At 43.9% G+C, this 72,089-nt stretch overlaps 1 protein-coding gene, 1 long non-coding RNA gene and 1 pseudogene across 4 annotated transcripts; 2 read left to right on the top strand and 1 right to left on the bottom strand.

Annotated features, from left to right (window-relative positions):
- Nucleotides 1-29,810: 29,810 nt before the first annotated feature.
- LOC120965828 (uncharacterized) lies at nucleotides 29,811-32,954 on the top strand. Its single transcript, XR_005758834.2, has 3 exons — nucleotides 29,811-30,353; nucleotides 32,162-32,274; nucleotides 32,349-32,954. It is a non-coding gene; the product is annotated as an uncharacterized lncRNA (long non-coding RNA).
- Nucleotides 32,955-55,617: 22,663 nt separating this feature from the next.
- Nucleotides 55,618-71,258, bottom strand: LOC109731571 (chaperone protein ClpC1, chloroplastic). 3 transcript variants are annotated; one of them, XM_020290747.4, is made up of 10 exons: nucleotides 71,042-71,258; nucleotides 69,873-70,464; nucleotides 69,383-69,498; nucleotides 69,134-69,256; nucleotides 68,878-69,063; nucleotides 68,457-68,672; nucleotides 64,398-64,615; nucleotides 63,575-63,650; nucleotides 63,408-63,497; nucleotides 55,618-57,161 (listed from the first exon to the last, which is right to left on the bottom strand). In XM_020290747.4, exons 2-10 carry the CDS (start codon nucleotides 70,417-70,419, stop codon nucleotides 55,983-55,985), a joined length of 2,751 nt encoding a protein of 916 aa, XP_020146336.1. In that variant the 5' UTR covers nucleotides 70,420-70,464; nucleotides 71,042-71,258; the 3' UTR covers nucleotides 55,618-55,982. The 3 variants fall into 3 exon arrangements, with proteins under 3 accessions (XP_020146336.1, XP_073357460.1, XP_073357461.1); XM_073501359.1 differs by having other exon boundaries at nucleotides 69,873-70,475; nucleotides 71,042-71,234; XM_073501360.1 differs by having other exon boundaries at nucleotides 70,959-71,088.
- Nucleotides 66,578-67,762, top strand: LOC141025614 (uncharacterized; annotated as a pseudogene).
- Nucleotides 71,259-72,089: the final 831 nt, after the last annotated feature.

The raw sequence follows: 72,089 nt of genomic DNA, 5'->3' as shown, positions 1-72,089 counted from the left end.
TGGTTCTCTCTCAGAAAATGAATGCTGGAAGTGTAGGCACATTCTGATGGCTCTCTCCTCTAATGGAGAATGGGTGGAGGGGTATATATAGCCTCCACACAAAATCTAGTCATTACACACAATTTACCAAACTCGGTGGGACTGAATAGTGAAACTCGGTTGGACCAATATGGTTCAAAATGTGAACGTTAGAATTTCCGGTGGGACCGACATGATCAACTCGGTGGGACCGATGTGCTAGGGTTAGGGTAAAACCTAAACTTGGTTTGAGCGATTACACAAACTCGGTGAGACTGATTTTGGTAACAAGCAAACAGAGAGTTGGTCGAGCAAACTCAGTGGGACCGACTGCACATCTCGGTGGGACCGAAATAATTGCAACAGGCAACAAAGAGTTTGCAAGCCCGTCTCGGTGAGTCCGAGATCCCATCGGTGAGACCGAACTGATTAGGGTTTCTAGCAGTGGCTATGTCAAGTGAACTCGGTGGCGCTGGATAGATCAAATTGGTGGGGCCGAGTTTGACTTTAGTCTTAGGACATATGTGGAAATGAGAAAGTGGTTGAGGGCTTTTGGATCATATCACCAAGCATTTTGAGAAAGCAAGCCATTAAGCAACACCTCATCCCCTTTTAATAGTATTGGTTTTTCCTATGGACTCAATGTGATCTTTGATCACTAAAATGAAAATGTAGAGTCTTGAGCTTTTGCCAATCTTTGTCCTTGGCTTCTAGAAAGGGTTCCACATCCTCTTGTCCATGCCACTCCACTGTTTAACTCATCTGAAATATACTAGATAAAAATGTTAGTCCAACAAGAGATATGTTGACATTAATTATCAAAATCACCCTGGGAGCACTTGTGCTTTCAGTGTGCATCCAACTTCCTTGCTCATGAAGACCTAAAGCATTTGAGGAAGCTCGTCACGGGAATATGCAAGCAAAGTTCTATCATTTCAAAATCACACTAGTGTAATCATGAAACATATAAAAACTCTCTATATGTGATACATGGTGCTCTGAAGCATGAGTGTGTATAAAGGATAGTGGTGTGCCCCATCTCTATTTTGTTCTCTCCCTCTCTTTTCATCTTTTTCTTTTTATTTTTTCTTACCCTTTTCCTTTGGCTCTTTGGCTCCTTTTTCTTCTTTCTTTTCTTCTGAAGTAGAGGCACTGATACGGGGTTACCCGATCTTCATGGAAGATATGCTTGACGAATGAATCAATGCCACATCAAGGGTACGAAGGAAACCCTTGATCCCAGCCAACAACATTGTTGGGCAAAGGATAACTAGTGGAACCTGATGAGACCAAAGCCAAGTATTGCAAATGCAACAACCACCAACAAGTATTCGCCCAACCACTCTTAGTTTCCAATCCACACGACCTCGCACGAAGTCGGAAGAAAGAAAAAATCACTCCCTCAATAGTTACTATTGTAAAATCACAAAGTGAGTTTACCCTCTCACAAGGCTGTTGGAAATATGCCCTAGAGGCAATAAAAAAATGGTTATTATTATATTTCCTTGTTCATGATAATTGTCTATTGTTCATGCTATAATTGTATTAACTGGAAACCGTAATACATGTGTGAATACATAGACCACAACATGTCCCTAGTGAGCCTCTAGTTGACTAGCTCGTTGATCAATAGATGGTTATGGTTTCCTGACCATGGACATTGGATGTCATTGATAACGGGATCACATCATTAGGAGAATGATGTAATGGACAAGACCCAATCCTAAGCATAGCACAAGATCGTGTAGTTCGTTTGCTAAGAGCTTTTCTAATGTCAAGTATCATTTCCTTAGACCATGAGATTGTGCAACTCCCAGATACCGTAGGAATGCTTTGGGTGTACCAAATGTCACAACGTAACTAGGTGGCTATAAAGGTACACTACAGGTATCTCCGAAAGTGTCTGTTGGGTTGGCACGAATCGAGACTGGGATTTGTCACTCCGTATGACGGAGAGGTATATCTGGGCCCACTCGGTAATGCATCATCATAATGAGCTCAATGTGACTAAGTAGTTAGTCGCGGGATCATGCATTACGGAACGAGTAAAGTGACTTGCCGGTAACGAGATTGAACGAGGTATTGGGATACCGACGATCGAATCTCGGGCAAGTAACATACCGATTGACAAAGGGAATTGTATACGGGATTGATTGAATCCCCGACATTGTGGTTCATCCGATGAGATCATCGTGGAACATGTGGGAGCCAACATGGGTATCCAGATCCCGCTGTTGGTTATTGGCCGGAGAACGTCTCGGTCACTGCATGGTTCCCGAACCCGTAGGGTCTACACACTTAAGGTTCGATGATGCTAGGGTTATAGGGAATAGATATACGTGGTTACCGAATGTTGTTCGGAGTCCTGGATGAGATCCCGGACGTCACGAGGAGTTCCGGAATGGTCCGGAGGTAAAGAATAATATATAGGAAGTGAGGTTTTGGCCACCGAAGAGTTTCGGGCGTCACCGGTAATGTATCGGGACCACCGGAGGGTTCCGGGGGTCCACCGGGAGGGGCCACCAGCCCCGGAGGCTTGCATGGACCAAGAGTGGGAAGGGACCAGCCCCTGAGTGGGCTGGTGCGCCTCCCACCAGGGCCCAAGGCGCAGCTTGGAGGGGAAAGGGGGAAACCCTAGGCGCAGATGGGCCTAAGGCCCACCCTAGGGCGCCCCCCCCCCTCTCTCCCCCTCTTGGCCACCCCCTCCATCCCATCTAGGGCTGCCGCCCCCTTTAGGGGTGGGAACCCTAGAGGGGGCGCACCCTCCTTCCCTGGGGCTGGAGAAGACACGAGTCTCCCTCTCTCTTGGCGCAGCCCTACCCCTCTCCCTCCTCGTCTCTCGCAGTGCTTGGCAAAGCCCTGCTGAAGTGCCACGCTCCTCCACCACCACCACGCCGTCGTGCTGCTACTGGACGGAGTCTTCCCCAACCTCTCCCTCTCCCTTGCTGGATCAAGGCGCGGGAGACGTCACCGGGCTGCACGTGTGTTGAACACGGAGGCACCGTTGTTCGGTGCTTAGATCGGATTCGGCCGCGATCTGAATCGCTTCGTGTACGACTCCACCGACCGCGTTCTTGCAATGCTTCCGCATCGTGATCTTCAAGGGTATGAAGATGCACTCCCCTCTCTCTCGTTGCTAGTTACTCCATAGATTGATCTTGGTGATGCGTAGAAAATTTTCAATTTCTGCTACGTTCCCCAACAGTGGTATCAGAGCCAGGTTTATGCGTAGTTTCTATGCACGAGTAGAACACAAGTTGTTGTGGGCGTTGATTTTGTTCAATTTGCTTACCGTTACTAGTCTTATCTTGATTCGGCGGCATTGTGGGATGAAGCGGCCCGGACCGACCTTACACGTACTCTTACGTGAGACAGGTTCCACCGACTGACATGCACTTGATGCATAAGGTGGCTAGCGGGTGTCTGTCTCTCCCACTTTAGTTGGATCGGATTCGATGAAAAGGGTCCTTATGAAGGGTAAATAGCAATTGGCATATCACCGTTGTGGCTTTTGCGTAGGTAAGAAACGTTCTTGCTAGAAACCCATAGCAGCCACGTAAAACATGCAACAACAATTAGAGGACGTCTAACTTGTTTTTGCAGGGTATGCTATGTGATGTGATATGGCCAAAAGGATGTGATGAATGATATATGTGATGTATGAGATTGATCATGTTCTTGTAATAGGAATCACGACTTGCATGTCGATGAGTATGACAACCGGCAGGAGCCATAGGAGTTGTCTTAATTTATTGTATGACCTGCGTGTCAATGAAAACGCCATGTAATTACTTTACTTTATTGCTAACCGTTAGCCATAGTAGTAGAAGTAATAGTTGGCGAGACAACTTCATGAAGACACGATGATGGAGATCATGATGATGGAGATCATGATGATGGAGATCATGGTGTCATGCCGGTGATGAAGGTGATCATGCCACGCCTCGAAGATGGGGATCAAAAGGCGCAAGATGATATTGGCCATATCATGTCACTTTATGATTTGCATGTGATGTCTGTCATGTTTACATCTTATTAGCTTAGAACGACGGTAGCATAAATAAGATGATCCCTCACTAAAATTTCAAGAATGTGTTCCCCCTAACTGTGCACCGTTGTGAAGGATCGTTGTTTCGAAGCACCACGTGATGATTGGGTGTGATAGATTCTAATGTTCGCATACAACGGGTGTAAGCCAGATTTACACATGTGAAACACTTAGGTTGACTTGACGAGCCTAGCAAGTATAGACATGGCCTCGGAACACAAGAGACCGAAAGGTCGAACATGAGTCGTATAGCAAATACGATCAACATGAAGATGTTCACCGATGATGACTAGTCCGTCTCACGTGATGATCGGACACGGCCTAGTTGACTCGGATCATGTATCACTTAGATGACTAGAGGGATGTCTATCTGAGTGGGAGTTCATTAAATAATTAGATGAACTTAATTATCATGAACATAGTCAAAAGGTCTTTGCAAATTATGTCGTAGCTTACGCTTTAGTTCTACTGTTTAAGATATGTTCCTAGAGAAAATTTAGTTGAAAGTTGATAGTAGCAATTATGCGGACTGGGTCCGTAAACTGAGGATTGTCCTCATTGCTGCACAGAAGGCTTATGTCCTTAATGCACCGCTCGGTGTGCTGAACCTCGAACGTCGTTTGTAGATGTTGCGAACATCTGACATACACGTTTTGATGACTACGTGATAGTTCAGTGCGTAATGTTAAAACGGTATAGAATTGAGGCACCGAAGACGTTTTGAAACATCGCGGAACATATGAGATGTTTCAAGGGCTGAAATTGGGATTTCAGGCTTGTGCCCCACGTCAAGAGATGTGAGACCTCCGACAAGTTTCTTAAGCCTACAAACTAAGGGAGAAAAGCTCAATCGTTGAGCATGTGCTCAGATTGTCTGAGTACTACAATCGCTTGAATCGAGTGGGAGTTGTCTTCGAGATGAGATAGTGATGGTTCTCCAAAGTCACTGCCACCAAGCTACTGGAGCTTCGTGATGAACTATAACATATCAGGGATAGATATGATGATCCTTGAGCTATTCGCGATGTTTGACACCGCGAAAGTAGAAATCAAGTAGGAACATCAATTGTTGATGGTTAGTAAAACCACTAGTTTCAAGAAGGGCAAGGGCAAGAAGGGATACTTCATGAAACGGCAAATCAGTTGCAGCTCTAGTGAAGAAACCCAAGGTTGAACCCAAACCCGAGACTAAGTGCTTCTGAAATGAGGGGAACGGTCACTAAAGCAGAACTGCCCTAGATACTTCGTAGATGAGAAGGCTGGCAAGGTCGACAGAAGTATATTGGATATACATTATATTAATGTGTACTTTACTAGTACTCCTAGTAGCACCAGGGTATTAGATACTGGTTCGGTTGCTAAGTGTTAGTAACTCGAAATAAAAGCTGCGGAATAAACGGGGACTAGCTAAAGATGAGATGACGATATGTGTTGGAAGTGTTTCCAAGGTTGATGTGATCAAGCATCGCATGCTCCCTCTACCATCGAGATTGGTGTTAAACCTAAATAATTGTTATTTGGTGTTTGCGTTGACATGATTGGATTATGTTTATCGCAATACGGTTATTCATTTAAGGAGAATAATGGTTGCTCTTTTTATTTGAATAATACCTTCAATGGTCTTGCACCTAAAATGAATGGTTTATTGAATCTCGATCGTAGTGATACACATGTTCATACCAAAAGATATAAGATAGTAATGATAGTACCACATACTTGTGGCACTGCTATTTGAGTCATATTGGGATAAAATGCATGAAGAAGCTCCATGTTGATGGATCTTTGGACTCACTCGTTTTTGAAAAGATTGAGACATGCGAACCATGTCTATTGGTATATATGCATGAAGAAACTCCATACAGATGGATCATTTGGACTCACTTGATTTTGAATAACTTGAGACATGCAAATCATACCACATGGGCAAGATGACTGAAAGGCCTCGTTTTCAGTGAGATGGAACAAGAGAGCAACTTGTTGGAAGTAATACATTTTGATGTGTGCAGCCCAATGAGTGCTGAGGCACGCAGTGGATATCGTTATGTTCTTACTTCACAGATGATTTAAGTAGATGCTAAGTATATTTACTTGATGAAACACAAGTCTGAATTATTGAAAGGTTCAAGTAATTTCAGAGTGAAGTTGAAGATCGTCGTGACAAGAGGATAAAATATCTGAGTTACGAGTTTGGCACACAATTAAGACATTGTGGAAATTGTTTCACGACTAATACCGCCTGGAACACCATAGTGTGATGGTGTGTCCGAACATCATAACTGCACCCTATTGGATATAGTGCATACCATGATGTCTCTTATCGAATTACCACTGTCATCTATGGGTTAGGCATTAGAGACAACCGCATTCACTTTAAATAGGGCACCACGCAATTCCGTTGAGACGGCACCGTATGAACTATGGTTTAGAGAAACCTAAGCTGTCGTTTCTTAAGAGTTTGGGGCTGCGATGCTTATGTGAAAAAGTTTCAGGCTGATAAGCTCGAACCCAAAGCGGATAAATGCATCTTCATAGGACACCCAAAAACAGTTGGGTATACCTCCTGTCTCAGATCTGAAAGCAAAAGGGATTGTTCCTAGAATCGGGTCCTTTCTCGAGGAAAAGTTTCTCTCGAAAGAATTGAGTGGGAGGATGGTGGAGACTTGATGAGGTTATTGAACCGTCACTTCAACTAGTGTGCAGCAGGGCACAGGAAGTTGTTCCTGTGGAGCCTACACCAATTGAAGTGGAAGTTGATGATAGTGATCATGAAACTTCGGATCAAGTCACTACCAAACCTCGTAAGTTGACAAGGATGCGTACTACGTCATAATGGTACGGTAATCATGTCTTGGAAGTCATGTTGCTAGACAACAATGAACCTACGAACTATGGAGAAGCGATGGTGGGCCCGGATTTCGACGAATGGCTCGAGGCCATAAAATCCGAGAGGATCCATGTATGAAAACAAAGTATAGACTTTGGAAGAACTACCTGATGGTCGTAAGGCTGTTGGGTACAGGTGGATTTTAAAAGGAAGACGGACAATGATGGTAAGTGTCACCATTAAGAAAGCTCGACTTGTCGTTAAGATGTTTTCCGACAAGTTCAAGGAGTTGACTACGATGAGACTTTCTCACTCGTAGTGATGCTAAGAGTCTGTTGGAATTATATTAGCAGTTATTGCATTATTTATGAAATCTTGCAGATAGGATGTTAAAACACTGTTTCATCGATGATTTTCATGAGGAAGGGTTGTATGTGATACAACCAGAAGGTTTTGTCAATCCTGAAAGATGCTAACAAGTATGCAAAGCTCCAGCGATCCTTCTAAGGACTGGAGTAAGCATCTCGGAGTTGGAATATGCGCTTTGATAAGATGATAAAAGATTTTGGGTTTATACAAAGTTTATGAGAAACTTGTATTTCCAAAGAAGTGAGTGGGAGCACTATAGAATTTCTGATGAGTATATGTTGTTGACATATTGTTGATCGGAAATGATGTAGAATTTCTGGAAAGCATATAGGGTTGTTTGAAAAGTGTTTTTCAATGGAAAACCTGTATTAAGCTACTTGAACATTGAGCATCAAGATCTATAAGGATAGATCAAAGCGCTTAATAGTACTTTCAAATGAATACATACCGTGAAAAGATTTTGAACGAGTTCAAAATAGATCGGCAAAGAAGGAGTTCTTGGCTGTGTTATAAGGTGTGAGTATTGAGTAAGACTCAATACCTGACCACGGCAGAAGAGAGAGAAAGGACGAAGGTCGTCCCGTATGCTTTAGACGTAGGCTCTACAGTATGCTATGATGTGTACCGCACCTGAAGTGTGCCTTGCCATGAGTCGGTCAAGGGGTACAAGAGTGATCCAGGAATGGATCATAGGACAGCGGTCAAGGTTATCCTTAGTAACTAGTGGACTAAGGAAATTTTCTCGATTATGGAGGTGGTAAAAGAGTTCGTCGTAAAGGGTTACGCCGATGCAAACTTTGACACTAATCTGGATGACTCTGAGTAGTAGACCGGATTCGTATAGTAGAGCAGTTATTTGGAATAGTTCCAAATAGCGCGTGGTAGCTGCATCTAGGAGATGACATAGAGATTTGTAAAGCACACACGGATCTGAAAGGTTCAGACCCGTTGACTAATAACCTCTCTCACAAGCGTGATATGATAAAACACCATGGGTGTTGGATTCATTGCAATCACATAGTGATGTGAACTAGATTATTGACTCTAGTGCAAGTGGGAGACTATTGGAAATATGCCCTAGAGGCAATAATAAAATGGTTATTATTATATTTCCTTATTCATGATAATTGTCTATTGTTCATGCTATAATTGTATTAACTGGAAACCGTAATACATGTGTGAATACATAGACCACAACATGTCCCTAGTGAGCCTCTAGTTGACTAGCTCGTTGATCAATAGATGGTTATGGTTTCCTGACCATGGACATTGGATGTCATTGATAACGGGATCACATCATTAGGAGAATGATGTGATGGACAAGACCCAATCCTAAGCATAGCACAAGATCGTGTAGTTCGTTTGCTAAGAGCTTTTCTAATGTCAAGTATCATTTCCTTAGACCATGAGATTGTGCAACTCCCAGATACCGTAGGAATGCTTTGGGTGTACCAAATGTCACAACGTAACTAGGTGGCTATAAAGGTACACTACAGGTATCTCCGAAAGTGTCTGTTGGGTTGGCACGAATCGAGACTGGGATTTGTCACTCCGTATGACGGAGAGGTATCTCTGGGCCCACTCGGTAATGCATCATCATAATGAGCTCAATGTGACTAAGTAGTTAGTCGCGGGATCATGCATTACGGAACGAGTAAAGTGACTTGCCGGTAACGAGATTGAACGAGGTATTGGGATACCGACGATCGAATCTCGGGCAAGTAACATACCGATTGACAAAGGGAATTGTATACGGGATTGATTGAATCCCCGACATTGTGGTTCATCCGATGAGATCATCGTGGAACATGTGGGAGCCAACATGGGTATCCAGATCCCGCTATTGGTTATTGGCCGGAGAACGTCTCGGTCACTGCATGGTTCCCGAACCCGTAGGGTCTACACACTTTAAGGTTCGATGACGCTAGGGTTATAGGGAATAGATATACGTGGTTACCGAATGTTGTTCGGAGTCCTGGATGAGATCCCGGACGTCACGAGGAGTTCCGGAATGGTCCGGAGGTAAAGAATAATATATAGGAAGTGAGGTTTTGGCCACCGAAGAGTTTCGGGCGTCACCGGTAATGTATCGGGACCACCGGAGGGTTCCGGGGGTCCACCGGGAGGGGCCACTAGCCCCGGAGGCTTGCATGGGCCAAGAGTGGGAAGGGACCAGCCCCTGAGTGGGCTGGTGCGCCTCCCACCAGGGTCCAAGGTGCAGCTTGGAGGGGAAAGGGGGAAACCCTAGGCGCAGATGGGCCTAAGGCCCACCCTAGGGCGCGCCCCTTCTCTCCCCCTCTTGGCCGCCCCCCTCCATCCCATCTAGGGCTGCCGCCCCCCTAGGGGTGGAAACCCTAGAGGGGGCGCACCCTCCTCCCCTCCTCCTATAAATAGTGGGGGTTTTGGGGCTGGAGAAGACACGAGTCTCCCTCTCTCTTGGCGCAGCCCTACCCCTCTCCCTCCTCGTCTCTCGCAGTTCTTGGCGAAGCCCTGCTGAAGTGCCACGCTCCTCCACCACCACCACGCCGTCGTGCTGCTGCTGGACGGAGTCTTCCCCAACCTCTCCCTCTCCCTTGCTGGATCAAGGCGCGGGACACGTCACCGGGCTGCACGTGTGTTGAACGCGGAGGCACCGTTTTTCGGTGCTTAGATCGGATTCGGCCGCAATCTGAATCGCTTCGTGTACGACTCCACCGACCGCACTCTTGCAACGCTTCCCAATCGCAATCTTCAAGGGTATGAAGATGCACTCCCCTCTCTCTCGTTGCTAGTTACTCCATAGATTGATCTTGGTGATGCGTAGAAAATTTTGAATTTCTGCTACGTTCCCCAACAAAGGCAACATTACAAGAGCTAAGGAGGAAGTGAACTCTCAAACAAGATTCTGGTTGCACTCAGCTAACCTATTCTGAAACCAAACTGCCAAAGAGTTGTGGCTGAAGTGGGGAAAGGGGTATTTATACTAGGAAAAACCCTCATAGTTTAGGTGTGAAACTACTCCAAAAGAGGGGCTCAAAGTCATGCTAACTAGCTCGACAAGGGAGCAAACTCATGGAGTCTCGTACAACAATTAATGGTCTAGACAACTTGCATTGGAACTCTCATACCCTTTGATTCGGGACTCCAAATGTTGCACCATTTGATTTTCCTGAAAGTAGGCTTCATATGTTGTCTAATTTGTACTCCCACATGTCCTGGATACTCATATATTTGCATGCATGGTGCATCAAGTTCTGGGACTAATTCTGGGACTACGCATGCAACAATAGATTGCTAGGATGGCTTACTATTCTTCTCTGAGATGTAACTAGTTGGCCTTGTCACCAAAACATGCTTTACATCATAGGTGAAACTTGTTCTCTTCAAACTTGGTGTATGGGCTTTAGAACTTGTTTCTTCATGAGCTAAACTTGTTTCTTCATGTGCTGAAAGTTGTTGGTAGCCCTCAGCATTGTACCTGAGTAAAATTAGCTAGATCAGCTAGGAGCGCATTCACCTCTTGTTCTATTTGTTTGGTATGGTTCCTTGTCATGGGACCCAAATAGGTCTTCTTTGTAGAAGCTTCATTTGATAGCTGAGATTTATGATGAGGAGAAGATGATGAATGAGGTGAACCTATGATGTCCTCATCATCCTCCCCCTCTTCAAAAGGAGTCATCCTCGACTCTTAACTCTCTTGATCAAAGCATGGATATTGACCAACAATATTGAATGTGAACAATAGCTTGGCTCCCTGTTCCTTCTCATATTTACCTTTGGTTTACGTAGATCATCATCCACATGCATGCATAATAGTAATGACAGTAGTAGCTTTAACGCCCTTAAAACAAATATTATGGAAACACTAGCATATGTGTTCACCTGATCGTCACCATGGCACAATAGTATTTGCATCCCATGAATGCTCGTCATGATATATTTCTCATGTTGGTGTTGTTGCATCTCAATATGGAAAGTGCTTCTCGTGTTGTCGTGATGTTTATAAATGAAGCTTACTGTTCTGCTGCAACCAAATAATCTTAATTGCCTAGGATGGTCCTTGTCATCTTCCCTTCCTTTAAGAAAAACCATCCTTGGTTTTTGATAACCTGCAGCAGCACTAAGGGCAACAAACAACATATATGCATGGTATATGAGGATGGCACACCTTTTGTTGTTATCAAGATTTTGCACATTCCAAATTTCAGAAAAGTAATATTCATATGAACAAACCATCTTACTCAATAAGTCAACATAAGTTATGGGTTTGTAAAAATTGTTGCTTGTTTTGCAAATATAAGCTGGGGGCATAGTAGAACCATTAACATCATTCCTACTCCGTGAAAAACATGTTGTGGTCATTTCAAAGCCAAAATCAGAACTATTTATGTGCAACACAACATATTTTGCCAGCAAGAATGTCTCATATGATAGTTTAGATTTTCGTATAGTAAAGTCGTGCAAATCTGGAGAACAAAGTATTAGTATTGGCCGCTCATCAACTCGGTTTGTGAGAAGTTTTGTGCATCCAAAACATGAACATATGGGGACAAACAAATGAATGACACATTAACCATAATCATATAGTTTCTTATCATGTGACACAAACTTTTTCACATAAGAATGGTTGTTCGAATGATTATGTTTTAGTTCTGCAGGTCTATTGCAAGTAATGCATATTTTGTCCACAACAAACTTCCCACCAACACCATCATCTGCAATCAAATTAAAGTTAAAAGAGTCGGTGTAGGTTTTATAGAGAGAGTACAAATGTGTGTTTTCAGAAATTTTCATGATAGGATAACTCAATCAATATATTGTGCAAGCGTGGCATAATATAAGGAATGAACATGAGTTATTTCATCAAGCATTTTATCATGCGCTACTAATTTCTCATTACCAAAATGATAGGCAATCATGTGATCCAATGGTTCAGGCATAGTAGAACAAGCAACCATAGAAGCATTGTTGCAGTACAGTTATACTTATAATCATTCTCTTGTTCTTTTGTAATTTTACTTCAATACCATCTTGCTCCTCTTGATCAAGCAATCGTTCCTCATGAGCACATGATGAATCATCAACTCTAGTTTGCTTCTCTTCTTATTCCTCAATGTTGTGGGAAAGTCTATCAGCATCGGATTCCTCTTCCTAAAAGAAAACATGTACATTGCAAGGAATAGAAAGAGTTATGTTAGTTTCAGAATACTCACATTTTGTATTAGCTAATTCTCACAGTTCCTTTGGTGTATCCCTTGAACTCCCTTTTGTGGTGGGACTCTCAATGTCACTTTTAGCGGAATCACACAGATCACTTTTTATAATATCACTCTCACATATTTTGGCTATGTGGCTCTCATTCTCACTTGGTATTTGATGTGCATTGGTCACTACAGATTTTTGACCAACAGCGATGCTCTTTGCTTGATGCAAGCACCTTTTTCTCATAGAAAATCTACTTACTAGCAGCGAACAACCCATTCTCCTTGTTGTTCTCCGCATAGCTTAGCCTCTTCACAGGAATGATTCCTAAAGGGGACTGAATACCCAAGGTGAATGGATGTGCATGTTGTTTCTGAATTCTCCTTTATTCATCTATGATAAAAGTCACAAGGTCTTGCATACTTCCATCATATTTCAAGCGAATGATAGCAGCCACATCATGATCCGGACCACTTTTAAAATATTCCCTTGCTACATATGTATCCACAACATTGGCACAATATATTGAAACCTTCAACTCATCATAATATGCTTGGACATAATTGAAACCATGTTTAATGCTCTTCATGTGACAAAACAAATATTCTTCATACTGTGTTGGTACAAACTCCTTCCTCATGATCTCCTTCAAGTCGATCCATGTTCATACAAACCTCCTTTTGCGGTGGTACTTCCACCACTTGCAAGCATACTCTTCAAACTCCATGGTTGCTCAAAGCACTTATTTTGTTTGTGGAAATTTCTACAACTCCAACTCCATGAATTGTACCCATTCAAGGTACTCCTTCGGATCAGCACTTCCGTAGAAAGGAAGTTCCACATACTCATGACCTAGCATGGTTAGTTTTGCAAAATCCCTACACTGCTAGAAGCATATATGTGTGTACCAACTCAAGCTCACCTTCACTTACCAAGTGAAGCTCATGTAACTTCCAAGTGATAGCAGAATCATGCTCAACCGTGGTGCCATTGGTTGGTATAAAAAGAGTGATAATCAAAAGAATAGAAGTCAAGGGTTGCAGATGTGGGGCTATTTTATGGCGCTTCATAGGGTATATATGTAACAAAAGATGCACTAATCTGTAATCTAGATGTTGTTGAACCAAGTAATCATCCACACAAGATTCTAATGCCATAGTTGCTCAATGAGATATAAATGAGGTATATGCAACTCACACCAAGGAATAAAATTTGTTGGAAGCAAGGATTGAATAGTTTACACACTTGACATGTTTCAGCTCACAACACTAACATGGATTTCTCAAGATAAGTGAAGAATAGTCCCAAATTTCTCTCTTTTGCTTCTTGCGCACAATTTCTTTTCTTTGGGCATATCTTTCTTTCTCTCTTGTCTTTTCCTCTTTTTTACTTTTTTTACCAAATTTTAACAAGGGACTTGGATCTGAACACACACTTTGGTGGAATCATGAAAATTACAATGGATAAGCTCAAACAACAAGAACATGCAGCTGAAACTTTGGCAGCAAAGGCACATGGACTGATCTGATTTTTCTGGGTGGAAAACATGGTGGGAATCATATCTAACAAGGATGATTGGGAAGAGCACAGAGTGATCTTTCCAAAATGCATAAAAACACTCAAAACAGAATCCAGATGACAAAGATACGCATGATTTGGTGGAGGATGCAGATCTGGAATTTGTGCACGAAAATGAACAAAAACACGCCAGAATGAATGGGGGAAAGCTCAGCAACTAAAAAGAAAAGATATAATGGATAAGAATTTGATAAAACTCACTAAACAATAGATTAAAGGCTGCAGATGGCTAGGTAAAGGTATTTTTTTGTGGGACTATTTTCTAGACTTTAGGATGAACAAGAACACGAACTAAACTAGGGATACAAGAATCCTAACATGACCACTGAAGCTCTAATTCCAAGATGACACGGGGTTGTCTGATATTCACAGAGGATTTGCTTGACGACCGAATCAATGTCACCTGAAGGGTACGAAGGAAACTCATGTCTACTATGCAACTTTATTCTTGTAGACACGTGTTGGGCCTCCAAGCGCAGAGTTTTGTAGCACAGTAGCAATTTTCCCTCAAGTGGATGACCTAAGGTTTATCAGTCCGTGAGAGGTGTAGGATGAAGATGGTCCCTCTCAAACGACCCTGCAACCAAATACAAGAAATCTCTTGTGTCCCCAACACACCCAATACAATGGAAAATTGTATAGGTGCACTAGTTCGGCGAAGAGATGGTGAAAAAAAGTGTAATATGGATGGTAGAAATATATTTTTATAATCGGAATAAATAAAAACAGCAGGTTAGCAAATAGTAAACGGGCACAAAAACGGTATTGCAATGCTTGAAAATGAGGCCTAGGGTCCGTACTTTCGCTAGTGCAATCTCTCAACAATGCTAATATAATTGGATCATATAACCATCCCTCAAAGTGCGATGAAGAATCACTCCAAAGTTCCTATCTAGCGGAGAACATAAGAATAAATTGTTTGTAGGGTACGAAACCACCTCAAAGTTATTCTTTCCGTTCGATCTATTCAAGAGTTCGTACTAAAATAACACAAAGCTATTCTTTCCGTTCAATCTATCCTGGAGTTCGTACTAAAATAACACCAAAGCAAATTCATATTCATAATACTCAATCCAACACAAAAGAACTTCAAAGAGTGCCCCAAGATTTCTACCGGGGAAACAAAGACAAGAACGTGCATCACCCATATGCATAGATTACCCTAGTGTCACCTCGGGAATCCGCGAGTTGAGTGCCAAAACATATATCAAGTGAATCAATACGATACCCCATTGTCACCACGAGTATTCAATTGCAAGACATATATCAAGTGCTCTCAAATCCATAAAAGTGTTCAATCCGATAACAACGAAATCTCAAAGGGAAAAACTCAATTCATCACAACAAGATAGAGAGGGGAAAACACCATATGATCCGACTATATTAACAAAGTTCGCGATACATGAAGAACGTGACATCTCAAGAACACGAGAGAGAGAGAGAGAGAGAGAGATTAAACACATAGCTACTGGTACAAACCCTCAGCCCCGAGGGTGGACTACTCATTCCTCATGATGGTGGCCGCCGGGATGATGAAGATGGCCACCGGAGATGATTCCCCCCTCCGGTAGGGTGCTGGAACGGGGTCTATTGGTTTTCGGTGGCTACAGAGCCTTGCGGCGGCGAAACTTCTGTTCTAGGTTAACCCCTGATTGTTTCTCTCTTTATAGGACTTTTTGGCGTTGGTTTCACGCTAAGATGGGCCTCAAGGTGAGCACAACCCACCGGGGCAAGCCAGGCGCGCCCTGGTGGGTTGTGCCCTCCTCGTGGCTCTTCTGGCCCTCCCACGAAGCTTCGGGGGTCTCTTTTGTTCCAAAAAAATCGTCAAAAAGTTTCAGCTCATTTGGAGAACTTTCATTTCTGCACACAAACAACACCACGGTAGTTCTGCTGAAAACAGCGTTACTCCGGGTTAGTTCCATGCAAATCATACCAAAACCGTATAAAGTTGTTGTAAACATGGCATGAATACTTCATAAATTATAGATACGTTGGAGACGTATCAGCATCCCCAAGCTTAATTCCTACTCGTCCCCGAGTAGGTAAATGATAAAAGAAATAATTTATGAAGTGTGAATGCTAGCAAAGTGCATAAGTTTGATCAATGATAATTTCAATCACTTTTCCTAGCATCATAATAGCAACTCTTTCTCATAAAACTTATCATGATGAAGTATCAGTTGAAAATGGAATATTTGTTGTGGAAAGCTACCTATCATATTCATCACATATTCTTTTTCTTTTGTAGCATGGACATTTGGACTTTTATATGATTCAAAGCAATAGTCTAGTTTTGACATAAAGATTTCAATACTCAAGCATATCAACAAGCAACCATGTCTTTCAAAATATGAACACTAAAGCAAGTTATCCCTAGCCCATTATGCTCAATCATTGATCCATTCATGAAACACACTCGCATATTAGCTACACCCAATGCTCATGTACGATCATAGTGCCCCTTAGTCAGTGCTTTATAAGAGAAGATGGAGACTCGAATAAAAATAAAAATAGCATAAAGTAAATAGAAATCCCCTTCGCAGAGGGAAGTAGGGATTTGTAGAGGTGCCAGAGCTCAAAGCGAAAATTGAGAGATAAAAACATTTTGAGAGGCATACTTTTCCCACCAACGAAAACGACTTAAAGCTCCCAACACTTTCCATGCTAGATATATCATAGGCGATTCCCAAATAGAAAATAAAGTTTATTCCTTTTTCCACCATACTTTCACTTTCAATGGCTAATCGTATCCACGGGTGCCCTCCATACCAACACTTTCCAAGGAATTTATTATTTGACAACATAAAGTAAATTCATTTTTCATTTCGGGACTAGGCATCCCTAATACCTTTGCCTTACTCTCGTGCAATGACAAGTGAATAAACACTCATCGTGAGAATAACACATCTAGCATGGAAAATATTGGCCACCCCTCACCGCCTCGCGAGCGGTACGAGCACACAAAAGATAAATTTATTTTGAAAATTAGAGATGGCACATACAAATTTGCTTAGAACGGCAAAAGAATACCGCATATAGGTAGGTATAGTTGACTCATGTGGCAAAACTGGTTTAAAGGATTTTGGATGCACAAGTAGTGATCATACTTAGTGCAAAATGAAGGCTAGCAAAAGATTGAGAAGCGACCAACCAAGAAATGAATAATCTCATAAGCGAGCATTGAGCATAATTAACACCGAATAATGCACCACACGTAGGATGTAATTTCATTGCATAACTATTGACTTTCGTTCTTGCATAGGGAATCACAAACCTTAACACCAATATTTTCCAATGATTTTCATGAGAGTTTTTATTATATTCTTCTTGGATATCTATCACTTTGGAACTAATTTTCATGTGTTGCTTTTGATAAGCTCAAACAAATATAAGTGAAGATCATGAGCATAATATTTTTTCTCTCAAATTAAATTAAGTGAAGCAAGATAGAATTTCTTCAAAAATACTAAAGCACACCGTGCTCAAAAATATATAAGTGAAGCACTAGAGAAATTCCATAGAAAAGAGCTTCGTTGACAGGATGTGCGTGCCGCTTACCTAGCCTCCCTGGCAACTATTTGAGGACTCTATTTTATTTAAAAACTTTCAGATCTAAGTACTTTATTAAAACAGCAAGCAAAACAAAATAAAATGGCATTCCAAGGATAGCACAACTCATGTGAAGAAGCAAAAACTTAGGCTCAACCGATACTAACCAATAATTGTTGATGAAGAAAGATGGGATGCCTACCGGGGCATCCCCAAGCTTAGATGCTTGAGACTTCTTGAAATATTATCTTGGGGTGCCTTGGGCATCCCCAAGCTTGAGCTTTTCTGTCTCCTTATTTCTTCTCATATCACGGTTTTCCTAAATCTCAAAAGCTTCATCCACACAAAACTCAACAAGAATTCGTGAGATAAGTTAGTATAAACCAATGCAAAAACCTTATCATTCTCTACTGTAGCAAATCACTAAAATTATTATTCAACATTGCATACTAAATGCCTCTGGATATTTAATACTCCTATCCTCAAATAGAATCATTAAACAAGCAAACATATGCAAACAATGCAAACATAACAGCAATCTGCCAAAACAGTATAGTCTGTAAAGAATTCAAGAGTATCAATACTTCCCTAACTCCAAACATTATGAAATTCTACCACACTGTAGAAAATTTATCAGAGATTATTATGCAAAAAGTTTCAACGTTTTATCACATTCTGACTTTTCTAGGGAATTTTTGCAACAGCGGTAAACTTTCTGTTTTCAAATAGCAACATGTAGACTTGTAAAATAAGCATAGTAAAGGTTATCAATGCCACTTTTATTGAAATAAAAGATGAAAAACATTATTATAAATAACAGCAAGCAAATCCTAACAAAATAAATTGATGCTCCAAGCAAAACACATATCATGTGACGAATGAAAACATAGCTCCAAGTGAGGTTACCGATAATGTTGGAGACGAAAGTGGGGATGCCTTCCGGGGCATCCCCAAGCTTAGTTGCTTGGATCTTCCTTCAATATTACCTTGTGGTGCCTTGGGAATCCCCAATCTTAGGGTCTTGTCACTCCTTATTCTCCTCATATCGATATCTCACCCAAAACTTGAAAACTTCAATCACACAAAACTTAACGGAACTTTGTGAGATAGGTTAGTATGATAAAGAGCAAACCATTTCACTTTTGGTACTGTCAAAGACAAGATTCATAATTGTTCTCACACAATGCCTACTGTATCAAGATGGGAATGGGCCGGGTCGGCCCGCTGGGTCACTGACCCGACCCAAAAAGTTGAGGCCAATGGGCCAAGTGGGTTGGCCTTGAATGATATATGGGTTAACAGAGTCGGCACCTTGTTGCCCCATGGGTTAGATGGGTGGACCCAGTCTGATCGAGGGAGTATATACTCTACAGAGTAAACTGTTAAATTATGTCTATAGTATTTGATACGATCTCCTGTATATTTGGTAAACAATCAGCTAGAGCAAATCTCCAGCCGTTTTGGCATACGACGTTTGTTTAGGTTACATTTTTTTCCTTGCCATGCACACATGTACGTAATCCCTGTATATCTCAAATGAGCAGATCGGCCCAAGGTGTGGCATTTTCCCTTGGACTTTTTTCCTTGACGTTAACAGAGTGGATGGATCAGACATATAGCGAGCAAACAAAATTAGATATGTGGAAAGATTAGATCTTGTCATTGTACTGCTTGTGCAAGTAGAGCTGTAAAAGTGAATTTGCTAGATTTTGGGTCGGCCTCATGTACCCATCGGGTCAGCAAGGCCACAATTTTTTGATGAAATGGGCCGACCCATGGCCTCACATATTGACCTTGGGGCTGCGAGGCCAGGTCCGGGTCGGCCCATTCCCATCTTGACTACTGTAGCATATCATTTCCATAATTTATACTGAGCAATATAAGCCATAGAAACTAGAAAACAAGCAAACTATGCATTGAAAATAGAATCTGTCAAAAACAGAATAGCCTGTAGTAATCTGTACTCCAACCATATTTATGCTACTCCAAAAATTCTGAAAAAATAGGAAAACCTGGATAATTTGTCTATTAATCTTCTGCAAAAAGAATCAGCATTTATCACGCTTCTGTTAAAAATGAGAATTGTTTTCCTGAGCGCAAAAGTTTCTGTTTTTCAACAAGATCAAATCAACTATCACCGTAAGACATCCCAAAGGTCTTACTTGGCACTTTATTGAAACGAAAGCAATAAAACATGATTACTACAGTAGCCTAATCATGTGATCACATAAAAAACAGTAGCTAAAAGTGTTGGGTTGTCTCCCAACAAGCGCTTTTCTTTAGTGCCTTTTAAGCTAGGCATGATCATTTCAATGATGCTTGCATGAAAGATAAGAAATGAAACACAAAGAGAGCATCATGAAGCTAGCACATTTAAGTCTAATCCACTTCCTATGCATACGGATTTTGTGAGCAAACAACTTATGGGAACAAGAATCAACTATCATAGGAAGGCAAAACAAGCATAACTTCAAGATTTTCAACACATAGAGAGGAAACTTGATATTATTGCAATACATACAAGCATATGTTCCTCTCTCATAATAATTTTCAGTAGCGTCATGAATGAATTCAACAATATAACCATCACATAAAATCATTCTTCTCATGATGCATAAGCATAGAAATTTTGTTACTCTCCACATAAGCAAATTTATTCTCATCAATAGTAGTGGGAGCAAACTCAACAAAATAACTATCATGGGAGTGAAAATTAAAATCATGATGAGATGTTTCATGGTTATCATTATTCTTTATAGCATACATGTCATCACCATAATCATCATAGATAGCAACTTTGTTATCATAGTCAATTGAAACCTCTTTCAAAATAGTGGATCCATCATTAAATAAAGTCATGACCTCTCCAAATTGACTTTCATCAATATAATCATCATAAATAGGAGGCATACTTTCATCATAATAAATTTTCTCATCAAAACTTGGGGGACTAAAAATATCATATTCATCAAACATAGCATCCCCAAGCTTATGGGTTTGCATATCATTAGCATCATGGGTATTCAAAGAATTCATACTAACAACATTTCAATCATTCTCATCATTTAAATATTTTGTGCCAAACATTTTATTGACTTCTTCTTCTAACAATTGAGCACAATTTTCCCAACCATTATTTTCAAGAAATATATTATAAAGATGATTAATAATATGATGCAACCTCAATTCCATTTTTTTGTAGTTTTCTTTTATAAACCAAACTAGTGATAAAACAAGAAACTAAAAGATTCAATTGCAATATCTAAAGATATACCTTCATGCACCCACCTCCCCGGCAACGGTGCCAGAAAAGAGCTTGATGTCTACTACGCAACTTTATTCTTGTAGACACGTGTTGGGCCTCCAAGCGCAGAGTTTTGTAGGACAGTAGCAATTTTCCCTCAAGTGGATGACCTACGGTTTATCAATCTGTGAGAGGTGTAGGATGAAAATGGTCTCTCTCAAACGACCCTGCAACCAAATACAAGAAATCTCTTGTGTCCCCAACACACCCAATACAATGGAAAATTGTATAGGTGCACTAGTTCGGCGAAGAGATGGTGATAAAAGTGTAATATGGATGGTAGAAATATATTTTTATAATCTGGATAAATAAAACCAGCAAGGTAGCAAATAGTAAACGGGCACAAACACGGTATTGTAATGCTTGAAAATGAGGCCTAGGGTCCGTACTTTCGCTAGTGCAATCTCTCAAAAATGCTAATATAATTGGATCATATAACCATCCCTCAAAGTGCGATGAAGAATCACTCCAAAGTTCCTATCTAGCCGAGAACATAAGAATAAATTATTTGTAGGGTACGAAACCACCTCAAACCTATTCTTTTCGTTCGATCCATTCAAGAGTTCGTACTAAAATAACACAAAGTTATTCTTTCTGTTCGATCTATCCTAGAGTTCGTACTAAAATAACACCAAAGCAAATTCATATTCATAATACTCAATCCAACACAAAGAACTTCAAAGAGTGCCCCAAGATTTCTACCGGAGAAACAAAGACAAGAACGTGCATCAACCCCTATGCATAGATTACCCTAGTGTCACCTCGGGAATCCGCGAGTTGAGTGCCAAAACATATATCAAGTGAATCAATACGATACCCCATTGTCACCACGAGTATTCAACTGCAAGACATATATCAAGTGCTCTCAAATCCATAAAAGTGTTCAGTCCGATAACAACGAAATCTCAAAGGGAAAACCTCAATTCATCACAACAAGATAGAGAGGGGAAAACACCATATGATCAAACTATATTAACAAAGCCCACGATACATCAAGAACGTGACATCTCAAGAACACGAGAGAGAGAGAGAGAGAGAGAGAGAGATTAAACACATAGCTACTGGTACAAACCCTCAGCCCCGAGGGTGGAATACTCCCTCCTCATCATGGTGGCCGTCGGGATGATGAAGATGGCCACCGAAGATGATTCCCCCTCTGGCAGGGTGCCGGAACGGGGTCTAGATTGGTTTTCGGTGGCTACAGAGCATTGCAGCGGCGGAACTTCTGATTTAGGTTAACCCCTGATGGTTTCTCTATTTATAGGATTTTTTGGCATTGGTTTCACGCTAAGATGGGCCTCAAGGTGAAAACAACCCACCGGGGCAAGCCAGGCCCACCAGGCGTGCCCTGGTGGGTTGTGCCCTCCTCGTGGCTCTTCTGGCCCTCCCATGAAGCTTCGGGGGTCTCTTTTGTTCCAAAAAAATCGTCAAAAAGTTTTAGCTCATTTGGAGAACTTTCATTTCTGCACAAAAAACAACACCACGGTAGTTCTGCTGAAAACAGCATTAGTCCGGGTTAGTTCCATGCAAATCATACCAAAGCCATATAAATTGTCGTAAACATGGCATGAATACTTCATAAATTATAGATGCGTTGGAGATGTAGAAACCCTCGATCCCAGCCAACAATGTTGTTGGGTAAAGGATAACAAGTGCAACCTGATGAGACTGAAGCCAAGTATTACAAATGCAACAACTAGCAACAAGTACTCGACCAACCACACTCTTAGTTTCCAATCAACACAACCACGCACGAAGTTGGAAGCACGAACTGGTCGCCGCCTCAACGGCTACTGTTGTAAAATCACAAAGTGAGTTTATGCTCTCACAAGGCAAGAAAACAAGAGCTAGGGCGGATGTGAACTCTCAAACAGGATTCTGGTTGCACTCAACTAACCTATTCTGAAATCAAATTGCCAAAGGGTTCTAGCAGAAGTGGCGGAAGGGGTATTGATGAGAAAATCACTACTATAGTTACACCCACAACCCCTGCTGCTACCTATACTGGACTAGTTACTAGAATTCGCACATGCCAATTAAATAACCAGGTACTTCCATTTCTTGATAACGATTTAATTTTCATGAGAATATGATGTTGTGTAACATCCCAAAATTCTAAATTTTGGAATGTTATATTAAATAAATAATTATAATTGTTTTTTTGATTGTTGTGTGATTGATTGTCTGAAATTGAGTGAAAATTTAAAACCTTTTGAAAGTTGAATGAGAGGGGATAAAAGGACTTTCCCAAAACTTTCATCTTGCATTTTAATTTCCATGAATTCAAAGTCATCTCATCACAAGACCCTAGAGTGAAGATAATATGACTTCTTCCATTTAAAGAAATAAAAAGGGATTTGAAAATGATTTGAATTCCATTGGAAATATGCCAAATTTAGAAACTTAAAGCAACTCAATGATATGACTTCTTCAAATTCGAAGAAAGAGATTTGGAAGTTTCAAAGGAATAATTTGGAAGTCACTTTGAAGTTATTTGAAACTCATTTTCCATTTGAAGTTGTTTGAGATTCCAAATTCAAACCCAACTAGGAGTTATTTGGGTTTCTATTCAAATTATTTTTCTCTTAAAAATAAATAAATGGAAATAAGGGTAAAATGATTCCCTTCAATAGAAAAATAGGAGAAAATAAATTTGAAATCACTTTGCTATTTTAAAAATGACTTTTATTGATTTTAAATGCAACAATAGCATTGTTTAACTTTTATGAGATTTTTTTGTGGAATTTAGTTGAACCTGAAAAATAGTTCATCTTATTCTTTGGATTTTTCTGAACATTTTGGTATATAATATGCCTATGTAAATTTCATTTATTTTCCTCTGTTGTAGTTTTTCATTTTGTTAAAAAAACACATGCACTGCCTGGACCGAAACTGGGTTCGGCCTAGGAGCGAACCGCACAGCCCAGCCGGCCTTTTGGCTGCAGCCTGCTCCCGCGCCCGAGAGCCTCCGCGCCGGTCGACCGCCCCGCGCCCCGTCTCGCTCACTACCCGCCGCCGCCACTGACTGGTGGACCCCGCTCCCCATCGCCTCCAACCTCCCGCTGAGCCACACAGGACAGAGCCGCGAGCACGCTCGTCCGCAACCGCCGGCGAGGCCTCTCGGGATAGTGCTTATCCCGCAGCCTCACGCTCCCTCTCTACGCCTATAAAAGGCCCCTGACCTCCTCTTTCTTCCTCGCTGTCTCGCACAACTCCAGGCCGCTCACAGCCATCGCCCCGTTCATTTGCATCTCCCCGGTCGAGCCAACTCCGCCGGAGAAATACGTCTCTGGTGACCACACCCTTGCCTCCAAACGTCTTCATTTGGATACATGTAACCATGCGCATCTTGTTGACATCTACTCGTTGTCTAGGTCTCGCCGGAGCCGCTGTCCCGACAACCTACGTCTTCGCCGGAGCACGGAGCCACCATCCCCGCGCAACACGACCCCGACGTCCCCGACGCGAGCCACCTCTACCACCGGACAGCCCTCGACGTGTCGGTCTCGTTCGTCTTCTACCCCGCTGCCGACGACCACCGCAGCTGCCGCCCCGTCCGCCGCCTGACGCCAGCGCCGCCGTCCTTTTTCGTCGTTGTCGTCACAGTAAGCGAACCTCTTGTTCGTTCGTCTAGTCTTTTTATTTGGTATTAGATCAGTTAACCGTGGTTCGTTTAAACCGAACGGTTTTTAGTTAAACCGATTGTTGGTTTTCTTTACTTAGCCGTAGATTTGTTTTATTCTGTTAATAGTCGGACGTCCGTCATTTACCCTAAGCCGCGAACGCTTCTCAGCCACCCGCAAGCCGCCATGTGTCCAGGGACCTGATCGCTATGTTTTCTTCACTGTTTAGTCCCCTTTATCACAGATTAGTCCCTGAACTTCGAGTAGTCACAACTTTTTAACCGTAGATCCAAATTAGATGAAACCAGCAGCAAATTCTTCGTCGTGGTTAGATCTATCCAGTGGAGTCATTTTTGTAAAATTTTGTCCGATTCAAATTTGGAATTATTCAGATTTGAATTCAAACTTCAAAGGGCCATATCTCCTAAACCGTAGCTCAGTTTGAGTTGATTCTTTTTGCACTTTGTCACCATAGCCCAACCCTATCACTTGGACCATTCTCACAATATTTTTCACACACTAGGATATGTCCATTAATATTTTGACTAGTATCCCTATTATGCACTATAGTTCGTATCACTTTTTGAACCCATGTCATATGTTGTTTTGCACTTGGAATATTTTGTGATAGTTAAGTATGTTGTGTTTTCATTTGGATTTTCCGAGTCTTTTAATGTTGCATGTTATTTGGTTCTCTGAAATGGTTGCTTATGTGAATGCAATGTTTGACTTTATAGATTTTCGTCGGAGAGTGACGAATAGTTCTATTAAGTAAAATTCTGAGAGCGATATAATCTTCATCAACTATTACCATGCAAGTTCACATTTAACCATTCTTTAATTACCTATGTTTTATTTATGCACTTAGTCATTTGCGGTTGGATTGCATGGTAGGAATTTATGCCGAATGGCTATGCTTTGCACCCAGTAGTTCATTGAGGTAGGTTTGAACCTTACCACAAAATCGCCACCGTTTTACATTATACTGCTTCGCTAAAGTAGACGTGGATTGGGGAATGATCATTATAAAGTATGAGTGACAATGTAGTAAACAAGACCTAAGATAATTAATGAACTACATGGGCAGAAACTGGTTTGAATGGTGGCGAAGTATAGTGGGGCACGCATGAGAAATCCATGGTGGTGCACCACTAGTGGCCCGTCCGCTCAGGAACAAAGGGATCGAACATGTTTTCATGTCTAGAAGCTTCCGTGTGCAGCCACAATCCAATATGGGCTCTGGCTTAGTTGAATAGATAGTGTGACCTCTTCCGGGATAGGCTAGCAGATGTAGAATGAGTAGGTGTACCGGCCTATCCATGGGTTAAGGGGGAATACTTTCGAAAGACTATGTCTCGGTCATCCTGTTCTCAAACGCCAGGAAGTGCGAGCACTTCAAGGGAGGCGATTGTGTCTTGTGGGGAAAAGTGCGCAAACCTCTGCAGAGTGTTAAAACCTAATCGATTAGCCGTGTCCCCGGTTACGGACAACTTGAGCATCTAGTAGTGGAAATGTCGGGAGATCTCATCACCCTTAATTTAAACAGTTGGGTTTTAAATGAAACTTTGGGAATGGATTGAGTTGGGTTTGCCAACTCATCCTATGCTATCTTGTAGTAGTAGAATAAAATCTTTTATTCTAGGGAAAAACTAGCTTTATGCAAAAAAAAACTAAACTTAGAGCTTTCCACCAGCCAAATTACATGTACAAATAGATTCGTTATTCTTATGATGTGACTTGCCAGTACATTCAATGTACTGTCCTACAGGGCTACAACGTCTTATGTTGCAGGAATTTCTACGACGAGTAAGAGTTACGTTGTAGGGTTACGGTCTACACTCAACTTGCCATTGGCGTTGATGGGACTCCACACCCGTTCGATTGTTTCCGCTGAGACCTATGAGGTATACATCAGTTTTACGTTATTTATACATGTGATTGCACTTTGATATATACATTGATGTAATGTGTGTGCCAGCATACCGATCCAAGGATGGCAGGGATACTCAGAGGCTTGACCGTTTGAGGTCGGCTCACTATAAGATGGTATCAGAGCACATATTGACTGTAGGACGTGACCCTAGAAACTGGAAAGCCCCTAGGAAAGGATCTCTCTAAAACTTAATTTTCAAAAAGATCCTTTACCTCTCTTCTTTTCTGAGTTTTATCAAATATTCCCTTTTTAGACAATACCCCGTTCCCTTTGGACCATACGGAGGATGAACTGAAGCCACTCCAAGAAGGACAAGATATTAGACAATTGATGGCCACTTCAGAGTAAATAGGATTTCATCATGCATTAGAAGAGTTGAAGCTACAACAGTCAAAGACTCGAAGGATTCGAAGACACTGAAGAATTCCAAGATTTATATGACCTTTACGAGACCAAACCCATGTAGTATACTCATGTTAGATGCGATGATTTGTGAGCTGTCTTTTTGGGTGTGTTTTTCGATAGCCACTAATAAAACCTATTTTTGAAACTATTGTTTGTATTGTGTGTATCCCTCTACCTCTTTATCGTATCTCATCCCAAAACCCTTGGACCCAATAGATGATGGATGAAGATGGGCTTGTATTCTCTAGACCGATCACTCAGTTGGAGGCGGAGCTATGGATTCAAAACATGGAGAATCACTTCGAGAGCAATTTGGTTGCAAGGAAGTATGAGGTTCAATATGCTCTTCAGTACTTTACAAAAAGTGTTGCAACCTGGTGGAAAATGCATCAAGCCATACAAGGATGTAATGGAGCAAAAACTTGGGAGGAATTGAAGAAGACTCTGTTGGGATCCCGTCTTATCCGGAAGCACGGTGATAACCCGATGAAGAAACCTTGTGCCTGCAAGATATGAGGAGAAATAGGACACACCCATGAAGAACACAAGGATGGATGCCCTCATTGTGAAGGAAATCACCAAGCTGAAGAATGCCCAACTAGGCAGGTTACTTGTTTCTTGTGTGAAGGAACTACGCACTACCCTGCCCAGTGTCATATTTACCCCAAGGTACAAGAAATTACCAAGCAGCAGAAGGCAGCAATGAAAGAAGCCCTCAGGGAAAGTTTAAAAGAACCTGTGATGATGGAAGACGTTGACGAACCTAATGGAGAAGGGATAAACAGATTTTACTCCAATGCCTGCTATTCATGTGGAGAAAAAGGACATTTTTCACTGTATTGCACGAAGCAAAGCCAAGAGTATCTGGGAGACTTCCCGACAGAAGAAGTGGAGTTTGATCGACAAGAGATAGAAGAATTGATCGGAAAGAAGAAGTCCAGGAAGAGAAAGAGCATGTATCCCCAGAACAACCCAATTTCTGCAGAAAAGGACATGAGTCATATCACTTGTTACAGGTGCAAGGATTTAGGTCATTATGCTAGCAAATGCCCAGCAAGGAAACCAAGAAACCAAGGAACCAAGATAGACACCAGGAAGCCCCTGGATTTGTCTGATGTCATTTGTTTACGTTGCAAGGAAGTGGGGCATTTTGCCAGAGAATGTTCAGACCCGAGGAAAGCTTGAGCAGAGTAGTTGAGATCTTGATATTGTAATAAAGCATGTAATAAATGTGGAGCACACTTTTATTTTCATTGGGGATGTTGAGTTGAGTTATGAAATGAGAATTGTAATAGTTCGTGAAGCAATATAAGTTGATGTGTCTGGAATCCCATATGAGGTGTCATGACTTGTTTGTTGATTGTGAGTGCCTCTCTCACTATCTCACTCAGACTTAAACCTTGAACCCATGGACAAGCTGCCCCAAACCTTTCTAAAAAAAACCACATTTCACCCAAGGAAATACATACGGTATCCGGAGTACCCCTTCTATCTTATACCTGCAGATGACAACCCTTTACGAGTCTTTTCTCAAGGGCACGGAAACGATCATGACCCTGACTAGTGATCAGGTTTACCCAAAGATCCTAAAGGACAAGATGAAGCATATTCATCTTGAAGGAGATGTAGTCTACAAGGGTTATCGTTTCATGGAGAATGGAATTGAAATTTGGTACGTGGAGGTACACCTCCATCGTGTGAAGGGAATTTGCCCAAAGACTATGGGTCAATACTTTTTCATTTCTCGAGTACCCCGAGCAACATTCTCCGACTCTGTTCGTGAAGCTGCTATGGAAACCATACGTCAGATTGGAGAAATACTTGAAGCCAGACTTCGTTATACTCAGGAATACCTGAGGGAGGTGCATGCAGAGATGATGGAGATGAAGCTCATGGCCACCATGATGAATGGATTTTCAAGGAGACCCCCCAAACCTAACCTTCTTTCTAGCCTCTCCGAATATCGAGGACGAGATTCATTTTAAGGGTGGTAGTTTGTAACATCCCAAAATTCTAAATTTTGGAATGTTATATTAAATAAATAATTATGATTGTTTGTTTGATTGTTGTGTGATTGATTGTGTGAAATTGAGTGAAAATTTTAAACCTTTTGAAAGTTGAATGAGAGGGAATAAAAGGACTTTCCCAAAACTATCATCTTGCATTTTAATCTCCATGAATTCAAAGTCATCTCATCACAAGACCCTAGAGTGAAGATAATATGACTTCTTCCATTTAAAGAAATAAAAAGGGATTTGAAAATGATTTGAATTCCATTTGAAATATGTCAAATTTAGAAACTTTAAGCAACTCAATGAGTTCATAAGGGAAGATAAAATGACTTCTTCAAATTCGAAGAAAGAGAGTTGGAAGTTTCAAAGGAATAATTTGGAAGTCACTTTGAAGTTATTTGAAACTCATTTTCCATTTGAAGTTGTTTGAGATTCCAAATTCAAATCCAATTGGGAGTTTATTGGGTTTCTATTCAAATTATTTTTCTCCTAAAAATAAATAAATGGAAATAAGGGTAAAATGATTCCCTTCAATAGAAAAATAGGAGAAAATAAATTTGAAAACACTTTGCTATTTAAAAAATGACTTTTATTGATTTTAAATGCAACAATAGCACTGTTTGACTTTTATGAATTTTTTTTGTGGAATTTAGTTGAACCTGAAAAATAGTTCATCTTATTCTTTGGATTTTTCTGAACATTTTGGTATATAATATGCCTATGTAAAGTTCATTTATTTTCCTCTGTTGTAGTTTTTTGTTTTGTTTAAAAAACACACGCACTGCCTCGACCGAAACTGGGTTCGGCCCAGGAGCGAACCGCACGGCCCAGCCGGCCTTTTGGCCGCAGCCTGCTCCCGCGCCCGAGACCCTCCGCGCCGGTCGACCGCCCCGCGACCCGTCTCGCTCGCTACCCGCCGCCACCACTGACTGGTGGACCCCGCTCCTCATCGCCTCCAATCTCCCGCCGAGCCACATGGGACAGAGCAGCGAGCGCGCTCGTCTGCAACCGCCGGCGAGGCCTCTCGGGATAATGCTTATCCCGCAGCCCCGCACTCCCTCTCTACGCCTATAAAAGGCCCCTGGCCTCCTCTTTCTTCCTCGCTGTCTCGCACAACTCCAGGCCGCTCATAGCTGTCGCCCCGTTCATTTGCATCTCGCCGGCCGAGCCAACTCCGCCGGAGAAATACGTCTCCAGTGACCACACCCTTGCCTCCAAACTTCTTCATTTGGATACGTGTAACCATGCGCATCTTGTTGACATCTACTCACTGTGTAGGTCTCGCTGGAGCCGCCGTCCCGACGACCTACGTCCTCGCCGGAGCACGGAGCCACCGTCCCCGCGCAACATGACCCCGACGTCCCCGACGCAAGCCGCCTCCACCACAGGACAGCCCTCGACACGCCGGTCCCGTTCGTCTTCTCCCCCACCGCCGAGGACCACCGCAATCGCCGTCCCGTCCGCCGCCTGACGCTAGCGCCGCCGTCCCTGTTCGTCATCGTTGTCACAGTAAGCGAACCTCCTGCTCGTTCATCTAGTCTTTTTATTTGGTATTAGATCGGTTAACCGCGGTTCGTTTAAACCGACGTTTTTAGTTAAACCGATTGTTGGTTTTCCTTAGTTAGCCGTAGATTTGTCTTTTATTATGTTAATAGTCGGACATCCGTCGTTTGGCCTAAGCCGCGAACGCTGCTCAGCCACCCGCAAGCCGCCACGTGGCCAGGGACCTGATCGCTATGTTTTCTTCATTGTTTAGTTCCTTTTATCACATATTAGTCCCTGAACTTCGAGTAGTCACAACTTTTTAACCGTAGATCCAAATTAGATGAAACCAGCGGCAAATTCTTTGTCATGATTAGATCCATCCAGTGGAGTCATTTTTGTAAAATTTTGTCGGATTCAAATTTGGAATTATTCAGATTTGAATTCAAACTTCAAATGGTCATATCTCCTAAACCGTAGCTCAGTTTGAGTTGATTCTTTTTGCACTTTGTCACCGTGGCCCAACCCTATCACTTGGACCATTCTCACAATATTTTTCACACATTAGGATCTGTCCATTAATATTTTTACTAGTATGCCTATTATGCACTATAGTTCACATCACTTTTTGAACCCATGTCATATGTTGTTTTGCACTTGGAATATTTTTGTGATAATTAAGTATGTTGTTTTTTCATTTGGATTTTTCGAGCTTTAATGTTGCATGTTATTTGGTTCTCCCAAATGGTTTCTTATGTGAATGCAATGTTTGACTTTATAGATTTTCATCGGAGAGTGACGAATAGTTCTATTAAGTAAAATTCTGAGAGCGATATAATCTTCATCAACTATTAGATGGCAAGTTCACATTTGACCATTCTTCAATTACCTATGTTTTATTTATGCACTTAGTCCTTTGCGGTTGGATTGCATGGTAGGAATTTATGCCGAATGGCTATGCTTTGCACCCAGTAGTTCATTGAGGTAGGTCTGAACCTTACCACATTGTCACCACCGTTTTACATTATACTGCTTCGCTAAAGTAGACGTGGATTGGGGAGTGATCATTATAAAGTATGAGTGACAATGTAGTAAACAAGACCTAAGATAATTAATGAACTACCTGGGCGGAAACTGGTTTGAATGGTGGCGAAGTACAGTGGGGCACGCATGGGAAATCCATGGTGGCGCACCACTAGTGGTCCGTCCGCTCAGGAACAAAGGGATCGAACGTGTTTTCATGTCTAGAAGCTTCCGTGTGCAGCCACAAGCCAATATGGGCTCTGGCTTAGTTGAGTAGATAGTGTGACCTCTTCCGGGATAGGCTAGCAGATGTAGAGTGAGTAGGTGTACCGGCCTATCCATGGGTTAAGGGGGAATACTTTCGAAATACTATGTCTCGGTCATCCTGTTCTCAAATGCAAGGAAGTGCGGGAACTTCAAGGGAGGCGATCGAGTCTTGTGGGGAAAAGTACGCAAACCTCTGCAGAGTGTTAAAACCTAATTGATTAGCCGTGTCCCCGGTTACGGACAACTTGAGCATCTAGTAGTGGAAATGTCGGGAGATCTCATCACCCTTAATTTAAACAGTTGGGTTTTAAATGAAACTTTGGGAATGGATTGAGTTGGGTTTGCCAACTCATCCTATGCTATCTTGTAGTAGTAGAATAAAATCTTTTATTCTAGGGAAAAACTAGCTTTATGCAAAAAAAAACTAAACTTAGAGCTTTCCACCAGCCAAATTACATGTACAAATAGGTTTGTTATTCTTATGATGTGACTTGCCAGTACATTCAATGTACTGACCTACAGGGCTACAACGTCTTATGTTGCAGGAATTTCTACGACGAGTAAGAGTTACGTTGTAGGGTTACGGTCTACACTCAACTTGACGTTGGCGTTGATGGGACTCCACACCCGTTCGATTATTTCCGCTGAGACCTATGAGGTATACATCAGTTTTATGTTATTTATACATGTGATTGCACTTTGATATATACATTGATGTACTGTGTGTGCCAGCATACCGATCCAGGGATGGCACAGATACACAGATGCTTGATCGGTTGAGGTCGGCTCGCTACATGCTGCCTAAATTGGATACATTTATTTTTCTTACAAATGAATGGCCCAAGAAGGACAAGAAGGATGAACATTGGAGCATGATCAAGCATGGAGAGGATGGCACGCGCAAGTGGAACAAGAACGGAGTTTTCGGTGGATTTTTCAGCACTTTGAAGCCACCATGATGACATACGAGGACATGGACGAAATATAGAACATGGCCTTTCATAAATTTCGTCCATTGCTTAATATAGATGTTGCGCCACCTTATTTTTGGGCCAGGCCCATGTAATTTTGAAATATACTTAATAGGCTATTTTTGGAGCCCGTATTAATAGGGAAAATGACTTAGGACAGAATTTAGTCCCACCTTACGAAGGGTGGACGAAATTCCCCTCTGTATCCCTATAAATACAACCCTTAGGGTGTCGTTTTAGACTTGGGTTTTGTTTAGATTAAAGTTCGCCATACTGCAATGCGTGTACTTCTTTTGTGTCCAATGACCAGGCGAAGACGTTTTAGAACCCTGCTTTGATCAATAAAGCTTTCCTCTTAAATTCGCAATATCCCGATTGCAATCTTAGTTTCTTGCTTGTTCTTATTTGCATGCAGGAAATAGACCCTCATGGTCAGGTTGATCATGCTCTGGCGTGGTCAATAACCTCTCGGAGTTGGTTTAGCGACTGCTAGGGCGTGACGTCCTCGCACGTTCGTAGTCGCAGCATCAAAGTCGACTTCCACCAAAACGATAACTACCATCTCACCGAACGATGGGACAACTTTGCTCCTATCAAGTGGTATCAGATATCCAGGTTGCTTGGTGAGATTTTTCTAGTTTTTCGTAGTCTATATCACATCTGTTTTCATACCTAGTCCATGAAAAAGCCAAAAACAATTAGGGCTAGTTCATCATATTCGAACCAATATGAGCCTTTACATAATATTTTCAGTGTTTTGCTTTGTTGAATTTGTGGCGGCATCGTGTGTCAAGTTGCTGGTCTTAGCGTCTAGCCCTTTCGTGTTTCGAGTTCTATTCACAGGTTGTCATGCCGCCACCGCACCATCTTCATTGTCGCTGCCATATACCACCATCGCATATCCGTCGTCAATCCGAGTCCATATGCACCACCACATATCCTCCACCATCATGCCAATTTGAGTCCATATAGACCACCATATATCCACCGCAATCTGATTCCATATACACCACCACAAATCCGATGCCATCACGCCAACCGAGTCCACCTTCAACACATACCTGCCACTAGTCTAAGTTCCACCAGATTCATCTGCGCCACCAGTCCGAGTTCCACGAGATAACATCTCTGCCAGCAATACTAGTCTAAGTTGCTTATCCCCCTTCCTATTGTTGATTTCCAGATCATGCCATAGTGTGTGTCATGGTTAAGCTGGACTCCCAACTTTGGTGTCTCCCGCAGAAGAGAAATAGTTCCAAACTAAAAAACGAAGTGTGGAAAATTCTGGCTAGGCAGCTTTTAGACCATTTGTAAAAAATGGAAAAAAAATGTTGCTGAGCAAAAAAGAAGGAAAAAGTGAAAAAAAAAACGTTGAAAAAAAGGTGAAAACAAGAGCGTAAAAAGAAGAGATTCAGATGTGCTTCTTCCTTGTTTACGTGCAGCGCTATGGTTTTGTTAGTATTCTAGGCTCGCGTCTCTAGTACAGTCTAGCCTAAGACCAGCATAGTACCGTCGCTGAGTGTTTATTCAACTTTCATTGGTGCAAAGACGTGCTATACAAAAAAATTTACCCCCTTCCCGCTACAGAGTTTTAAACCGTCGCCTTGCATGTGTGTGCAATAGGGCGTCCTTCCCACATGATCCAGAAACCGTCGGTGATAGGTCCTCCGGTCACACACGCGGGGCAAAAAGAGCTCGTGTGCAATCGGGCAAGCCATCGAAGACAATTATAAAAATCCCAATCGTTTCAGTTCATATGTACATCCCACACAGTGAATCCCAGAAAAATGTTCTTGTTCATATGTATATCACACACAATTTTTATGTGGAAATGTTTGTGCAAGGTGGCCTAACACAAACATTTGTCGGGCGGAAGTCGTGTGTGATTGTTCATTGAACTAACACGCCTAGTTTCTAGAAACCATGTGGGTTGTTTGAGTTCATCTCCGATGGTGTTGTCTGAGAAACCGTCTGCAATAGAAAACCACAATAAGCAAGCTAATTGGCCTATTATTGATAATCCATTTAATAATCAAACTGACATTTGATATCAAACACACCATATATTTCATATCTGTATTACGGCAACCAGGATTTCATATTTGAAATACATCAGAGTACACCATCAGATAGTTTTAGCACTCAGTTACACCATATAGGCACACCACTACACAACAGCACCAAGTTTCACATGCAACATCTAAAACTTTTGGAAAGTAGCATCATACACAGTAAATAGACAGATGAAACTCATCTGGAAAACTACTGAAGCAGAAGGTGAATATTGAACCTTCAGTGATGTTGAGTGTCCTAGCAATTTTAGGCTAGTGGCTATGGATAATTGCCCGCCCAACCTTCGTCCTCTTGAGGAAAACTTCAATATTGTATCGTGGGTTTTCAATGAATACCTTCCTTACCTCTTGACCATGCAGGTGGTTTGAGAGGTAATCATCAGTGAACTGCTTTGGAAAGGACTGAAAACAAAGATATGCATAAATATTTGTTCTAAATTTGAAATGGCATAAATGAAAAAAAACAAGGTAAAAGAGTTAGTACCATCCTATAGTCGACTAATGTCTTCTTCATTGTGCAAACAAAGATCTTGTTGTTATTCATCCCTAGTTTCTTTATCCTTACAATCATTCTGAGTTTCTTGACTTGACTGATATTCATGGACATCACATTTCCCCATATGAAAAATGGGTCGAACAGTGGGTCTAAACCTTTGACAGTAGGACCTACATGTCCAAGACCATATTGTTAAAAACCTAAATATTAGAATGATTCCTGCAATTGCACAATGATGTGTTATTAGCCAAAGGATCATGCATGTGCAGACCTCGATGGTAAATCTTGGTGCCTCCCATTGTTTCCCTGCGACACATATAAAGCAGATATTCATCAGGTTAAGTGAGAGTTCGCATACTATTAGTAGAATATGTTAATAAAAATAAACAAATTACATATCCATTAGAGTAATTCGAGCCACATGGAAAAGTCAGTTAACCAAACTAAGCATGCATAACAACTTGGAAGTATAGCAATCATATATGGTTCTCATGTCTTTAGTACAGGCCAATTCGATATATTTCTCACATGCATAACAATAAAAATTTGTACCCACAACAAATGAACATCACATTGCAGAATTCAACCAAACAGTTAATTGGACACCACAAAAAATGAACCGAGTAGTTAACTGAGCACCACATTGAAGAGTATAAAATATACTAGAAGATCGTACAGTTAACCAAGACAAGCATGCTTAAGAACTACTAGGAAATATAGCAATAGTATATGTTTCTCATGTATAGAGTACATCCAAATTTGATTTTATTTCTCACATGCATAATAATACAAATTTGTACCCACAAAAATTGAACATCACACTTAAGAATTGAACCAACACAACAAATGAACCAAACTGTTAACTGAAAATTGCATTTCAGAAGATTAGATTGCATATTATTATTACCGAGGACAATGCACTAGAAGGAACCGGAGGTGGCCTCGAGAAAACACCACAAAATATCGTTTAAAGCAGACAACCGTGTGGTGGCGTCCACGCACGAAGCATCAATGGTGGCCTCGACGAGGTGCTCCTCGAAGATTTGTTGGTCGGCACGCATGGCGGCCATCGTGACCTCATCCATGCATGCGGGCGCGATTTGCTTCTCCGCTGACAGATTCTCCTTGAGTTGCTGGCTATAATGCGTGCACCATAGCTATGGGCGACGCTTATTTGGAGGATGGGGCAGTGATTTGGGTCGAAGGTGTCGCGACAGCGTTCGGGGCATGTGGGATGGAGATGGAGGTTGAGGATGGGGTGGGGTGTGGATTACGTGACTATATCGACGAGGTCGCGCAACGGGATGGAGTGTCACCGGTGAGGAGGAGGCACTGCAAAGCAAGCAGTAAAGGTTTGAACTTGGAAAGAAAGCTTGAAACTATAAAAAAATGTGGCTTTTGGTGGGGGAGGGCGCGGGGAGCTAGATATTTCTGCGGTTGTTGAAAATTTTGTCTTAGTGCAACTAAAAACTGGCGCGCAAGTGTGGTTGACGCGCGGGTGGTGGAGTGTAGCCAATGAAGCTTCTAGAGTAAGCCATACATGAGGGTGCCCCAAGATACTTTATACTCCATCACACACGATTCTCGCAAATAAACTATTTGTGGTGCACTTGATTTATTTAATTCTGATTAGAAAGACAAAATGGGGTTACGGCGGAAATTGATGTCTACTACACAACCTTCTTCTTGTAGACGTTGTTGGGCCTCCAAGTGCAAAGGTTCGTAGGACAGTAGCAAATTTCCCTCAAGTGGATGACCTAAGGTTTATCAATCTGTGGGAGGTGTAGGATGAAGATGGTCTCTCTCAAACAACCCTGCAGCCAAATAGCAAAGAGTCTCTTGTGTCCCCAACACACCCAATACAATGGTAAATTGTATAGGTGCACTAGTTCGGCGAAGAGATGGTGATACAGGTGCAATATGGATGGTAGGTATAGGTTTTTGTAATCTGGAAATATAAAAACAGCAAGGTAACTAATGATAAAAGTGAGCGAAAACAGTATTGCAATGCTTCGATACAAGGCCTAGGGTTCATACTTTCACTAGTGCAAGTTCTCTCAACAAGGATAACATAATTAGATCATATAACTATCCCTCAACATGCAACAAAGAGTCACTCCAAAGTTAGTAATAGCGAAGAACAAACGAAGAGATTATTGTAGGGTACGAAACCACCTCAAAGTTATTCTTTCCGATCAATCCATTGGGCTATTCCTATAAGTGTCACAAACAGCCCTAGAGTTCGTAGTAAAATAACACCTTAAGACACAAATCAACCAAAACCCTAATGTCACCTAGATACTCCAATGTCACCTCAAGTATCCGCGGGTATGATTATACGGTATGCATCACACAATCTCAGATTCATCTATTCAACCAACACAAAGAACTTCAAAGAGTGCCCCAAAGTTTCTACCGAAGAGTCAAGACGAAAACGTGTGCCAACCCCTATGCATAGATTCGCAAGGTCACGGAACCTGCAAGTTGATCACCAAAACATACATCAAGTGAATCAATAGAATACCCCATTCGCACCATAGGTATCCCACACAAGACATACATCAAGTGTTCTCAAATCCATAAAGACTCAATCCGGTAAGATAACTTCAAAGGGAAAACTCAATTCATCACAAGGAGATAGAGGGGGAGAAACATCATAAGATCCAACTATAGTAGCAAAGCTCGCGATACATCAAGATCGTGCCAAATCAAGAACACGAGAGAGAGAGATAGAGAGAGAGATAGAGAGAGAGAGAGAGATAGAGAGAGAGAGAGAGAGAGAGAGAGAGAGATCAAACACATAGCTACTGGTACATACCCTCAGCCCCGAGGGTGAACTACTCCCTCCTTGTCATGGAGGGCGCCGGGATGATGAAGATGGCCACCGGTGAGGGATCCACCCTCCGGCAGGGTGCCGGAACAGGGTCCCAATTGGTTTTTGTTGGCTACAGAGGCTTGCGGCGGCGGAACTCCCGATCTAGGTTATTTTTTGGAGGTTTGGGGATTTATAGGAGAGGTTGGCGTCGAGAACAAGTCAGGGGGGCCCACGGAGAGTCCACGAGGCACAGGGGCGCGCCCTCCACCCTCGTGGGGCCCATGGGACTCCCCTCCGGTAACTCTTTGTTCCAGTATTTTTTATATTTTCCAGAAAAAATCTCCGTTGATTTTCAGCGCATTCCGAGAACTTTTATTTCTGCACAAAAACAACACCACGGTAGTTCTACTGAAAACAGCGTCATTGCAGGTTAGTTCTAACCAAATCATACCAAAATCATGTAAAAAAATATTATAAATATGGCATGAATACATCAAAAAATTATAGATACGTTGGAGACGTATCAGCATCCCCAAGCTTAATTCCTGCTCATCCTCGAGTAGGTAAATGATAAAAACATAATTTCTTATGTGGAATGCTACCTAACATATTTATCAATGTAATCTTCTTTATTGTGGCAAGAATATTCAGATCCGAAAGTTCAAGACAAAATTTTAGTATTGACATAAAAATAATAATACTTCAAGCATACTAACAAAGCAATCATGTCTTCTCAAAATAACATGGCCAAAGAAAGCTATCCCTACAAAATCATATAGTCTATCTATGCTCTATCTTCATCACACAAAGTATTTAATCATGCACAACCCCGATGACAAGCCAAGCAATTGTTTCATACTTTAGTATTCTCAAACTTTTGCAACTTTCACGCAATACATGAGCGTGAGCCATGGACATGGCACTATAGGTGGAATAGAGTGGTGGTTGTGGAGAAGACAAAAAGGAGGAAGATGGTCTCACATCAACTAGGCATATTAATGGGCTATGGAGATGCCCCATCAATAGATATCAATGTGAGTGAGTAGGGATTGCCATGCAACGGATGCACTAGAGCTATAAATGTATGAAAGCTCAACAAAAGAAACTAAGTGGGTGTGCATCCAACTTGCTTGCTCACGAAGACCTAGGGCATTTTTAGGAAGCCCATTATTGGAATATACAAGCCAAGTTCTATAACGAAAATTTCCACTAGTATATGAAAGTGACAAAATAAGAGACTCTCTATCATGAAGATCATGGTGCTACTTTGAAGCACAAGTGTGGAAAAAGGATAGTAGCATTGCCCCTTCTCTCTTTTTCTCTCATTTTTTTTATATTTTTTTTGTTTGGCCTCTTTTTTTAATATTTCCTCACACGGGACAATGTTCTAATAATGATGATCATCACACTTCTATTTATTTACAACTCAAGGATTACAACTCGATACTTAGAACAAAATATGACTCTATGTGAATGCCTCCGGCGGTGTACCGGGATGTGCAATGAATCAAGAGAGACATGTATGAAAGAATTATGAACGGTGGGTTTCCCACAAATACGATGTCAACTACATGATCATGCAAAGCAATATGACAATGATGGAGCGTGTCATAATAAACAGAACGGTGGAAGTTGCAGGGCAATATATCTCGGAATGGCTATGGAAATGCCATAATAGGTAGGTATGGTGGCTGTTTTGAGGAAGGTAATGGTGGGTGTTATGGTACCGGTGAAAGTTGCGCGGCACAAGAGAGGCTAGCAATGGTGGAAGGGTGAGAGTGCGTATAATCCATGGACTCAACAGTAGTCGTAAAGAACTCACATACTTATTGCAAAAATCTATTAGTTATTGAAACGAAGTACTACGCGCATACTCCTAGGGGGATAGATTGGTAGGAAAAGACCATCGCTCGTCCCCGACCGCCACTCATAAGGAAGACAATCAAAAAATAAATCATGCTCCGACTTCATCACATAACGGTTCACCATACGTGCATGCTACGGGAATCACAAACTTCAACACAAGTATCTCTCAAATTCACAACTACTCACTAACATGACTCTAATATTACCATCCGCATATCTAAAAACAATCATAAGGAATCAAACTTCACATAGTATTCAATGCACTTTATATGAAAGTTTTTATTATATCCATCTTGGATGCCCATCATATTAGGACTAAATTCATAACCAAAGCAAATTACCATGTTGTTCTAAAGACTCTCAAAATAATATAAGTGAAGCACTAGAGCAAACGACAAACTACTCCAAAAGATATAACTGAAGATCAATGAGTAGTTGAATAATTATGTAACTATGTGAAGACTCTCTAACATTTAAGAATTTCAGATCTTGGGATATTATTCAAACAGCAAGCAAAAAAAATGACGCTCCAAGCAAAACACATATCATGTGGTGAATAAAAATATAGCTCCAAGTAAAGTTACCGATGAACGAAGACGAAAGAGGGGATGCCTTCCGGGGCATCCCCAAGCTTAGGCTCTTGGTTGTCCTTGAATATTACCTTGGGGAGCCTTGGGCATCCCCAAGCTTAGGCTCTTGCCACACCTTATTCCATAGTCCATCGAATCTTTACCCAAAACTTGAAAACTTCACAACACAAAACTCAATAGAAAACTCGTAAGCTCCGTTAGTATAAGAAAATAAAACCACCACTTAGGTACTGTTGTGAACTCATTCTAAATTCATATTGGTGTAATATCTACTGTATTCCAACTTCTCTATGGTTCATACCCTCCGATACTACTCATAGATACATCAAAATAAGCAAACAACACATAGAAAACAGAATATGTCAAAAACAGAACAGTCTGTAGAAATCTGATTTGTTCGAATATTTATGGAACTTCCAAAATTCTGAAAAACTAGAACAACTTGGATAATTTTTTATCTTCTGCAAAAAATAATTAGCATTTTATCACGTTCTGGTGAATTTTAACAATTATTTTCATGAGCACAAAGTTTCTGTCTTTTTCAGCAAGATCAAATAACTATCACCCAAGAAGATCCTATTGGTTCTACTTGGCACAAACACTAATTAAAACATAAAACCACATATAACCAGAGGCTAGATAGATTATTTATTACTAAACAGGAGCAAAAAAGCAAAGAACAAAAATAAAATTGGGTTGCCTCCCAACAAGCGCTAAAGTTTAACGCCCCTAGCTAGGCATGATGATTTCAATGATGCTCACATAAAAGATAAGAATTGAAACGTAAAGAGAGCATCATGAAGAATATGACTAGCACATTTAAGTCTAACCCACTTCCTATGCATAGAGATTTTGTGAACAAACAATTTATGGGAACAAGAATCAACTAGCATAGGAAAGCAAAACAAGCATAACTTCAAGATTTTAAGCACATAGAGAGGAAACTTGATATTATTGCAATTCCTACAAGCATATATTCCTCCCTCATAACAATTTTCAGTAGCATCATGAATGAATTCAACAATATAACCATCACATAAAGCATTCTTTTCATGATCTACAAGCATAGAATTTTTATTACTCTCCACATAAGCAAATTTCTTCTCATGAATGGTAGTGGGAGCAAACTCAACAAAATAACTATCATGTGAGGCATAATCCAATTGAAAATTAAAATCATCTGACAAGTTTCATGGTTATCATTATTCTTTATAGCATACATGTCATCACAATAATCATCATAGATAGGAGGCATGCTTTCATCATAGTAAATTTGCTCATCAAAACTTGGGGGACAAAAAATATCATCTTCATCAAACATAGCATCCCCAAGCTTGTGGCTTTGCATATCATTAGCATCATGGATATTCAAGGAATTCATACTAACAACATTGCAATCATGCTCATCATTCAAATATTTAGTGCCAAACATTTTAATGCATTCTTCTAACACTTGAGCACAATTACCGGAATCCTTATTTTCACGAAAGATATTAAAAAGATGAAGCATATGAGGCAACCTCAATTCCATTTCTTTGTAGTTTTCTTTTGTAGACTAAACTAGTGATAAAACAAGAAACAAAAAGATTCGATTGCAAGATCTCAAGATATATCTTCAAGCACTAACCTCCCCGGTAACGGCGCTAGAAAAGAGCTTAGTTGACGGGGTGTTAGTGCCGCTTACCTAGCCTCCCCGGCAACGGCGCTAGAAAAGAGCTTGATGTCTACTACACAACCTTCTTCTTGTAGACGTTGTTGGGCCTCCAAGTGCAGAGGTTTGTAGGACAGTAGCAAATTTCCCTCAAGTGGATGACCTAAGGTTTATCAATTCGTGGGAGGCATAGGATGAAGATGGTCTCTCTCAAACAACCCTGCAACCAAATAGCAAAGAGTCTCTTGTTTCCCCAACACACCCAATACAATGGTAAATTGTATAGGTGCACTAGTTCGGCGAAGAGATGGTGATACAGGTGCAATATGGATGGTGGATATAGGTTTTTGTAATCTTAAAATATAAAAACAGCAAGGTAACTAATGATAAAAGTGAGCGAAAACGGTATTGCAATCCTTCGAAACAAGGCCTAGGGTTCATACTTTAACTAGTGCAAGTTCTCTCAACAAGGATAACATAATTAGATCATATAACTATCCCTCAACATGCAACAAAGAGTCACTCCAAAGTCACTAATAGCGGAGAACAAACGAAGAGATTATTGTAGGGTACGAAACCACCTCAAAGTTATTCTTTCCGATCAATCCATTGGGCTATTCCTATAAGTGTCACAAACAGCCCTAGAGTTCGTAGTAAAATAACACCTTAATACACAAATCAACCAAAACCCTAATGTCACCTAGATACTCCAATGTCACCTCAAGTATTCGCGGGTATGACTATACGATATGCATCACACAATCTCAGATTCATCTATTCAACCAACACAAAGAACTTCAAAGAGTGCCCAAAGTTTCTACCGGAGAGTCAAGACGAAAACGTGTGCCAACCCCTATGCATAGATTCCCAAGGTCAAGGAACCTGCAAGTTGATCACCAAAACATACATTAAGTGAATCAATAGAATACCCCATTGTCACCAAAGGTATCCCAAGCAAGACATACATCAAGTGTTCTCAAATCCTTAAACACTCAATCCGATAAGATAACTTCAAAGGGAAAACTCAATTCATCACTAGGAGATAGAGGGGGAGAAACATTATAAGACCCAACTATAGTAGCTAAGCTCGCGATACATCAAGATCGTGCCAAATCAAGAACACGAGAGAGAGAGAGAGAGAGAGAGAGAGAGAGAGAGAGAGAGATCAAACACATAGCTACTGGTGCATACCCTCAGCCCCAAGGGTGAACTACTCCCTCCTCGTCATGGAGGGCACCGGGATGATGAAGATGGCCACCGGTGAGGGATCCCCCCTCCGGCAGGGTGCCGGAACAGGGTCCCGATTGGTTTTTGGTGGCTACAGAGGCTTGCGGCGGCGGAACTCCCGATCTAGGTTATTTTCTGGAGGTTTTGGGATTTATAGGAGAGGTTGGCGTCGAGAACAAGTCAGGGGGCCCCATGGAGAGTCCACGAGGCACAGGAGCGCGCCCTCCACCCTTGTGGGGCCCACGGGACTCCCCTCCGGTAACTCTTTGTTCCAGTATTTTTATATTTTCCAGAAAAAATCTCCGTTGATTTTCAGCGCATTCCGAGAACTTTTATTTCTGCACAAAAACAACACCACGGTAGTTCTGCTGAAAACAGCGTCAGTCCGGGTTAGTTCTAACCAAATCATACCAAAATCATGTAAAAAATATTATAAATATGGCATGAATACATCAAAAATTATAGATACGTTGGAGACGTATCAGAAATGACGGGGATTGAATTGCTAGAACATGTATCTGAAGTGAACATGCAACTATAGGAGTGTCGTGTTAAAATTTGGAATTATTCAGGGTTTGTTTGGCCTTTTTTAGACACTAATTGAGTTTCTAGGCATTTAATGTGCATAATTCAAATTTGAACTAGAGGCACATGCTCTAGTAAACCAAAATGGGTTGAAAAATCATATATGTGTCTTCGGGTGAATGTTTAGGTCCCATGCAAGGAATGGGAATGAATTTCAAACATTTGGGCATCGTGGCTCGGCTGTAAACATTGACATACGTGGTTTTAAAATTCCTATAAATCCAAAACTCGTCTAAAAACCATGAAACTTGGCATGGTGTTATGACATGGCACCAACATGTTGTGGTAAAAAAATTGTCCGATTTGGGACAAGTTTTGGTATAAACTTGTTACAAACCGGAGCTTCTCTCAAGAAGCCTCATGGTTCCGAGAGGGAACGTGTCACCCATGTGTGCGAAACGACGTACGCTGCTTCTTCCTGCCTTGGTTTATTTTACACAAGCAACATGCAACTGTAGGAGTGTCATGTTACAATTTGGAATTATTCAGGGTTCGTTTGTCCTTTTAATACATTATTTGAGTTTCTAGGCATTTAATGTGCATAATTCAAATTTGAACGACACGCACATGCTCCAGTGCACAAAAATGGGTTGAAAAATCATATATAGGTATGTCCTTGGGTGAATGTTTAGGTCTGATGCAAGAAATGGGAATGAATTTCAAACATCTGGGCGTCGTGGCTCGGCCAAAAACATTGAGAAAGTTGGTTTTAAAATTCCTATAAATCCAAAACTCGCCTGAAAATCATAAAACTTGGCGTGGTGTCATGACATGGCACCAACATGTTGCGGTACAAAAATTATCTGACTTGGGACAAGTTTTGGTCTAAGCTTCTAACAAACCGTAGCTTCTCTCGAGAAGCCTCGTAGTTCCGAGAAAGAACGTGTCACCTTAGGGTGCGAAACAACATACGCTGCCTCTTCCCGCCTTGATTTTTTTACAGAGGCAACATGCAAGTATAGGAGTGTTGTGTTACAATTTGGGATTATTTAGGGTTCGTTTGGCCTTTATACATTATTTGAGTTCGTGCATAATTCAATTTTGAATTACAGGCACATGCTCAAGTGCACCAAAACGGCTTGAAAATCATATATGTGTGCTTGGGTGAATTTTTAGGTCCCATGCAAGAAATGGGAATGAATTTCAAACATTTGGGCGTCGTGGCTCGGCCGGGAAAATTGAGAAAAAATGGTTTTAAAATTCATGTAAATCCAAAACTCACATGAAAATCATAAAACTTGGCATGGTGTCATGACATGGCACCTATGTGCTGTGGTAGAAAATTTATCCGATTTGGGATAAGTTTTGGTATAAGCTTCTTACAAACCGTAGCTTCTCTCAAGAAGCCTCATGGTTCTGAGAGGGAACGTGTGACCTCTGTGTGCCAAATGACATACACTGCCTCTTCCCGCTTTGATTTATTTTACAGAGGCAACATGCAACTATAGGAGTGTCATGTTACAATTGGGAATTATTCAGGGTTCATTTGGCATTTTCATAAATTATTTGAGTTTCTAGGCATTTAATGTGCATCATTCAGATTTTACCTACAGGCACATGCTTCAGTGCACCAAAATGGGTTGAAAATCATATATGCATCTTTGGGTGCATGTTTAGGTCCCATGCGAGAAATGGGAATGAATTTCAAACATCTAGGTGTCGTGGCTCAGCCGGAAAATTGAGAAACTTGTTTTTCAAATTCCTGTAAATCCAAAACTCGCCTAAAAATCATGAAACTTGGCGTGGTGACATGACATGGCACCAACATGTTGTGGTAAAAAAAATATCCGATTTGGGACAAGTTTTGGTATAATTAAGCTTCTTACAAACCCTAGCTTCACTAAGAAATATCATAGCTTCAAGAGGCAACATGTCACCTCTGGATGTGAAACGACATACGCTGCCTCTTCTCGCCTTGATTTATTTCACAGAGGCAACATGCAACCACAGGAGTGTCGTGTTAAAATATGGAATTATTCAGGGTTCGTTTGGCCTTTTATACATCATTTTAGTTTCTAGGCATTTAATGTGCATAATTCAAATTTGAACTACACGCACATGCTCCATTATACCAAAATGGGTTGAAAAATAATATATGTGTCCTTGGGTGAATGTCTAGGTCCCGTGCAAGAAATGGGAATGAATTTCAAACATCTGGGCATAGTGACTCGGCCGAAAAAATTGTGAAACTTGGTTTCAGAATTCCCGTGAATCCAAAACTCGTTTGAAAATCATGAAACTTGGCATGGTGTCATGACGTGGCACAAACATGTTGCGGTAAAAACATTTTCCAATTTGGGACAAGTTTTGTTATAAGCTTCTTACAAACCATAGCTTCTGTCAAGAAGCCTCATGGTTCCGAGAGGGAACATGTCACCTCGGTGTGCGAAACGACATACGCTGCCTCTTCCCACCTTGATTTTTTTACAGAGGCAACATGCAACTATAGGAGTGTCGTGTTACAATTTGGAATTATTTAGCGTTTGTTTGGCCTTTTTATGCATTATTTGAATTTATAGGCATTTAATGTGCATAATTCAAATTTAAACTACAGGCACATGCTCCAGTGCACCAAAACGGGTTGAAAAATCATATATGTTTCCTTGGGTGAATGTTTAGGTCCCATGTAAGAAATGGGAATGAATTTCAAACATCTCGGTGTCTCGCTCGGCCGAAAACATTGAGAAATTTGTTTTTAAAATTGTTGTAAATCCAAAACTCGCGTGAAAATCATGAAACTGGGCATGGTGTCATGACATGGCACCAATGTGTTGTGGTAAAAAAATTATTCGATTAGGGACAAGCTTTGGTATAAGCTTCTTACAAACCGTAGCTTCTCTCAAGAAGCCTCATGGTTCCGAGAGGGAATGTGTCACCTCTGTGTGCAAAATGACATAAGTTGGCACTTCCTGCCTTGATTTATTTTATAGAGGCAACATGCAACTATAGGAGTGTCGTGCTAAAATATGAAATTATTCAGGGTTCGTTTGGCCTTTTTATGCATTATTTGAGTTTTCTAGGCATTTTGGAACAAATAGATGCCACGTTATTATCGCAAACTGTTGTATTATTCCAACCGTCGGCGTTCCACTAACCATTTACTACCGCGGGAAGCTGTTTGATTAGACGGGACACATGCGAGTTATCCACTATGCAGGCTCGATGAGACGCGTGCGAGCAGTCCGCCATGCAAGATCACCGGGAAGCGAGCCCTTTGACCTGCCAGCGAGCAGCGCCAAAATTTATTGATGATTTTGGTGTCGGCTGATGTCGGAATCAGGGCTCCTCAGACCCAAAGAAAGGTTCAAACGCTGGTGTGTGCACGAAGAACTTCGCCACGCTACTGCTTGCCGCTCACTATCTCACGGTGATGCTCCGTCGTGCTCAAGCGAGATGGAAGGGGAATGGGGCATGGAGATTTACCCAGGTTCGGGCCACCTTGTGGTGTAAAACCCTACTCCTGCTTTGTGGTGGATTGCCTCGCGAGGAGGATGAGGATGAACTAGTACAAGGAAGAGCCGCCTCTGGAGGGATCAAGGAGTGAATGGATTGGGTCCGATCGGGCCTTCTCTATGGTGGAGTCTAGCCTATATTTATACCGGCCCCGGTCTTCTTCCCTCGTCGCTTAGGTGGGAAGGGATACCACAACGGCCAAATTCGAAGGGGGACAGGAGTACACCCTATCCTGACTAAAGGTGGTCTTTGTCTGCAAAGCTTCTGGTCGTGACGTGCTGGTGGGCTCGGTGATGACCTCCGTCCTGCCGAGCCCGTGGTCTTAGTCTTGTTGCATCGAAGAGGTTAGCTTTGGGGATCCCTTGGGAACCCACGTGTTGGCTTTGTCCTTCTAGCACCAAAGAGGAAACTGTCCTCGCCTGCGCCCGCTAGCGGCCTCCTGGCTCCGGTCATCATGGCTCACGTCATAGTGCCTTGCGAGGTGGGTGTGAGCCTAGAGATGTCCGCTCCTCAGGAGGCAGCCTCGAGAGGTCTCTCCTTAGGAGGTCTTGATGTAGTTCGCCTCACGAGGCGAGGGGCCTCGCGAGGGTCTTGCTCATGAAGTCTCGATGTTGGGACGCGTCGGGCCATTGGTGAAGCCACGCGTTGGGCCGTAGGCAGACGGGTCTGGGTACCCCGGTCCAAGAACCCCGACAATAGCCCCCGGGCCTGCGGCACGCTCGGCCTTGCTTAGCAGAGAAGGCAAAGAAGGGAGGGCGAAGTGATGTCGGCCCCAACCTCCTGCAGGCTAGGCTTAACGTGTGGCGCACGACAGGGCATGGACGCCCCCACTTCCCCACGACGCCTCGGCAACCTCTCCGGCTGACAAAAAGCCTGGTGCATGTCGCGGGGCCATCATTGATTTCCTTGTGCCCCCGTCTCCCGGCTCCTTCTTGAGCAAGATTGCCTCTTTCCTCATTGTGGCTGAATCGATCTCTCCTCCTGTAACTCCATGGCCCCTACGAGAAAGAAGGGCACGGCGGCGATGGAGTCTCAAGCGGGGCCGGAGCCAGCCCTAGGCCGATCAACATTGCTCAATCGCGAGGGGCTCGACAAGATTCACCCGATGATCGCGTCGAGCTCTAACGAATGGAAAGGGACAAGGGTCTGGCCTGCTTATCGTCCCCGAGCAAAACTGGAGGCCACCGTAGTCGCCCTCCACTTGCCTGCGATCTTCTCCAGCTTGCTCCCCCCATTCTCCGACTTCTTCAACGTCGTGCTCATGCACTACTAGGTGCACGCACTGCATCTAGACCCAAAGTCCATCCTCCTTATGTCGACCTTCGCCTTCCTGTGCGGGGCCTTTGTGGGTGTAACTCCCTCAGTGGATCTGCTCCGCCACTTCTTCTTGCGGTCGACCGCCACCGACCAATGCTCCGGATGCGTGTCACTCCAAGCCGTGGCCTCGAAGGCGGGCGATGGCATCGACATGGGGATCAATCATGAAGCCGAGGGCTTCCGGCGGCACTGGGTGTATGTGGATGCGGCTCAATCCATCCCTCTTCTGCAGATCCCCACATTTCCGACGGTGGTAAGCTCCGGATGGGCACATGAGAGGCTCACTGACCCGAGGCTGAAGCAGGTCATGGTGAGGATGGCCGGCTTGAGGGAGGCAGGAGTGACGAGGGCGATGGTGGTGAAGGAATTTCTCCGTCGGCACATCGCTCCCCTTCTGTGCCATTCTCACCCCATGTGAGCCTTGATCGGTTCAGAAGATATGATGCGCCTCCGGTTAGGCCGCCTGTCCCCCGATACGCTGGACAAGATATCCCGAGTCCTGGCTGGTGGAGTGCCATGCAAGCTCCCCGAGAAAGGGCATCCCCTGTACAACTACACCAACAGGGTGGCCCTCGCGGAGAGGATGCCGCGCTTTGACCAGTGGGGGCTGGTCCCCGAGGACCGGGTGCCTCTGGACAATCCCTTCTTGGCAGTTTCAGGCCCTGACGGCTCCGTGGTTGAGCGCCCTTGGTGACGGCAAAGGGGCGTGCCAAACCGCCCACTGCGTAGCGGCCCGCCCATGCGCTTACGGACGACGGTGGCGTCGTCCCGCCCAGGGGCGCGGCCACCGCCTCAAACATGGGGAGCCACGCGCCGAACTCAAGGGTGCCAACTCCCAGGCCTCGCCCCTCTCGGAGCAGGGGGTGGCCGGAAGACTGCGTCGACTCGCCATTGCGGGCCCTGAAGAGGAGGAAGTGGGTCGCCACAGACGAGGAAGTGCCCTGCTCTCCCTGATTCTTGCCCGGCAAGCTTCTCCAAGTCCTTGCTTCTCAGGTCTTCTTCGGGCGAAGAAACGAGGGCGCCTCCGCCGCCACCTCCTAGGGATGCGGGGCGAGCGGCGGCGGCGCGTTCCTTGGGCCTTGCGGCCGAGTCCATGCGCTCGGTGACAGTTGCAACTTCCTTGAGGCGACCTCTAGCGGGCCTCCGCGCTGCATCCCCGAAGCCCTCCATCGAGACCGGCATCAAGCTTGCGAGGGCGATGCCACCGCTCATCCCGTCGACTCCTGCCGGTGGCCGGATCCACTGCGGGTCGACGGCTCCCACGGGTAGGGTGTCGATCCCGCGCAAGGCTACGCCTCGGGCAGGGGAATCGGATAGGGGATCAGCCTGCCCCCGGTCCCCGGCAAGCACGGCCGGACCTTCCCGTGCCTCCACCGCGGACGGGAGCGCGGGAGAGGCCTAGGCCGGGCATTGGAGCTCGCAAGCACCTGTGGCATCGTCAGGCACGGCCTTCTCCGGGATGCGAGGGGCGCACTAAACCGGCTCGAAACGGAGCTTCGCGACGTCGACTCATGTCTTGAGGCCGAGCACTTGCTCCTAGCGCACGGGTGGCACCAGCTTGAAGTCGCCATCAGCCTCAGTCGCCTGCAGCACGAGTCTGCTCGCTCGAAGGATGAGATGTCCTCCGTCGTAGCGAAAGAGGCCCGCGACCGCGCCTTCAAGGAGGCCGAGGCCGCGGAAATCCGCAAGCGTCAGCTCCTGGACTCAATCGTCGTCCTGGAGCGAAAGGGCCGTCGGCGCGAGAATTGAGGCTCCGCGCTCTTGAAGATGCATTGGCGCTAGTGGCGTTCGAGCAAAGCCTGGAGCACGATCGGCTAGAGGTGATGGAGCGCCAAGTAATAGCCGCCGAAGCTTCACTTGCCCAGCGCGAAGAAGAGGTTAGTGCCTCCCTGGCCTCCTGGGAGGCGAAGATTCAAGCGGAGATCGAAGAGGGGATCGCGAGGGCCCGCCGGGCACTCGTCAAGGACCACCACCAGAAGCTGAAGCTTCAGGAGACCCATTTCTGCGCTTGGCGTGGAGAATTGAAGGACGAGATCGACAGCCTCAAGAAGAAGCTAGCCGAGGCAAACAAGCTCTAGAAGACCGCACTGGACGCCCAAGCCGCGGCCGAAGCTGAGTTGGCATCCCTTTATCAGCAAGTGGGGGATGTCACTTCCCTCATGGAGCGGGCAGCTGACGAGGCAAACCGGGCTCAGGGGCTGTAGCACACGCGCTCCGAGATGTTCTGAACCTCGAGCGGAGGGCTCGCCGTGCCCTGAACTCCATCTGCAAGGAGAGCGTCTCCAGCCCACTCGTGCCCGATGACATAGGCTACGTCGCCTTCTTCACCAGGATCGTGGAGCGGCTTGAGGGAGGCACGAAGAAGGTGGGAAAGCTCGTGGAAGAGGAAATCCGCGACCTCCTTGCGCAGGCATCGATGCGCATCTTTAGTCATCTCCTTCGTTCTGACCCCGACTTCGACTTCGAGGCCGTGATAGCCCCCGTGCCTAGGGTGATTCCGACGCCCTGGGGGAGAGGGTGGAGGACCATGTGGATGCTCTTATTGTGCGGTTTGCCCCTGACAGCCACGAAGACCAACACGAAGCCGAGGGGCATGGGATTGACGACAACGATGATAACGACATGTCTCCTTAGGCCGCCTTCCTTCTGTTTACCTTTTAACACTTGTGTATGGCCCCGCGGGGATGTAAAGGGTGTAGACGGAAACTACTTAATGATGTACCGAACCGTATTTGTGCCTTCCTAGGCTGCTTTTCCTTTATGCTTATTCTGTGTTCATAGCCCCGAGCAAGGGTTGATCGTCACTAGTATGTCGGGTCGCGGTGCCCGGGCAAGGCCAAGAGATGAGCACCCCTGAGGAGAGAGGACGAGGGCAACACACGCCTGCTGGCTCGCTCATGAGTGCCGCGCGAGGGCTTAGATACCAGAGTCCTGGTGAGGTGGTGTGCACAGGGGTAGACCCGCGGCCGTTGCTGCCTGGGTCCTTAATGCCATTGGGGCTGGCCCAAGTGCAAGCACCATGCCGAGCCCCCGCTCGTGGGACGCTCAGGAGGGGGACATCGGGCAGTCGTTGCTGCTTTTTTGAAAGAAATCCAAGAAAGGAAACACTGCAAGGAAAAAAACACCAACCCTTCTCTGAGCAAATACACAAAAACTTCGAGCTTCATTCAGGGAAATCACAAACTCGGTTTACAAGCAAAAAAAGGGACAAGTTGCCGCGTCCGGCGCCTACACTAGTCTTCCCACCAGCGCGGAGCATGGGGCCTCCACTTGGGCGTGGGCATAGTCGTTGTTCGACCGTCCGCCAGCGCGGAGCATGGGGCTTCCAGTTGGGCGTGGGTTGGAGCTCCCGCGAGGCCGTGGAACGGCGCATCGGAAGACTCCGGGGCGTGTACAGGCCCACTCATTATTATGTGAGAGTGTCACGGGTAGAACTTGCGGAGGTGCTGGATATTCCAGGCGTTCTGCACGGGGACCCCGTCCTCCGTCTCCAGGTGCGCAGCGCCTGGCCTGGAGACTGGGCAACCCTGGACGGGCCTTCCGACATGGGCGAGAGCTTCTGGAGGCCCTCCCTAGAGAGGACCCGCCTCAGGACGAGGTCTTCAAACTCGAGATTCCGGGGCGGATGTTGCGGCTATGGTAGCGCCGTAAGGCCTGGTGATACCTCGCGGCGCGGAGGGAGGCCTGGCGGTGGGCCTCCTCGCCAAGCACAAGATCAGTTCCCCGCGAGGCACCCTGGCGTGCCTCGTCGAATGCCAAGACTCGTGGGGAACCATGCTTGATCTCAGATGAGAGGACCGCCTCGGCCCCTAATGTCGCTTGAACTACGTCGGTATTTCCCCAAAGAGGAAGGGATGATGCAGCACAGCTATGGTAGGTATTTCCCTCAGTTATGAAACCAAGATATCAATCCAGTAGGAGAATCAAGCAACAATATGTAAATGGTACCTGGCAAAGAACAAATACTTGCAACCCAACGCGTAAGAGGGGTTGTCAATCCCTCCACGGTAAAAAGATAGATAAATTTGTGGTAGATTAGATAAATAGCTCTCGATAAAACGCGAAATAAAATAAGTAATAAAAAAGTGTAGCAAGGTATTTTTTGAGTTTTTAGAATAATAGATCTCAAAATAAAAGCAAATAAAAATAGATCTCAAAGCAAATATGATAAAGAATAGACCCGGAGGCCGTAGATTTTACTAGTGGCTTCTCTCAAGAAATAGCACACAATTGGTAAACAAATTACTGTTGGGTAATTGATAGAAAATTGAATAGTTATGACGATATCCAAGGCAATGATCAATATATAGGCATCACGTCCAAGATTAGTAGACCAACTCCTGCCTGCATCTACTACTATTACTCCACACATCGACCGCTATCCAGCATGCATCTAGTGTATTCAGTTCATGGAGAAACAGAGTAATGCAATAAGTACGATGACATGATGTAGACGAGGTCTATTCATGTAGGAATAGCCCCCATCTTGTTATCCTTAATAGCAACGATATATGTGTGTCTTGTTGCCCCTTCTGTCACTGGAAAAGAACACCGCACGATCGAACCCATCACAAAGCACCTCTTCCCATAGCAAGAAAAATCAATCTAGTTGGCCTAACTAAACCAAAGATTCAAAGAAGAAATACGAGGCTATAAATAATCATGCATATAAGAGATCAAAAGAAGACTCAAATAATACTCATGGATATAAATCTGATCATAAACTCAAAGTACATCGGATCCCAACAAACACACCGCAAAAAGAGTTACATCAAATACATCTCGAAGAGACCATTGTATTGAGAATCAAAAAAAGAGGAAGCCATCTAGCTACTGCCTACGGACCCATAGGTCAATGATGAACTACTCACGCATCAATGAGGATGATGAACCCCTTCATGATAGTGTTTAGATTGGATCTCGTGTTTCTGGAACTTACGGCTGGAATTGCGTTTCGTTGACTCTCCTAGGGTTTCTGGAATATTTGGGGGTTTATAGGGCGAAGAGGCAGTGTGGGAGGCCACCGAGGTGGGCACAACCCACCTGGGCGCGCCTGGGCTCACCCTGGTGGGTTGTGCTCCCCTCGGAGCCCCCTCTGATACTTCTTTGGCCCATCAGGTGTCTTCTGGTCTAGAAAAATTCTCCAAAACGTTTCGCTATATTTAGACTTCGTTTGGTATTGGTTTTCTGTGAAGTAAAAGACAAGCAAAAAACAGCAACTGGCACTTGGCACTATGTCAATAGGTTAGTCCTAAAAAATGATATAAAGTTGCTATAAAATTATTGTAAAACATCCAAAAATGATAATATAACAGCATGGAACAAGTAAAAATTATAAATACGTTGGAGACATAACAGCATCCCCAAGATTAATTCCTACTCGTCCTCAAATAGGTAAATGATAAAAACAGAATTTTTGATGTGGTATGCTGCCTAACATGTTCATCACATATTCTTTTTTTTTGTAGTATGGACATTTGGACTTTTATATGGTTTAATGCAATAGTCTAGTTTTGACATAAAGATTTCAATACTCAAGCATACCAACAAACAACCATGACTTTCAAAATATCAACACTAAAGAAAGTTATCCCTAGCCCATCTTACTCAATCATTGATCCATTCATGAAACACACTCGCATATTAGCTACAAATACGATCATAGTGCCCCTTAATTGGTGCTTTATAAGAGAAGATAAAGACTCAAATAAAAACAAAATTTGCATGAAGTAAATAGATAGGCTTGCAGAGGGGAGTAGGGATTTGTAGAGGTGCGAGAGCTTAAAGCTTAAATATATAGATAAAACTTTTTGAGAGCCATACTTTCCCGTCAAGGAAAGATGACCGAGTAATTATCAATACTTTTCATATTAGATATGCCATTTCATATTAGATATGTCATAGGCGGTTCCCAAACAGAAAATATAAATTTATTCCTTTTTCTACCATTCTTTACAATCCATGGGTTAGCCATACCCATGGGTGTTTTTTATACCAACACTTTTCAAAAAATTTATTGTTTGACAACATAAAGTAAAAAAAAATTCATTTCATGACTAGCCATCCCAATTACCATCATACTCTCGTGCAATGACAAGTGAATAAATAGTTATCCTGAGAATAACACATCTAGCATGGAAAATGTTGGCCACCTCCTACCGCTTCATGAGCGATACGAGCACACAAAAAGGAAATTTTATTTTGAAAATTAAAGATGCACATACAAAGCTTAGAACGGCATGAAAATACCGCATATAGGTAGGTATAATATATGCAAAACTGGGTTTAAAGATTTTGAATGCACAAATAGTATTTCTACTTAATACAAGTGGAGGCTAGCAAATAGATTGAGAAGCAATCAATCAAAAAACGAAAAATCACATAAACGAGCATTAAGCATAACTAAGACCGAATAATGCACCACAAATAGTATTTTCACCATGGCAATTCTAGTATTTTGACCATGAAAATTATTTTTGTATGAACCACGACAAATTGTAGTGCATGTATCGTGGTAAATTTAAGTAATTCATCGTAGCAATTTTAGTTTCTGCTCCATGGCAAATTTGAGTCATCAACCTTGCATTTTTGAAGTAATTGACAATGGATTTTTTTTTAGTTGTGAACCATGTCAAAATTATTTCATGAATCATGACAAATTTTAGTAATTCACCATCACAAGTTTAGTTTCTTAATTCTCTTTTCTATAACATGTCCAAATTTATTTTAAACATAGAATAAAAAATTAATTAAAATATATCATGACAACTTTAATGTAAACATCCTGCAATTTATATGCAATGAACATGGCAACTTTCAACCCAAAAAATCATCAAAGCATATCAATATGAAATCTAGTTTCAAAGATCTCGTCGCGACAGATTTAATGTTGAAAATGATTTTTCAATCAGACTTTTCATTTAAAAGATAAAAAAATAAAAAATAAAAACCCAAAAGATTCCCATTGACATCATTAGTTTTGTCATTCCAAAAGATTTTCACTGACACCATCAGTTTCGCCATTTATACATGCATACGGTGACATGGCATAATGTGTACTGATGGGGACGGGAGTTTGGTCTGGGGGTCCTTGTGCCACACGTGTGGCAGATATAGGCATCCTAAAAATAAAGCCTCCAGATTCCTTTCAAAAGCAAAAACAGAAAATCTAGGCGTGCCGGTGAGCTATACGGAATCTTCTAGTGCCTCGCTTGCAAGCAATATCTAACGACACAACACCACCTAATGAAAGAGAATTGGTGTCAGCTCCACGCCACAGCTTGTGCTGAAACAATGGGTTCCGTAATCATGTGCTCCGTATGATTAGGTGCTCAAAATAGGTGTCAGCGGCTCCAGGACACCGTTGCCACCATTGAGAACTATAACTTTGCCTTCTGAATCAACATCTACGATAGCGGAATCACCTTCTTTGACCTCGCCAGCCAGCATCTTTTCTGCCAGGCTGTCTTCCAACAGCCTCATGATAGCGCGCCGCAGTGGCCTGGCACCGTAGCTTGGGTTGTAGCCGTCATCCACCACCCTATCTCTGAATCTTTCAGTCACTTGAAGGTCGATTTCCTTTACCTTCAGCCTGTCAAACACTTCTTTCAGCATAATGTCTGCAATTTCCTTCACCTCCAGCTTTGTCAGCTGGCGGAAAACAATCATCTCATCCAATCTGTTCAAGAACTCAGGCCGGAAGTACTGCTTTAGCTCCTCAGTCACCAGGCTCTTAATCCTGTTGTAGCTGGTGTCCTTCTCATCATAGTCAAGGTCAAATCCGATCTTGCGGCCTCCCTTCTCAATGACACTGCTTCCAACATTAGATGTCATGATCAACAGCGTATTCTTGAAATCAACAGTCCGCCCCTTGCTGTCAGTCAATCTTCCATCTTCCAGTATTTGAAGCATCATGTTGAAGACGTCTGGATGTGCCTTTTCGATCTCATCAAAGAGAACTACTGTGTAAGGGCGACGACGAACTGCTTCAGTTAATTGACCACCCTCAGTATAGCCAACATATCCGGGTGGCGACCCAATTAGTTTTGAAACAGTATGTCTCTCCATGAACTCACTCATATCAAGCCTGATCATGGCTTCCTCAGAGCCAAAGTAGTACGATGCCAAAGCTTTAGCAAGTTCTGATTTACCAACACCGGTTGGTCCAGAGAATATAAAACTAGCAATAGGTCTGTTTGGGTTCTTGAGGCCAACACGGGCTCGACGGATTGCACGGCTAATAGCTTTCACAGCCTCGTCCTGGCCAATGATACGTTGATGCAGTGTTTCCTCCATCTTCAGGAGACGGTCAGATTCATCAGCGGAAACCTTCTCGACAGGTATTCCAGTCCAAGAGGAGACAATATGCTGGATATCTGCCTCCGTGACCAAAGGACCAACTTCACCAGACTCGCTCTCTGCCTTAACCACTTCCTTGCTCTTGTCAATGATGGCCGTAATCTGTGCCTTCAGTTCCATTTCTCTGTCTCTTAGTTCCCCAGCCTGTCAAACAATAAGTTGGTAGGGAAAGATCAAAAGGCAATACCAGGGAGTGGTACACTTCAGTGCTGCAATAGCAGAGGAAAAAAATATGACCAATCTGGGAGGGGTTTCGCCATGCACAATATTAGTACTCTCATTCCAAAATAAATGATCTTCACTTTGCACAACCACCAACATGCAACTTTGACTCTTTTTGTATATGAATATGTCGATAAACATTAAGAAATTATATTGTGAAACTACTTTGCAGGAAATCTAACAATACAAATTGCACCTAAGCAACCTCAATAGATTCTATTAGTTGTTTAAGAATAGACTGATAGAGAAAATTTTGACTGCACACTTTCAAAAGCCTCGTGGATGGGCTCTTGGCCAGCACAATGGTGTCTCCCCACCGGCACAAGTTTCGAACCCTGTGGATGAGATTTAATCACATTGGTTAATTTCATGAGAACATGTGTCTCAAACCTTCTCTTAATTAGCGCATCTCCAACTAGACCCCCTATTCCGCCCCATTTGTCCCGGGGGACAGCCCAAACACTGCCCGGATAGAAAAACGCAACCCTGCCGGAGCCCCCATACCCAGCCCATATATTTGGGCTGTTCGGCACACCTCAAACCGCCCAGACACGTCCGCCACGTCAAACCCGACAGGGCGGACCCACCCCAAATCACCCAAATTGACCGCCCTCTCCCTTGCGTCGGCCCTCCCTTTCCTGCATCCGCACCGTCGCCCTCTCCGATCTTGTTCCACGTCCGCGCCACCGACCTCCTCCGTCCTAGTCGCCCAACGCCCGCTCCACCATCCGCCCGCTGACATGGACGATGGGTTGACCGAGTCTGTGGAGGTCCCGACCATTGGGAATAAAGCAGAGACCATCACCCGCAAGGACCAGCCTATCCGGCAGTGGGCCTACGAGAAGGCCGAGAAGCAGGCTGCAGCGGAGGACGTCCTCGACTTAGAGTTCGTCGCATCACATCCGTCTGCCACGCCCATGCTCTCGCGCACTCCCGCGTCGTACGGCATTCTGGCTCCGCAATGGGCGGGCATCCCGGATGACTTCACGCGACAAGACCCGACTTATGAGTTGGCATGGCACATGCCCATGGACTATTCAACGATATGTCACAACCAAACCCACAGGTAATTTTTGCACATTTGCATTATTGGACCAATTTTAGGATCGTAGTTTCTTGCGGGGCAGGTTTAGGAGTCCGTGATGGATATGATAAATGACGATCAAGAGCGTCCAAAAGATGGGCGATCAAAATTCGCCTTTCGTTTGATATTGGGCAATCATCGGGCACACAAAAAAAGACCAAGACAAGAGGAAATGCATACTTAACCCATGAAGATATCTTGTTGTGTAAAGTTTGGTTGGCCACAAGCATGGATCTTATATGTGGAATTGAGCAAAATGGCTTGGAGTATTGGGAAAAAATCACCCACGGTACCATGAACACAAGCACTACATGGAACCGCATCCAATCCATACCGACCACAATAAGAGCTCTCTCCAACATAGACGGACCGCCATCCAAGAGTCTGTGAGCAAGTTTTGCGATGCCTTTGCTCAAGTGGTGAATAGGAACCAAAGTGGCATTGGAGTCCAAGGCCATGTAAGCTGTGTTTGCCCATTTTTCTTGTTTGCTTCATTTCTTGAATCACTAGATACTAAGCTCCCTAGGAACGGGGCTCCCTGGTGAATCAAGGTTGTGGGCATTGCATGGGCCCTTTTGACAGGGGTGATTCAAGTTGGCTGGACGGTTGGGCCTATTCATCGGTAATTTGTGCCTGGCATGTTGCTCCTGCGACCGGTCCAACTGAGAGAAAGAGAAAGTGCATGCACGTCTCCACTTTCCTCTTCCTCCTCTCGCCCCTTTCCCCCGGTCTTCGCCGTCGCCACCCCACTGCTACACCGCCGCTTCCTCCCCGCATCCAGGTCATTTGCCCCCACCTCCATCACTCTCTATCCCATTATGCCCATCCTTCTATTGCCATCAGCGACGGCAATCCTGGTGAAGTTGAGCCACAATGCCTTGCTTCTGGAGAGTCCGCCATCAAGGATGGTGTGGACCTTGTCAGGGAGCACCATTGCTCGTGCCTCCTCACGCCCATGCTAATTTTGCGGGCTCCATCAGCCGGAAAGGGAGGAGAAGGAAGAGAGGTACAAGGTTCTTGGATGTGCAAAGGGAGAGGATAGTGTTTGACCAGGATAGGATGATCATCGAGACAGAGGATGAAGATGGAGAAGACGAAGAAATTGGAGGAAATGAAGCTTGAGAAGGCCAAGGCATATGAGATCATTGAGCTTGGGAGAGAAGATAAGGCTCGCGAGGATCGGGGAGGAGTCGAAGATCATGTTAGCCGACAGTAGCCTCACGGATGACCATGCCAAGGAGTGGTTCACCAACCAAAAGAAGGAGATCAACGAGTGCAATAAAGGTGATTGATTCATTTGTATGTCACCTATGTATGAATTGTTGGATTTTATTTGTCGTGGATTATTTTGGCTTGGGTTGAATTGCTAAATTCTATGATTGTTGAATTGGTTGTATGTTATATTGATCAAATGATCTATGTACATGCCTTATGGATTTGAGGTTTTGGATGTGAGGGTGGGGTTGCCCGGGCAGACAAATGGGGGTCTATCGGCTATGTTACAAAAAATCCAAGGCGCATAGTCGATCATCCGAGGACCAAGCAATTACATGAGACACGACACTGATATGGCTACATCCCCGGGGCTTGACTATGGGCGCTACTCCCCGTGACACCGTCACAATACCGCACACTGGCCACCCGGGCGCCGGCACACACCGCTGGCTACCCTTGCATGTCTGTGCTATTATGTTGGCATAGGTTACATCGTGTGTCTACCCCCACTATATGAGAGGCCTAGGATACAAGTGTCCTACTAGGACATGACTCCATACCCTGTAACACAATACAGCTCAGAGTCCAACTGTAACCTACATTGTACACAATATTCGACACAACTCTAACAAACTCCACCTTGGCGAATATTCTTCACCACCATGAATTCGCCAATGCGTCAAACTTTCAAGTACATTGGACTTGAGCTTATCCCGTGAGTACAACTGCTACTCCAAAGACCCCATATGACTCCACCTGCAACTTGTAGTCCCTTCTTTTCTTGACCATAGTCAACGCTCGAGCGAAATCAAGTTCCACTTCACTCTAGTTTGCGCTCCCAACTTCCAGAGTGTCCGTTCAACACCATAACACACTGATCACTGACCTGCGTGAAAGTGAACAACTCACATGTTGGGTGTCACACATAAGAGTTACCTAAACTCAACATCATCGCTCTTCCTTGACCGCTTGTCTGAAACTTGAAGGAATTTCACCGCTGGTTGTAGTCATCCCGAGTCAAATTCGCAATTGTCTCACCACATGTATGACCACCAGAGCCCTAGCCCATCTCCATGTCCCGTGCATACAGCAAGCCTCGCCGCTATTACCGCGTCGAGCCTCTGCTGTATTGGTCGAGTATCAAGGGTCGCGAACCCACACCACTCAACCCCCACTGCAGAGTACCACCAATCATCATCGACCGATGACGAGTTCCACGCTTCCATCAGACCACTAGGCTCCAGTCCGAATTACGTGCCTCTCGCTTTTTTCCCGGCTGAAATAGGCTTCGATTCTCTGGATCCACACCGTAGCCCCTCAATCCAGCTTCACCTTCAACATGACTCCATGGTAGATGATCACTCCGCCCTCGCGCCCCGTCGACTTCAAACTCTCATGTGCACCGTCTTGAATCAACCTCGCATCATAGTCTTGTCGAAACCACACAAGCCCTCAGGCATGTGCCACATGTTTCCACACCCTAGAAGTCGGTCACCATCAGCATCACGCTCTTATGTCATCGTTGCTGATCCCACCACCATATTCTGTTCCAACCGACATCCAAGATGATCCGTCAGACTATCAAGCCCGACCTAGCTGAACTTGTCCGGCTGCACGATATGCTCGAGACTCCACAAGCCTTATACACACATCACCAATCTGCCATTGTCATGGTAAAACCTCGTGTGCAATTAGCAACACTTCCAAATGAAATTTTCACTTTCCTGGTAGTCTCCTCCATGGGTGCACCAAGCCTTTGCCTCCCATACCCCCCCAAAGCACTCTTTATTTATTGTGTTGTTGTCCATGCCACGTCAATACCATATATAATGCAGATTTTTTTTTGTCCAAACAAATCTCTCGGTCTTGATTCCTTCTGCTCCCTACTCATAGCACAACGCAACAACCAACAAAGGCGCATAGCACCCTTGCACAACGCACGTGCACGCCTGCACACCACAAATCACAAACTGCCAGTGCCCTCGCGACCACGCAACTGCTCCACTTGCATGCGACCGCACGCCTCACGCCAGCCCATGCCTTGGGCCGGCCGGCTGCCATCCGCCTGCGCTGCTGCTCCTGCCTCGGCCGCTACCGGACCTGCATCCCGCGCTACACCATGGGTTGGGCCTTCGCGCCTCGCACGCTGTTGCCGCTCCTGGTTTCGATCGGATCGATCCATCTGATCTGACCACTGCTTGCGCGATACGTCGCATCGCCGCCGAGAACTTCTACCTGCTTCCAATTGCTTCTTCCACTCTCGTCGAGAACCACGCCGCAGCCGACTGCATCTCAAACTCGATACTTCCTCTTAGATCAACAATCCGCAAACTCCACGCAACCTTGCTCTGATACCACTTGTTAGAATAAATCCAAGGCGCATAGTCGATCATCCGAGGACCAAGCAATCACACAAGGCACGACACCGATATGGCTACATCCCCGGGGCTTGACTATATATGAGAGGCCTAGGATACAAGTGTCCTACTAGGACACGACTCCATACCCTGTAAGCACAATACAACTTAGAGTCCAACTGTAACCTACATTGTACACAATATTCGACACAAATCTAACAGGCTCTTGCCCGCAGACGCGTCCACGAACATATAGGGGATCAAATTAGGCAGAGTGTGGTTAGAGTGCTCTTAGAAGTCATAGGGGCTCCTCCCCCTCGTGGTCTCATTCTAAAAGCATCAACTGCTTGAAATAGAGGTATAGTAACTCGAGTTGTCAATTGGTGAGACAATGTGTGTGGATATGATCTACACACGTAAGCACAAGATTCTGACGTATGCATGCTTCATGCATAAACCCATCTAAGATCCCACCTGATAGTGAGCTTAAGTCGGATGGGTGCATGTATTATTCAAATTTTGATATTGAGGATCGTCCAGTTGAAAAGGAGGCAGATGATGGTGAGCCTGATAGCTTACCTTTGGATCCTAGGAAGGACAATGATCAGCACAACATTGATAATGCTAGGAAGGATGGCAATTTTGGTGCCAAGGGCCCTCCTGGTATACTCCTGGCCTTTTTTCCATGCACTCGATGTATTCGGCATTAATGGATATACGGGCCAGGTTTAGGTCTAGAAGATTATGGCATCTTAAATTACCGTTGAAGATAAAAGTATTACTTAGGTTTCTCTGCCAAGAAATTATACTAAGGATAATATAGTCAAACGGATGTGGCAAGGGGATACTCGTTGTAGCTTCTGTTATGAACAAGAAACCATTCAACGTCTCTTTTTCTATTGTTGTTTGGCACGTATCGCATGGCATGCTTTGTTTTTAGCCTTTAATATCACCCCACCCCATAGTATTTCACATATTTTTGGGGGTTGATAAATCTTTAAGATCTCTTATTCTAGTTGGGGCAGCAGCAGTGTTTTGGCCCATCTGGCTATGCAGAAATGATGTCTTCTACAAGAAAAAAGTGCATTCCTTCATGCAGGTGCTACTCTCATGTACCAGTTGGTTGTGGTTATCAGCGTTATTACAGAAGGCATAACACAAGGTGTTGATGGAGCTTGGCGCAAAGAAGCTTGAGTAGATACCAGGGAATTTATGTCCCGGTTTGGATGCCATGCCACTGATAGGCCTCTTCATGTTTAGGATAGTTTTGATTGGCATGAGGTGTAGTTATTCCATGTTTTTGATTTTGCCCTCCTTTTGGCGAGATCAAGTTTTTTATTTCTGATAAACATTGTACTAATAAGGTTGGCTATATGCATCTAAGGATGCAGAGGCCAGGGGCAATAAAAGCTTCAAAAAAATTTCTAAAAAAAAGTAACACGAGTTGCTACTAATACATGCATTCTTTAAAAGACAGCACATTAACTCAGAGCACATTTGCAAGAAAGGTACCTTCTCAAAATCTTGGCCACGTACTGCCTCGTTCTTATCCTTGGTAACCTGGCGGAGTTCTTTGTCCAATTCTTTGGCTTCATCAGGGAGCTGCGACACATTTTCATACTTAGATAGAAAAGCATCACCATATGTAAACTGGGTAACAATAAGCTGTGTACTGATACCTGAGCATGCCTCAGTCTGACGCGTGATCCAGCTTCATCAATCAGGTCTATAGCTTTGTCAGGCAGGAAACGATCACTGTATGACAATAATAAAACTTTACACACTTACCAAAAATTAGAATGTTTGTAGCTACTGTGTAGAGCTCTAGTTCTACTCAAAGACAACATATATCTAAGTTTGTGACAACGAAACTACAAATCTCATCGTAATCACTAGGCTGAACCTAATATCAGCCTCAATATCCACCTCGCACTAACATTATTTCTTTTCTGCATCGGGAATTAACTAGACAGTATTAGTGACATGGAGAAGCCAGCACACAGAAATGAACATCTGCAGTGCCTAAGTTAGTTTGTCGCTTATTATTAAGATTAATATTTTCAATTCTATCTAGCAACTGCTCATGGATATCAGAACAACTAAGAAATAGCACAATAATTAACAAATTAAATGAGTTGGTTGATGTTTGGTTAGGTGCTGACTGCAATACACCTTTCTCCACAATTATGATACACAACATTGTTCTACTGACTTCCATTCTCTGAACTTCTTAATTTTCACTTATCTTAAGTTATGGATAAACTAATAAAACAAGCCTGGCTTTAAAAATTGTAGAAATCAACACTGAAAAATTTACTAAAACATCTGGTAATTGGCCAAAAAATTGGTGTAGAATTAAATTTTCCTAAATGTTCAGGAACCATTGACGTTAAACAGAACATGTGCAACTTCAAATCAAGCTACCGCAAGACTGGACAAACTTCAACTCTGCAAACATTTTAAGAACTAATAGGACAAACCAGATCTTATACTAGTGCAAACCTGATATACTGGTATGACAATTTCGCAGCAGCAACAAGAGCATCATCTGTATATTGCAGCTTATGGTGAAGCTCATATCTCTCACGAAGGCCTCTCAAAATTTGTATGGTTTCATCAACAGTCGGTTCTGGAACCTTGACTGGCTGAAATCTTCTCTCCAGTGCCGGATCTTTCTCAATATGCTTTCTGTACTCGTCCAGCGTTGTGGCACCAATACACTGACGAAAGAAAACATCAAGTCATCAACCATATGGAAAACATAGATATGTGAAGTGTTGAACTGGTATGGGCCTTGGCCTGGCCCAATCCACTCTGGTCCAGAAGGCCTAAGCCCATGTAGGGGGAAGGCTGACCTAGATAAGGAGGAGCCAGATGCTGTCTGGTATGGTGCGCGGCTACAGACACGAGTGAGGCACTTCTCGTGACTCAACATGGTATCAGACCTAGGCAGCGGGGCCCAATGGGAGTGCGGCGACGGCAGGGCTCATCTCGGCGAGGACTCCTTCTCCCCATTATTCCCTCCTTTCTCCCTCTCAAGGCTGTGCGGCGGCTCGCCTCTCGCAGTTGGAGTGCGCCCACGGCTGTGTGCGAGCGAGGGAGGCAAGGAGGCGGCGTGCTGAGCTGCATGGGTGAGCACGCGGGGGTGGCTGGTGTCGCGCTGCTGGAGCTGCTGCTGTTGTTGCTGTGTGCAGCTGCTAGCCAGGGGGGAGGGGACCGTGCAGCTGGAGTGCTATGCTGCTTCGTGCTGTTGGAGGCTGTTTGCAGAGGAGAAGGCCGTGGAGGCTGCTTGTTCCTGCTGCTGTTTGCCGAGAAGGCTGTGACTGGGCTGCTCTGCTGCTGCTACTGAGTGTTTGGTGCGGAGCACCCCATGGACATCACCATGGACTCTACACCAACACCGCAAGCGCGAAGTGAACCGATGACTAGAGCATGCGCACGTGCTATTGAAAACAAGGTTAACTCACTCCTCTTGAAACTACCCTTCATTTCTATGAGACATGGCTACTACCTCAAGCGGAGACCCTATGCATACTCAGGTACCAAGGAAGCAACCAAAGCCATTGCGGAAGAGGAGCACCGAGAAGAAGAGAAGGAGAAGGATCCTTAAGAACCCAGTACTACCGGGCACCACCCCGGTACTTCCAGGCCTACTACTGGCCTCGACGACCCCCGCGGTGCCAAGCTACTGTTTTGGGCCGGCACTTCACCGGCACCAGCCCGGAACTACCGGCTCCGACACCAGAACTACAGGCCTGGACGGCACCAGTGCCCAGGCGCCGGTACTTCTGGCCCTACTCCGGCTGTGCAAACTTCAGGCCACATGGAACTACCAACCATGACCCCGGAACTACTGGCCTGCCTGCGCGCAGTGAGTTGGGCCACGGCCTATGTACCCCTTGTTAGGATGATCTCCACCGTGTGGGCCCAACGGCCCACCGGGCCCTTAGATCCGCACCTTGATCGGGGGCGCTCAACCCACTATGGGTGACGGACCCTGTCACCTGCACTATATATAAAGAGGTGGGGGCCGGCGGCTCGCATCACGAGGTTCGTCGCGACGCCGAACGCCCCACCTACATCCCTACCGATCTAGGGTTAGTGCAGTGCTGATGGGAAGCTCCGCCACCACCTCGCCATCTCTGCCATCACCACCGTGCGACACAGCACCACCATGGCCTCCGGCTCGAGCTCATCAGGCCAGGCAGAAGGTAAGGCTACCGGAAATCCTACCCTACACGATCCCATGGATCTAGCACCCCTCTCTACCTCCCTAGACTATATATTCCATGCTAGATTTCGAATTAGAGTTAGCAAAGTATATTAGACAAAACAAAGAGGGCCCTGCTCATCTACCTCTCCAATTGGTGAAGAATCCCAAGGGATTATCAAGACCGCCCTTGTGGGAAAGATCCATCTTGGATTCAAGCCCCCATCTCCCTAGTGGATTGAGAAGAACCTACCCTTGTTACCTTCCCTTTGTTGTGATTGGATCTTGAAACTTGTGTGGTTTGCTTTGAGAGTCGATGTATGATTTGGATCTTGCCTTGGTGTTTATCCTTGTGTTGGCCCGTTCGGATGTCCGCTGGCTTCCAACTTCCCGAGAAGCCCGCGAGAAGCCAGCCGAACGGAAGCGCTCCGAGAATCTGGCTCCTGGAGAATGAGCAGCAGGCAGTGCAATTTTTGGGAGCAGCCCCGGCCCAGCTTCGAAAAAACAAGAAGCAGGAGTTGTAGGAAATTACACTCGATTGCCCTCCCAAAGTGGACGCTCGAACCGTTTTCTCTCGCGACTGACGCTCGAACCATTTTCTCCCGCGAGAAGCCAGCTCGCCCAGCCGAACGCGAGGCCATCTCCCGCAAGAACCCTTAAGTTCTTCTCTTCCACCTCCAAATTGTGCAAGATTGGGCCACCTAGGGCTTTCCCCTACATCAGTGTTGCTGTTGTTGATCCTCCCAAGTGACGATGGGTGAACCAAAAGGCCTTACTGAGATTCTCGAGCAGATCTCTCGGTTCCTCGCGGGCTCGAACTCTAGGGCCATCCTTACTTGACAGGAAGTGGCTCAGAAGATCGAGCTGTCGCCCACTGACATCAAGCTAGCGGGTGCTACCAACTGGTCTTCGCGAGGCAATGCTGGCTGTGGAGCAGAAAGACCTTGATGAATACTTGTTGGGCACTGTTGAAGAACCAGGAGACGAGACTAATGTGGAGGGAAAGTGGAAGACCATCAACTCTTTGCTTATTGGGTGGTTGTTGAACTCAGTGGTGCCCTCCATTGGACGCTATGTGGAGGGACTAACCACATCTGTTGAGATACGGAAGATTCTGTCCACCCAGTACTCTGGCAAGGGCAATGTCATGCTCATTGCTTAGGCTGAGGGGAAGATTAATCAGATGCGCCAAGGTGACATGTTAGTGATGGCATATGTGGCAGAGTTGCAGGCTTTGTGGGCAGACCAGGATAACTATGATTCTCTGGAACTCTATGATGCGGCTTCAATCGAGTCAGGGCACAAGTGGATGGGACGCAGGCGTGTGTTGAAACTTTTGGATGGCCTCAAAGGTTGTTTGGCAGGAAAGCATACCTACTATACCAAACTCTCTTGTGCCTACTATTGATGAGGCTATTGCAGCGATGACTCAAGAAGAGGTGCGGCTTTCTCTTGAACAAGCAGACGTGAAGGTTGTGCCTACTTCGATGTTTGTAGTCACCGAGCGCATGGAGTGGAGAGATCCCAGGGGCTGAGATACTTGAAGGGCACACCGGGTAAAGGGTTGTGGTTTGCGAAGAGTGAACATCTTGAAGTGGATGGCTATAGTGACTCTGATTGGGCTTAGTTGTCAAGATGATAGAAGATCAACTTCTGGCTACTGTGGGTTTGTGGGAGGAAACAGACTGTTGTGTCTAGATCAACAGCAGAAGCTGAGTATAGAGCCTTATCTCAAGGGTTGAGTGAGATGCTCTGGGTGAAGCACCTACTGGGCAAGTTGAAACTTCTGAGGACGGGACCATTGAGGGTGTGGTGTGACAATCAGTTAACAGTTCAACATGATAGGACAAAACATGTGAAAATTGATCACTTCTTCATTAAGGAGAAACTTGATGCTGGGATCATCAGCCTTACTCATGTCAGCTCTGGGCAGCAGTTTGCAGATTGCTTGAAGGGACCGGGAACAAAGGACCGTAACTTGGCATGTGACAAGATGGGGATGATAGATATCTACCACCCATCTTGAGGGGGAGCGTTGAGCCAGTATGAGCCTTGGCCTGGCCCAGCTCCACTCTGGTCCATACGGCCCAAGCCCATGTGGGGGGGAGGCTGATAAGGAAGAGCCAGACGCTGTATGGTCTGGTGCGCCGTTACACACACAGAGAGAGGTACTTCTCACGATTCAACATGAAGCGATTATATCTATCGTGGTTGACTGTCAACTTAAATACAAGTTGCATAAATATATCAAGTCACCTACTGGACACGGGTTTTGACGACATCTAATGCACAGAACCAAAAGAAGGGAGCAAGATAAACAGAAACGGCTTACAACTTTTTCTTGTCATTACCTGCAATTCACCTCTTGCAAGAGCAGGTTTCAAGATGTTGGCTGCATCGATTGCACCCTCAGCTGCACCAGCTCCAATCAAAGTGTGCACTTCATCTATGAAGAGAATGATATCATCACTTTGCTTAATTTCCTCCATAAGCTTCTTCAGCCTTTCTTCAAACTCTCCACGATACTTGGTGCCAGCAACAAGCAGCCCCATGTCAAGTGTAATAACCTAGGTAGTCAAAACAACACAAAATAATTAATATCTTGGAAGAGCACTAAAGATATACTACATGGAAACATATGTTTTTAATGCATCATCCACTAGCAATGTTGGCCTCGAGAATACCTGTCAGGTAAGGAGCATGATGCTTTTTGGGCAGAAAACTTGTGTAGACAGCAGAAGAAAAATACGCAACTAAGAGTTTTACACTAACCTTTTTTCCTTCAATTGTTTCTGGAACATCCCCGTTGGTAATACGCTGTGCAAGTCCCTCTGCAATAGCAGTCTTGCCAACACCTGGCTCTCCAATTAGGCAAGGGTTGTTCTTTGTTCGCCTGCCTAATATTTGGGTGACACGCTCAATTTGGTCCTGCCTGCCAACAACTGGATCTAGTTTACCCTGCAAAACATAACAGATTCACATCCAATGTAATGCAGCAAAGAAGCGCAGCAATGGGAAATGAAATTACCTCTTCAGCTAGCTTCGTCAAATTAGTACCATATTCTTCAAGTGTGGGCATTTTTTGACCACTGCTTCCACCACCAACACCAGCACCAACAGCTTCTGTGCTTTCACCAACCATTCTTATGACCTGCATAGCAAGTCATGTATTATGTCTTATATAGTGCAACTTGAAAAATGTAAACTGGAAGGCAAAGGTAAGAATATTGTCTGTGTACGGAAACATGTGAACTGAAAGGCGAAGAAAGAGGATTGCCTGTGTGCGGATGTTGTTTGGATCAGCGCCGAGACTTTCTAGCACTCGGGCAGCCACACCTTCACCTTCACGAAGCAAGCCCAGCAGCAAGTGTTCAGATCCTATGTAATTATGACCTGACCATTGAAGCACCATGGTAGGTTAACTATCAAATCTACACTGAGAACAGATACATAAGGGACAAATTGTCAATATATGGGCATATGCATTCAGCCCATTACTTCCGTAGGCCCAAAAGCCCATTAAATACACGTACCCCCTTCCATCATGACCTTAAATTATACCATGAGCAACTTTTTCGAGTACAAACTGTATAATTTTTGTGGCACATAATCTACATTCATTGGTCAAACTGATGGTCAAAAATTAACACTGACATACATGGGCGCCATGTAAATTAGGACAGAGGGAGCAGCATGACCTTAAATTGTCTGCATAAAGCATGAGAAATAATATGAGCTAAAGTTGATGGGTCTTAAAATGTCAATACCAAGTTGACGAGCTTCTTCAAGCGATAGCTCCAACACACGCTTTGCACGGGGTGTGAAAGGAATCTCGACGGCCACAAAACCACTGCCTCGCCCAATGATCTTCTCAACTTCTACACGAGCATCCTTAAGATTGATGCCCATTGACTTAAGAACCTTAGCTGCAATACCTGTACCCTCACCAATAAGGCCAAGCAGGATCTGCTCTGTCCCAACAAAATTGTGGCCTAGACGTCTCGCTTCCTCTTGAGCAAGCATAATCACCTTGATTGCTTTCTCTGTGAAGCGCTCAAACATGGCACGGACAACCATTCTAGACCCCTTCCCTCTTGGACGTGCAAGCTGACTTGCCACAATAGAGCCGAAATCATGCCTGACCACAGATTTCGTATCAAGAAAGTTTGCCCTCCTCAGTCCTTGAAAACCTCCAAGGGTAATGGTTTGTGTCTCCATACTACGGAACGATGTCGCCCTGGCACGCCCACGGACCTGAGCGCAGCTGTCATATACAGTAGGAACAATTGCTGACTGGACCAGAGCCCCCTCCATGCCTGTATGTCTAAAGGAAACTTGAAGCTACCCTTCTACCAAGACCTGAAAATGTACTGCTGAAAATGGTGAGCATAGACAAAATGCCATGATGGTCATCGGTGCAGCTAAGACAGACACTTTATTAAACGGCACCCCGCAAGGCAAGAAGGTCTGATACGTATCCCAAGCCACTCTGAAGCAAGCCGAAACTGAATCAGCAGCAGAATTGCATATATATAGAAGAAAAACATCGCAGTTTCTCCCACGGATATCAATGAAATTTAGTCTTATACAAGCACTAGGGATAATGATGCACTTCAAATCCACTGACAAAATTGTTCCCAAACCCTAATACCGAAGACTAGCACAGCACAGCCAAGGTGCCCAATAGCCAATCCAATCCCAACCACAAGGGCAATAGGCCGCCCTACCATTACAAGCATAAGCTGGCGAGCTAAATGGAGCTCCTACTAGTACAGAAATGGCGAAAATAGTTGGTGCAGAACCAAAATACCAGGAAGGAAATTCGAGGAAAAGAGAGAAAGAAAAAGAATAACTCTTATGGAAACATCGTCAGCGAATCGCCAGAGCACGCCAAGGGACAAGATACGGAGAAGCAATGAGTTGAGCGATCTGATACCTTGCGTACGAGGAGGGGCAAACCATGGGAGGGAGGGGGGCGGCTTCGGGAGGAATAAGAGAAAGGATATGAAGTTTATACACGGGGCGGGGACAAGTATGGATAAGAGTCAGCTGCGTTACGTCACTCGCCGCTGGCATTCCCTTCCTAGATGCTCCGCGCGAACCCTCTCAGGTACTCCGTCGGATTTCGTGTGGGCTCAAAAATGTTCGATCATACCGCACCTCAGGGCGAACGCCTCAAATTTCTGTGTTTTTATTTTAGAAAAAAGGTTGTCGCCCGGTTTTTTGAACTGTGATATTTGACACATGTGTGCCATATAAACAAAACTGCCACACCTTCACTTCTTTCACTTTAAAGTACCACACGATCCCCTTTCCTTCGACCCTGCCTTCTCCCGAACGACCCCACGGTCTCGCCCAAGAAACCTGCTTCTCCCGCACATCTCGCGCGCCCACCCCTGAGAAAACTGCTACTTCTTCACGTCTAGCACACGATAAAAAAACATTGCGCACGTGGGGTTAGAACCCACACCTCCTTGGCACCAAAGCGCGCCACCACAACCAACTCACCCTTAGGTATTTGTTGCTCAAACTAAAGAAACTAATCGTTTTGACCCTTTTTTTTTACAATTTTGTTACTACAAAAAAAGTACAGAAAATTACCACGATTTCCTCTCAGGACAAAGTTACCATGTTATTCACATGCAAGTTATCAGGCCTGTGTTGCGTAAGTTACCGTCCTATTTACATAGAACTTATCAGGTACTATGTTTCAACAACTACACCCCTTTCAAAGTTACTACTGTGTTTTGTACACAAGTTATAAGGTCTTTGATGTGTAAAATATTGTGGTACTTACACATAAGTTATCAGGGTATGTGTACATCAACCTCGCCACTGGTCAAAGTTACCATGAGGATTGTACATGAGTTACCGGGTCTACAGTTCGTATACTATCGTGGTACTTACACCTAAAAACCTGGGTGTGTTTCGATAACTTTTTCCATATGTCAAAAATTACCAAAGGAAAACAAGTAGTTAAAAAC

This window comes from Aegilops tauschii, chromosome 6 (assembly GCF_002575655.3).
Source record: "Aegilops tauschii subsp. strangulata cultivar AL8/78 chromosome 6, Aet v6.0, whole genome shotgun sequence".
In the NCBI taxonomy this organism is placed as follows: Eukaryota; Viridiplantae; Streptophyta; class Magnoliopsida; order Poales; family Poaceae; genus Aegilops; species Aegilops tauschii.
This window is presented reverse-complemented; position numbering and strand designations above follow the sequence as displayed.

Excerpts from the sequence above, each read along its gene's own strand:
- LOC109731571 (XM_020290747.4), bottom strand. The coding sequence starts at position 70,419 with ATGGAGGGGGCTCTGGTCCAGTCAGCAATTGTTCCTACTGTATATGAC. Across the intron at positions 68,673-68,877 it reads AAACAATTGAAGGAAAAAAG|GTTATTACACTTGACATGGG; the intron begins GTTAGTGTAAAA and ends TTGACTACCTAG. Across the intron at positions 64,616-68,456 it reads TTGCAAGAGGTGAATTGCAG|TGTATTGGTGCCACAACGCT; the intron begins GTAATGACAAGA and ends TTCTTTCGTCAG.